At 50.4% G+C, this 69043-nt stretch overlaps 4 protein-coding genes across 8 annotated transcripts; 2 read left to right on the forward strand and 2 right to left on the reverse strand.

The window, feature by feature from the left end:
• The first annotated feature begins 8461 nt into the window (after positions 1 to 8461).
• On the forward strand, positions 8462 to 36195 carry ZDHHC18 (zinc finger DHHC-type palmitoyltransferase 18). Of its 5 annotated transcripts, XM_055331940.1 has the most exons (10): positions 8462 to 8844; positions 13026 to 13186; positions 26558 to 26707; positions 28184 to 28321; positions 28442 to 28490; positions 29249 to 29351; positions 30791 to 30903; positions 32157 to 32256; positions 34604 to 34681; positions 35261 to 36195. In XM_055331940.1, exons 1-9 carry the CDS (start codon positions 8528 to 8530, stop codon positions 34643 to 34645), a joined length of 1173 nt encoding a protein of 390 aa, XP_055187915.1. In that variant the 5' UTR covers positions 8462 to 8527; the 3' UTR covers positions 34646 to 34681; positions 35261 to 36195. The 5 variants fall into 5 exon arrangements, 4 of the variants coding, with proteins under 4 accessions (XP_055187915.1, XP_055187914.1, XP_055187916.1 ...); XM_055331939.1 differs by lacking the exon at positions 34604 to 34681 and having other exon boundaries at positions 35261 to 36194; XR_008665275.1 differs by lacking the exons at positions 29249 to 29351; positions 35261 to 36195 and having other exon boundaries at positions 28442 to 28544; positions 34604 to 34620.
• Positions 36196 to 40566: 4371 nt separating this feature from the next.
• Positions 40567 to 41890, forward strand: SFN (stratifin). Its single transcript, XM_055332934.1, has one exon. It carries the CDS (start codon positions 40651 to 40653, stop codon positions 41395 to 41397), a length of 747 nt encoding a protein of 248 aa, XP_055188909.1. The 5' UTR covers positions 40567 to 40650; the 3' UTR covers positions 41398 to 41890.
• An 8603-nt stretch (positions 41891 to 50493) lies between these two features.
• GPN2 (GPN-loop GTPase 2) lies at positions 50494 to 59587 on the reverse strand. Its single transcript, XM_055332487.1, has 5 exons — positions 58991 to 59587; positions 58263 to 58419; positions 55741 to 55901; positions 54595 to 54725; positions 50494 to 51131 (listed from the first exon to the last, which is right to left on the reverse strand). Exons 1-5 carry the CDS (start codon positions 59399 to 59401, stop codon positions 51059 to 51061), a joined length of 933 nt encoding a protein of 310 aa, XP_055188462.1. The 5' UTR covers positions 59402 to 59587; the 3' UTR covers positions 50494 to 51058.
• Positions 59588 to 59779: 192 nt separating this feature from the next.
• GPATCH3 (G-patch domain containing 3) lies at positions 59780 to 67692 on the reverse strand. Its single transcript, XM_055332486.1, has 7 exons — positions 67256 to 67692; positions 65467 to 65888; positions 62783 to 62957; positions 62225 to 62284; positions 61258 to 61379; positions 61016 to 61143; positions 59780 to 60522 (listed from the first exon to the last, which is right to left on the reverse strand). Exons 1-7 carry the CDS (start codon positions 67689 to 67691, stop codon positions 60306 to 60308), a joined length of 1560 nt encoding a protein of 519 aa, XP_055188461.1. The 5' UTR covers position 67692; the 3' UTR covers positions 59780 to 60305.
• Positions 67693 to 69043: the final 1351 nt, after the last annotated feature.

Consider the following 69043-nt stretch of genomic DNA (forward strand, 5'->3'; position numbering starts at 1 on the left):
GCATGTGTCAAATTGTCCTTTCTTTCCATGGCTGAATAATATTTCATTGTATGAATATACCACATTTTGTTTACCCATTCATTGATCAGTGGATAGTTTGGTTGCTTCCACCTTTTGGCTATTATGAATGATGCTGCTGTGAACATTGGTAGACAAGTTTCTGTTCAAGTCCCTGCTTTCAATTCTTTTGGGTATAGACCCAAAATTGGAATTGCTGGATCATATGGTAATTCTATGTTTAATTTTTTTGAGGAATTGTCATGCTATATTCCATAGCAGCTATGCTATTTTACATTTCCATGAGCAATGCACAAAGAATCAAAGTTCTTCACATCCTCACCAACACTTGTTTTACTTTTTTTTTTTTACTTTTTTATTTATTTATGATAGTCACACAGAGAGAGAGAGAGAGAGGCAGAGACACAGGCAGATGGAGAAGCAGGCTCCACGCACCGGGAGCCCGACATGGGACTCGATCCCAGGTCTCCAGGATCGCACCCTGGGCCAAAGGCAGGCTCCAAACCGCTGCGCCACCCAGGGATCCCCACTTGTTTTACTTTTTAAAGTAGGCTTCACACCCAACATGGGACTTGAACTCATGACCCTGAGATTAAGAGTAGCATGCTCTTTGAGCCAGCCAGGCACCCCTGTTTTGTTCGTTTTATTTTATTTTATTTTATTTTATTTATTTATTTATTTATTTATGTATTTATTTATTTTTTATTACTTTAAAAAATTTTTTTATTCATTTTATTTTTTTTAAAGATTTTAAAGAAATTTATTCATAAGACAGAGAGAGAGGCAGAGACATAGGCAGAGGGAGAAGCAGGCTTCGTGCAGGGAGCCCAATATGGGACTTGATCCCGGGACTCTGGGATCACTGCCTGAGCCAAAGACAGGCACTCAACCACTGAGCCTGTTCTGTTTTAGATAATAGCGATCTGGGGCAGCCCAGGTGGCTCAGTGGTTTAGCACCGCCTTTGGCCCAGGGCCTGATCCTGGACAACCCAGGACTGAGTCCCATGTCAGGCTCCCTGCATGGGGCCTGCTTCTGCCTCTCTCTCTCTCTCTGTGTGTCTCTCATGAATAAATAAATAAAATCTTTTTTAAAAAAATTAAAAAAAATAGTAGCAATCCTAGTGGGTGTGAGGTGGTATGTCATTGACATTTTGATTTTGTATTTCCCTAATGATAAGTGATGTTGAGCATCTTTTCGTCTGCTTATTGGCACATGAAATATATATCTTTGGGGAAATGTTTGTTGAGATCCTTTGTCCATTTTTTAAAAAATATTATTTATTTATTTATTCATGAGAGACAGAGACACAGGCAGAGGGAGAAGCAGGCTCCATGCAGGGAGCCCGACATGGGACTCAATCCCAGGTCTCCAGGATCATACCCCAGGCTGCAGGCGGTGCCAAACTGCTGCGCCACCGGGGCTGTCCTCCTTTGTCCATTTTTAAATCAGGTCACTTGTTTTTTGTTGTTGAGTTGCTAGAGTTCTTTATATATTTTGTATATTTTTTTTAAATTTTTATTTATTTATGATAGAGAGAGAGAGAGAGAGAGAGAGGCAGAGACACAGGCAGAGGGAGAAGCAGGCTCCATGCACCGGGAGCCCGATGTGGGATTCGATCCCGGGTCTCCAGGATCGCGCCCTGGGCCAAAGGCAGGCGCCAAACCGCTGCGCCACCCAGGGATCCCTATATATTTTGTATATTAATCAGATATATGATTTGCAAATATTTTCTCCCATTCCATAGGTTGCCTGGCTGCCTTATCACTTTGTTCATAGTGTCATTTGATACCCAAAAGGTTTTAATTTTGATGAAGTCCAATTTATCCACTTTTCTCTTGTTGCCCATGCTTTCAGTATTATTTGCAGAGTCATTGCCAAATCCAGGGTCATGAAGTTTTGTTCTTTGTTTTCTTCTGAGAGTTTTATGATTTTAGCTCTTATGTTTAGAACTTTTATCCATTGGGGGTTAATTTTTATATGTGATGTGAGACAAAAATCTAATTTCCTTCTTTTCATGTGGATCTCCAGTTTTCCCAGCACTATTTGTTGAAAAGACTGTTTTTTCCCCATTGATTGGTCTTGGAGCCTTTGTTGAAACTATCTGACCATATATATATGCAAGGATTTATTTCTAGGTTCTTTAATTTATTCCATTGGTCTGTATGTCCATCTTTATGCTGGTACCATACTGTTTTGATTCCTATAGCTTTGCAGTACATTTTGAAATCACGAAGTATGAGAACTTCAATTTATCCTTCTTGTTCAAAATTGTTTTGGCTATTCAGCATCTCTCGAGATTTCATATGAATTTTAGACAAAGCCTTTTTAATTAATTAATTAATTAATTTTTGACAAAGCTTTTTAAAATTTGGGTTCATGGTTTCTTTGGCAATACAATTGCCTCAAAATCTTTTTTTTTTTAAAGATTTTATTTATTTATCATGAGAGACACAGAGAGAGGCAAAGACACAGGCAGAGGGAGAAGCAGGCCCCATGCAGGAGTCCGTCGTTGGACTCGATCCTGGGTCTCCAGGATCAGGCCCCGGGCCAAAGGCGGCGCTAAACAGCTGAGCCACCCGGGCTGCCCTCTCAAAATCTTTTTGTTATATAAGTCAGAGTTCTCTAGAGAAACATAACAAATGGGTTGTTTGTTTGTTTGTTTGTTTATTATTTATTTATATTCATAGAGACACAGAGAGAAAGAGAGGCAGAGACACAGGCAGAGGGAGAAGCAGGCTCCATGCAGAGAGCCTGACATGGGACTCCATCCGGGGTCTCCAGGATCACGCCTGGGCTGCAGGTGGCGCTAAACCGCTGCGCCACCGGGGCTGCCCGTTGTATATTTATATATGTGTGTGTGTGCATATAGTGTAGGGGAGATAACTGGCTCGTGATTACAGAGGCTGGCAAGTCCAAAATCTGCAGGGTAGGCCAGTGGCTAGGCACCATGGAGGAGTTGGTAGGCCATTCAAGTCTGAAGGCAGCCTCCTTGGCAGAATTCCCTCTTTCTTAGGGGAAGTCAATCTTTTTTTTTTCTATTAAGGCCTTTGACTGATTAGATGAGGCCCACCTACTTTATGAAGAATAACCTGCTTTACTAAAGTCTACTGATTTATTTATTTATTTTAAAGATTTTATTTATTTATTCATGACAGAGAGAGAGAGACAGAGAGAGACAGAGACAGGCAGAGGGAGAAGCAGGCTCTGTGCGGGAAGCCTGACGTGGGACTCGATCCCGGGTCTCCAGAATCACACCCCGGGCTGAAGGTGGCACTAAACCGCTGGGCCACCAGGGCTGCCCCAAGTCTACTGATTTAAATGTTAGTCTAGGGATGCCTGGGTGGCTCAGCGGTTTAGCACCTGCCTTCGGCCCAGGGCGTGATCCAGGAGTCCCGGGATCGAGTCCCACGTCGGGCTCCCTGCAGGGAGCCTGCTTCTCCCTCTGCCTGTGTCTCTGCCTCTCTCTATCTCTGTGTCTCTCATGAATAAATAAATAAAATCTTAAAAAAAATAAAATAAATGTTAGTCTAACCTTATCTTATGGGACACCTGGCTGGTCCAGTTGGTGGAGCATGTGACTTTTGACCTTGAGGTCATGAGTTGGAGCCCCACGTTGTGTGTGGAGATTACTTTAAAAAATATTTTAGGGACACCTGGGTGGCTCAGTGGTTGAGCCTCTGCCTTTGGCTCAGGGCGTGATCCCAGTTTAGGGATGGAGTCCCACAACGGGTTCCCTGTGAGGAGCCTGCTTCTCCCTCTGCCTATGTCTCTGCCTCTCTCTGTGTCTCTCATGAATAAATAAATAAAATCTTTTAAAAAATATTTTTAAAAATGTTAATCTCACCTTTAAAATACCTTCACAGAAACATCCAGAATAATATCTGACCACATATCTGTGTATTCTGGCTTAGCCAGACTGACTGCAAAATTATTACAACAGGTTTTTGCTCTGTTTGCTTCCAGATGCATGTGAGACTAACCACTCTCAAGTTCTTTCCTAGATAGAATTATCAAGCTAATGTATTTATTTGCTTTGACACTTCTTGCCTCACTCTTTAAAAAAAAAAATTATTGAAAGAGCACAAGTGCATGTGAGTGGGGGGAGAGGCTGAGAGAGAGGGAGAGAATCTCAAGCTGACTCCACGCTGAGTGCAGAGCCTGACCCGGGGCTTGATCTCACAACTCTGAGATCACAACCTGAGCCAAAATCAAGAGTTGGACACTTAACTGAATGAGCCACCCAGGCACTCCCCTCCCATCTCACTCTTAATGTAATGATGGCTACACCAAAGTCATGTGAAATGATAAGAGAGAAGGCCACACTCTTCAGCTGATATTTGCCTTACAGGTGTTAACATCTTTCAAGACCTTTTTCAGTCTTATACTATTTGTTTTCTAGGAGCAGTTTTTCTGATTCTGAAAGACCCGTTATCTCTGGACTTTATTTCCCTTCCATCTCTGCTTGAAAACCAGCTAATTCTCACCTAAGTTCACCTCTTTCTTCTAATGCTTTATAAAAGCACCCATCCCAGTTGTTGAGTTATTGTCTCTCAGCTCTAAATCCACTGTTCTGCTTTCTACTATGAGATGCTGGAGCTGGGACTCAGCAATCACATTTCTGCTTTGTCAGCGGGCTCTGTGCTTGGCTCTGCCAATAAGGACCACTAGAGGGAGATAGTAAGTCCAGAGGAGGAAGAGAGGCTCCCTTCCTCTATTTGCTTCCTTTTCCTGTGAGGTCACTCTAGCAAAGCTCCTTCACCTGGGCAGCAGCCTTTCCTTCTTATAACAGCAGCTGAATCCACTTTGCAGAGTTTTTCAACAATTGCAGAACTAGCATCATGGTGTCCCAGTCAGAGACACCAGCATCAGCCAGCTGGTACTCCTTCCTCAGCGCTGTTGGTCCCTCCTCTATTTTCAGAGACACAAGACACGAGCACCAGACTTAAGAGGTCTGTTTCAGCTCTGTGGAGCCCCTCTTCTAAGTGTTCAAGTTATCATAATTCCAAATGCTTCCCTTTGTCCTCCTAGCCCTATGAGTTATAGATGCCTCCTGCTGTTGCTGCCTCCATGATATCTCAGAGTTGTCTTTTTACCTTTTCAGTTAGTTAACAGCTTTATACCTAGTTAACTCTTCCAACTATTCTTTATATTAAATTCCCTCTGTCCAGTGACTGGTATGGTTTCTGTCTCATTGGCTGGATCCTGACTGATACAGAAAATGGTACTAGGAGGGGGTCCCAGGAAATACACCTCAAAAGATGGGACTAGAGATCTGGTTTGGTTGTGTCATTGAGTTTCAATGTGCTGAGATCTTTGCCAATGAGAAACACAATGCAACTAATCCAAGGCATGCTGTGGTATCATGATTAATCAAATCATCACCTGTGGTTATTTGTGATGACGTGTCAATTCAAGCAAGTGCCTTGGGGGCCCAAATGGTTGTTGCACTTGACTGTTATGGCAGTGATGATGACTATGGGGACCTGGTATTACAGGAATCCTTCTGAATGCATCAGAGTCCTTGCACAAAAATGACAAGCTTGCTTGGGTCTTTAAACTCTCAGCCTAAGTCATGGTCAGAGCGTCATAGAGCTTTCAAGATCTCTTATTTCTTCTAGCCCTCAGACTTATTTGCTACAAATAAAATACTATGCATGTTGCTGAATTACAACAGTTGAATTCAGTCTTGTTAAGTATTTCTGGTGATTGAGAAGGAGTGGGACCTGAAACTTGGAATGGGCACATCTGGTTTGACTCTCAGTCTCCTACATTCTTCGAGCAGATGGCAAAGGGAGCAAAGATCAGCCCCTGGAAGTTTTTTTAATTTTTTTTTTTTTATTTACGATAGTCATACAGAGAAAGAGGCAGAGACACAGGCAGAGGGAGAAGCAGGCTCCATGCACCGGGAGCCCGACGTGGGATTCGATCCCGGGTCTCCAGGATCATGCCCTGGGCCAAAGGCAGGTGCCAAACCGCTGCGCCACCCAGGGATCCCCCCTGGGAGTTTTATGAGCTGGCTCGTCACTTCCACTCACATCCCATTAGCCAGAATTCAGTCACTTGGTCACACCTATCTGGAAGAGAGGCTTCTCTCTTCTCTGGGAACTGTGGGTGTTGGTGAGAATGAGTAGTTTATGTCACACTAGATGGGTCACTAGTGACATTTAAGATAGAAAGGTTTTGGGTTTTTTTTAAGATTTTATTTTTAAGTAATCTTTACACCCAATGTGGGGCTTGAAGTTACAACCCTAAGACCAAGAGTTGCATGCTCTTCCGACTGAACCAGCCAGGTGCCCCAAGATAGAAGTTTTAGGGGAGTTATGTAGACAGAGGTTAAATTGTTAAAAGAAATGAATAGGTGACATGGAAGTTGCAGCTACTATTTAAATAAGAGAAAAAGATAAACCTGACGCTAGAGTGAGGAGGTAGTCAAATGCTGACACAGACATAGACACAGACATAGAATGCTGTGTCTGTTGTTGGCATTTTAGTTTTGCTTTTAATTAATTTATTTATTTTTAAAGATTTATTTATTTGAGAGAGAGTGTGTGTAGGTGTGCACTCCAAAGTGGGGCTCATCAAACCCCAAATCTTTGGCATCAAGGGCATGGTTAGGCAGCTTTTGGCATGTGTAACAATTAGTGATCCTTGAGGTCACTGTTGTTACCTTTCTATCCCTCTATATTATGTATTTTTTTCCCACTTAGGTGCATTATGTATTTTTTTAAAGATAGAGAGCAAGAGAGAGTGCACCCAGTGGGGAGGGGCAGAGGAAAAGAAAGAATCCCAAACAGACTCCATGCTGAGCTTGGAGCCTGACCTGGGGCTTGATCTCATGACCCTGAGATCCTGACCTAAGCTGAAACCAAGAATCAGATGCTCAATGGACTGAGCCACCCAGGCCTCCCTGCATTGTGTATTTTGATTTTTGTTTCTTACTCTCTCCTAGTTTCTAGCTCTCTCTTTTCCTATACTTTTTCTTAGGTTTTCCAGTAACCCCAGTGTGGTGGACAGAACCTAAGGTAACACCCAGTGACTCCTGCCTCCTGGTTTTCTTTTTTTTTTTTTAATGTTATTTATTTATGATAGTCACAGAGATAGAGAGAGAGAGAGGCAGAGACATAGGCAGAGGGAGAGGGAGAAGCAGGCTCCATGCACCGGGAGCCCGATGTGGGATTTGATCCCGGGTCTCCAGGATCGCGCCCTGGGCCAAAGGCAGGCGCCAAACCACTGCGCCACCCAGGGATCCCTGCCTCCTGGTTTTCACATAAAAGTGTGATCCTCGTTTTGAGTTCAAGTGGGACCTCTGACTTTCTTCTAGCCTATAGAACATGGCAAAAGTGATGGGATATCTCTCCCACTACATACATAGTAAGTTACATTATGTGAAACTCTGTCTTAGCACACTGCAGCTAGAGACTCTCCTTGTGGGCCTGATGGAGTGAGTAAACAGCCATGTTGTAGAAGCCCACATGACATAACCACCAGGAGCTGTGGATGCCTCTGGAACCAGCTGACAGCCAGCAAAAACCCCAGGCCTTGAGCCATACAGTCCAAAGGAAATAAGTTCTGCCAAGAAAACCTGAAGGCACTTGCATGTGGATTCTTCCCCAGTTGAGTCTCTGGGTGAGGATGCAGCCTTGCTGATAACCTTGATTATAGCCTTCTGAGACCTGGAGCAAAAGATTCAGCTGATAGGGCTGGGGCTCCTGACCTGAACCTCAGATAATGTATGCTGTTTTAAGCCACTAAATTTGTGATAATTTGAATCACAGCAATTTGGAAAATGAATACACCTAAAATTCTTGAAAAATACTGGGGCCCTGTGGCATCAACCCTACATCAACCCTGATACCTAAACAACCCTTGGTTTGGGTTCAGATCACAGAGCTGGGAGGGAGGCCAGAGATGTGCCACACACATCCACTGGGCACTTTGAACTTCAAGACAGTAGCTAACAGGCCCCTGGGGTTCACAACAGATTGTATCCCCACCCCCACCCCCTCGCCCCAAATACCTATCCAGTCAGTCCTCAGAGATGGCTGAAGCCTGGCAGCCCTGGAATTACAGATTGTCAGAAGTAAATCAAGAAGTGCACCACTCGAATCTGGGTGCTCGGCAAGGTGCCCGGCACACAGGGGACGCCCCACAAATGGTTTCCTTGCAAAACAACAGAAAGCTCCCGGGAGCGCGCATCTGCCGCCGCGTCGTCGTGCAGAGGGGACCGCCGGGGCTCAGGGTGGGCAGGGACCGGCCGGGACCCCGCGGCGGAGCGGGCCCCGCGGCGGGGCGCGAGCGCCATCCCGGGCCCAGGCGGAGGGGGCGCTGCGGCGGGAGGCCGCGCCGGGTGGGGGCGGGGCAGGGCGGGGCGGCGGCGGGGCCGCCCCCAGCGAGCGAGCGCCGCGCGCCGCCGCCGCCGCCTCCGCCGCCTCCTCCGTTGCTCGGCCCCGGTCCCGGTGCGGCCCGGCCGGCTCGCGGGGCGCCGAGCCGAGGCCCGCGGCCGGCCGCATGAAGGACTGCGAGTACCAGCAGATCAGCCCCGGGGCCGCCCCGCCGCCCGCCTCCCCTGGGGCGCGCCGTCCCGGCCCCGCCGCGCCCCCCGGCCCGGGCCCCGGGCCCCCGCCGCCCGCCGCCGCGCCGCGCTGGAGCAGCAGTGGCAGCGGCAGCGGGAGCCTCGGCCGCCGCCCGCAGCGCAAGTGGGAGGTGTTCCCGGGCCGCAACCGCTTCTACTGCGGCGGCCGCCTCATGCTGGCCGGCCACGGCGGCGTCTTCGCACTCACGTTGCTGCTCATCCTCACCACCACCGTCCTCTTCTTCGTCTTCGAGTGAGTCCGGCGGCGCCCCCGGCCCCGCCCCCTCGGGCGCCCCTGCCCCTCCGGCCCCCTCCGGCCCTGGCCGCGCACCCCACCTGCCCCGATCCTGGGTGGGCTCTTCAGCGCCTCTGGTCTCCCTCTGGGCCCCCCGCCTTCTCCCACGACCCTGGGCGCTCCACCCTTCTCTGCACCTGCCAGGCATCCTCTCCTCCCTGCTCCTCCCTGGCCTGCGTCCTCCGCGCTCTGCTCAGGATCTGCCCCGAGGCCTTCCCAGTCCTCTTGCATGTGTCTCAACTGCCCTCTCGGCCCTCTCCACCTAGGTCCGCACCCCCCCCCCGCCCCGCCATCTCCCCCACTCTCCATCCTCCCTCGCCCATCTGGATGCCCCATCCATACGGGGACCCATCACCCCATCCTCTGCGGCCGCCCCCCATCCCTCCCTGCCTTTCCGTGGCACCCTGCCTTTGCCAACCTCTGCCAGGAGCACCACCCTCCCTTGTCCCTCTACATCCTCCCATCCTCCGGGCCCTCTGGGAACCTGGCTTGGGCTTCCGGGACCTCCTTGCCCTCACCTCTCCCCAGGACCATCTTTCCCCCAGCCTCTTTCCCACCCAAGGCATCTTTGCTTTCTCTCTTCCAGACAACTTCTGAATTTCTTCGGAGTCCTTTGGCTTTATACTCCCCATCACAAATCTCCTAGCTGCCTTCTGGTCCCCCCAGGGCCCCTTCTGGGGCCCCCTGTTATCCCTCTACTCTCAGAGCCTTCCGCCTTGCTTTCCCCTCAGTCTTTCTCCCTCCAGACCCTCAGGTAATCTTCCCAAACAGCTTTGGGCCTCTAAGGCCTCCAGTCCCTCTCCAGCACCTTCCTTAGCTTCCCTAACACTTCCCAGCCTTCCCTCAGACTCTGCCAAGCCCCTGCCCCCCGCCCCCACCTCTGACCTCCAGGTTTTCTTTGCCTTCTCAACATTCTGGAGCATACCTCTGGCCTGTCCCATGGCAGGAACAGCTGCAACGCCTTGTTATTTTTCCAGAGAGTCCAGAGTGCTTTGGTGGGGCAGGTCGTATTTGCCCCCGTGAGCTTTTGATCCCCAGTGACACAGGATTGGCCCACACAGTATCTCCGTTTTCTGGTTTGCGGGGGTGGGGGATGCCTGTCATTTCCCAGGGTCACGTTTTTGTATCGGAAGTTTTCCAACTTGGAAAACTTGGTCTGTAGCTTGAGCCATCTGCTGTGTGATTCTTTGCACACACGCTCTCATTTCCCCTCCTGGTTCTCCCCATTCTTTGTGGTCTTCCTTAACTGGCCAGTGTGGTGAACGACTCCATCTCTGGAGCCAGCAGACCTGCTTCCCATGCCAGGTGCACCACGCACCGCTGCCATACTGCGTGACCTCGGGGCCGGTCCCTTCACCTTGGAGCCCCAGTGCTCTCATCTATAAAATGGGGTTTATAATAGGTTGTCGTGATGGTGGCACAAGGTCATGTATGTAAGCTTTTAGCCAGGAACAAGCCCTGGATGCTGGATGCTGCTTTTAGCTCTTGTCTTCACCATAAAGCACTTGCTAAGGGCCTGTGGCCATGCTAAGGCTGCCACAGAGACACCACCCCCAGGGACCCTTTCCAGCTGCCAGATCATGTATCTGCAACCTTGGGTTTCCCCTTGAAGTAAGGTGAGGACTTGGTACAAATTAGCTTCTCCCTTTCCCCCTTCCTTTCTGAGTCAGGATGGATAAAAAGATCTGGGGTAATATGACAAGCAGAAGCTCTGGGTAGCCCCCAGCCTCCGGCATGTTCCCTGGGCAGAGTTTCAGATCCATCTCGCTGGGCTGCCCCGCATGAGTGTTTTGAAAGTTCCTTTTCCAGTACCTCTAGGGCTGCACCCCGGGCAAGAGGAAGTTGACCCCCGCAACCCTGTAGCATGGGGTTCAGTCCATTCAAAAGCAGTATCTCCCCTGGGCTGTAGGGGTATCTTGACCGGTGCCAGATTTGTCCCCCAGAGAAGGGAGAGAGGAGGACTTCTGGGCTTGGGGAGGATGTGAATCATCTCGCTTTGTCTGTGCCCTTCCTCACTTGGGCTGGTGGGGTTGGCAGGAGGGTTTGGGTTTGGGCTGAGCGTAGCCCTGGGTCTGAACTGGGGTGAAACCTCAGTAGCGGCCACCGCTGGGGAAGCCTGGAGAGTGAGCGAGCTCACACTCTCCCATTGTTCTGGGGAACCATAGAGTGGCTTTCTAGGGCTTTTCTTGCTGAGAATGGTTTTGCTTCATTGTTTGGTTTCATGGGTTATTGCACAGGGCTGTCAGCAGGGTGGCTTCTGCCCCACTTCCCACCCCACACGGAGGCCAAAGCGCCCCTTTAATTCTAAGTCAGATCCCCGTCCCCTCTGGGATCCTCCCTGGCTCTCCCGAATAAGAGCCAGAGCCCTGATAATGGGCTTCCTCTATGTCCATCTCCTTCCACTTCCCCCCCACCTCCCCATGCATCCTCCTCCAGGCACATTGGCCTCCTTGCACATTCCTGCCTCAGGGCCTTTGCACAGATTGGAATACCCTTCGTTCAGGTAGTCTCATGGTTCACTCCCTCACTCTTCCCTCCTTCCCTGAGTGTCCCTATAACAATACCAAACCACTCCCCTCCCTTCTGTCCCTCTTCTCTGACTACTCGCTCTCTGGAAGCACTTGCCACCATCCGAACATACTATGTGTATATTTTCTGCTAGTTTGTTGCCTGTCTCTTCACCAGGGCAGGACTTCATTCTTACTGTTGTGTCTTCAGTGCTTAGAAAAGGGCCTGGTGTGTAATAGGCACTCAATATAGTAAATATTTGTTGAATGAATGTAAGGAGTATTTGCTAAGGGCCCAGAGGCCCGGGTCCTGTCGTTGGCTGGCTAGGTGACCTTGGGTGGGGCCTCAGAGTCTGCCTCTGTAAAATCAGGGAGCTAGGACTTAGTGTGTCTGAGGGCTCCATGAGTCTCAGACTTCAAGTCTCCATCCCCCAGAGTCTGGTTATACATGACCTGATTGATTGTCCTGTGAGGGACACAGAGGGCCCAGCTTTGTTGAGGCTTGGACCCAGGAACCACTGAGGTGTTTGGAGCAGAGTGTGTGGTTCATTTGAAGCCCTTGGTCGTGGCAGTCTCTGCTCTTCAAGGGAAGGGCCTCTCGGAGGCCAGAGCCTCTGGCAGTTGAAGCTCTGGAAACAGCGTGTAGATGTCCACAGGTTTGCTTTCTGTAACTGTGCCAGCTCCTTGGCCGATTCTGGCCTCCCAGCAGCCTATCATTTCCCAAGTAGCAGCTCCTTACCCCATCAGGTGCCACTCTAGCTCTGGGAGGGAAGGCAGCAGAGGACAGTGGTTAATCCTGTGGGCAGGACTCAGAGTCAGCCTGTGCACAGACTCTTCTCCAAACCAACTAGGGACCTGAAACCACAGACTTGGGATGCTGGCCCTGGGTGACCGTGGCAGTGCCTGGACCATGGTCTTTCCCCTAACCCCCTTCACCTGGCTGACCCTACTCGTTCTTTAGATTTTAGCTTAGGCATTATCTCCTTCAGCCAGACTATCCTGACAGTTCTCTTGTCCTCTTTCCTGTGTTACCACACACAATCCTATGTGGCACCCCTCTGTATACATATTTTTTTTTCCCCAACTAGACCAGAGCCTCGTGGCGGGTGGGGAACAACACTCTTATTCACTCTGTTTGGTGAAGGTGTTGCCTGGCGTATGTAAGCCCTCACTAAATATTTGTGGAGTGAGTGAGTGAATGAGTGAACATTGTCATGATGGTCGACTCAAGTGAGTACCCAATTCATTGGTAGTGGCTGCCTGAAGCTTTGTGTTCAGGATTCTGAGGCTGCAGCTATGAGCAGGGGTGAAGAATGCTGGGATCTAGAGCCCTCTCCTTAGCTCATTAAAAAAAAAAAAAAAAAGTGCTGGGATCTGTTGATTATGGCTGCTATTGGCTCACAGGGAAAGTGCAAGGGTCAATTAGTGATGTCTGCTCTCCTGGGGGCACTCCTGGGGGAGTGGCTGCACCTGCCTAGGAGCTGAGCCCCTCTTCCTCTGGGAGAGGTTCTCCTAGAGAGAATGCGGTGGTGTTTCTGGGCTCAGTCGCCTGCCTAGTGCTGTAGCCCTGTGCCCCACATGGCCTTCTGGGTGTCTGCTCATCTTTACCCCTCTCTCTTTCTCTCTCTCTAGCTGTCCCTTCCTGGCCCGCCAGCTGACTCTCGCCATCCCCATCATCGCTGCCATCCTCTTCTTCTTCGTCATGAGCTGCCTGCTGCAGACAAGTTTCACCGACCCTGGGATCCTGCCCCGGGCCACCGTCTGTGAGGCAGCCGCCCTGGAGAAGCAGATCGGTGAGGCTCCTACTGCAGCTGGAGCTGTGTCTCCCAGTTCCACACTCCTTGATTTGAGAGGAGGCCTGATTTTCTCTTCCCACACCTTGCCAGAAACTGAGGGCATGGTAGTAAGGCAGGCTGGAGCTGACACCAGAGCGGAAACACGTGATAAACAAGTGAGCAAATAAGCAAGCAAGAGATGCTAGCAAATGAAGGCTGTGATGGCTGCCAGCTTAGCCCCGACTGCTCATTGTGGGCCAGGCGGGGTTTTTACCTCTTTACATGCATGATCTTATTTAATCCTCCAGTAATCCTATAAGACAGACTCTATTGTTATTCTCCTTTTACTGATTAAATCGAGTCTCAGAGGAGTCAAGTGTATGGTCCAAGATCACACAGTAAGTGGAAGAGCTGGGATGAGATGTCATAGAGTCTGACCAGAGTCTCTGCTCTTAAACATTCCTGTACTTACTCATTTTCTCATCAAACATTGGTTGAACCCCTATCATGTGCCAAGCACTTTTCTAAATGCTGACAATACAGTAGTGAACAAATATGACAATAATCCCCTGCCCTCTCGGAGCTGACATTCCAGCAGGAGGAGAAGGACAGTTAACAATTAAACATCTGGTGGGGCAGCCCCAGTGGCTCAGCGGTTTAGTGAACCCTTCAGCCCAGGTTGGGATCCTGGAGACCCAGGATCGAGTCCCACATCGGGCTCCCTGCATGGAGCCTGCTTCTCCCTCTGCCTGTGTCTCTGCCTCTCTCTCCCTCTTTCTCTCTCTCTCTCTCTCTCTGTCTCTCATGCATAAATAAATAAAATATTTAAAAAAAACAATTAAACATCTGGGATGTCAAAGAGGAAAGCAGGGAGGAAGGATGAGAGCTGGGGGGACAGTGATCAGAGAAGACTGTGAAGGAGTGACTTCTGAACAAAGAAGCAAAGATTTGAAAAGATGAGGGATTGAGCTGTGTGGGTATGTGGAGGAAGAGCACAGTAGGTTGTAGGGAGTGAACTAGTTTAGAGTAGGTGATCTGGGAAAGCTTCTAGGAGGAGGTGGTACTTGAGAGGAGCCCTGAATGGTATGATGGAGCCAGTACTGTGCAGTCTGGAAACAGTACAAGCAAAAGCCTGGAGTGGTGAACAAGCTGGTAATGTTTAAGGAATAGCAGGAAGGCCGGTGTGGCTATAAAGAACCTGTGCTCCCAGGCACCACAGACAGCCCTCAATTTCTCCCAGACAGCTGTGTGTCCCCCTGGGAGCCTGGGTGCTGGGGCCAGGGCCTTAATCTCAGCTTGCTCCACCCCACCTCCTTCCTGGGGAGAAGTGACGTGGCTATTTGCACACCTCAAGGGTTTCCGGTGCATGGTTGGTTCCTTCCCCTAACGGAGTGGCTTTCAGATACTCTTTTAAACATCTAACTGGCCCTGAAGAGCCCCCGGGGCCTGAAAATGTTGGAGCCCACTGCATCCATCCCTGGAAGCTATTTCACTGATTCTCTGGAACAACTCAGGAGGGTGGGCAGGAAGAGGGAGAATGTTCTCTTGCTCTTTGTTTATCGTCTCATTCCTCTGCCTAGGCCTGTCCTCAGCCACACCCTCAGTTGCTGTCTTCCTCTGCCTACATCCAACTTCCTTCCCTCTTGAACCCCCGGCCGCTCACCACTCAGCCTCTTAGACCTGACTCTGCTCCTTCAGAATCCTGCAGCCTGACCCGGGCAGTCCACCTGGCAACAGGGAGGCTCAGTGGCAGCCCGTTTTTCCTCCCTCCGGGTTGGAGCTAATTGTGGGACAGGATTATATAGTCCAGCTCAGCCTGAGCTTGGAGAGCTGGCTGCCTGGAATCCTCTGGGCTCCCGTGAGCTGTGTGGGTAATAATGACAACTGTAATCCCCCATGTTTGGGGAGCGCTTGACTATGTCCTGAACGCTTCCCATCCATTATCCACACAAATCCTCCCAGCAGTCCTGCTGTGCTGATGCAGAAACTGAGGCAGGTGAGCACACGGCCAGGGAATGGAGGCACAGAGATGGACTGTGGGCCTTGACTCCCACACCCTTTGCTATGTCTTCTGAGATGGCCATAGGGACACATCTTCAGTCTTCGGTGGCCACACTGTCTTCATTCTTATGTCTCGACCCAGGTATTCCATATTCTGAGAAGCTTTCATGATCCTAGTTGGGCCACACCTTCCATGAGCTTCTTGTCCTTCCTTCTCTTCTTGGCCCTGTGCTACATGGTGATCATTACAAAAATGTTGGGCAGGCCCAGCAGCCTCTCTCCTGGGCAGTGAGGGTCTTATTCACCTAGTCTACCGCTTAGGGGTCCAGAGATGTTGGCTGAGTGAGTGAGCTTCTCGAGACGCCCTCCTTGATGTCCCCAGGTGACTCATGGAGAGGCAGTTGCAGCTTCTCCCAATCAGGCATTGTGGGTTTAATCATTTAGGTGTTAATTCTATATACTGACTCCTGAGTACGGGGGCAGGAGGTGGGAGGCCAAAAACAAATCTGTTGTGGACCCTGCCTTCTGGCGATTTCCAGGCTAGCTCAGTGCAAGGTAGAAAGCCTGGCCAGCTGTCACAGGTATAGTTAGGCTTTGGAGGAAGATCAGAGAAACCAGGAGTATCTTCTGCCTGGGACATATGGAGAGGCTTCCTGGAGATGCCTTGAGCCAAAGTTTAAAGTTGGGGTGGAGTTCAAGCACAGGAAGATGTGTGAAGGGAGCCCTCCAGGCAGATGGAAGAGAAGAGGAGAGGACAGAGCGGGAAGGAGCGAGGACAGGCATGGAACCCTGCACAGGCCATATTGGCTGGAACAGGAGGAGTGCTCCAGAGAATGAGAGAACTTCTGGTTGGAGAATGGGGTGGAATTAGTCACTTGGGACCCTAAATGTCAGCGTCAGAGACTTTGCTTTGAGAACAGCTGGCAAGCCTGGCAAGTGACATCTTTGAGGCCTTTGAACTCTGAAACTTGAACAGGAGCCAGATTGAGGGTGGGGCCAGGAGGTTTCTAATCAGGGTGAAATATATCTTCTTGAAAAGGACTAAGGTCACTGAGCCTTTTCAAGAAGTTTGGGGACCAGCTTTGAGGTGGATGGTGCTGTTCATATAAACATGAACTGATGATTACTGCGGCCTGGGGCCCCTGCAGCCTGTAGGCTTCTCCCTTTGGCCCCATAGGCAGCATCTCCAGCCCAGCAGGTTCTAACCCAAGGCTGCCGCCCTGCAAGGACCATCTGAGGTGGGCTGACCAGCTCCTTCCAGTCTCATGTCCTGGGAAACCCCTCAGTCATAGGCTAACCGGGGCGGTTGGCCACCCTGGTCTGAGCTCTTGATTTGTCAACTGGCGAGCCATGCAGCTGGGTCACCCTACTGGGTCGGCCATACAGGGTCCAGGCCCTCTGAGAAATTGGGGAAGAGGGAGGAGGTGGCAACATTGCCCCCAAGAGGCTCCCAGTCTGATGGGAGCTGATGGAAACATCCCGATCTGAGCAACAGACACTGACCTAGACACATTTACTGCTCACAGAACCAATATATAGGCTGCCTCTCCCTCGCCACCACCCAGCAGGTCACAGATGGCAGCCTATCTATGCCCAGTGACTCCCCTCCAGTCCTTCTGCAGACCTGCCTTATCTGCTACCTGGATTGGCTCTGCTGACCCGGCCCCAACACCTGGCTTCTCCCTTCAAGCATAGTTGTCTCTCCAAGACCCGGATTTGGCCTCAGCCCTCCCTGGCTTAGAATTTGGTTGACTCCCTTGTGACCTCAGCAGCATTTCCTGAAAATCAGTCATTTGAGTACAGCTTGAGTACAGATGATTTTTACCCTTTCTGCATCTCACCTTCTACCTTCATTTCCTCATATTTTCCTCTAAGTGACTAGTTGTTGTTCTTTTTTTAAAGATTTTATTTATTCATGAGAGACAGAGAGAGAGGCAGAGACACAGGCAGAGGGAGAAGCAGCCCCATGCAGGGAGCCCGACGTGGTACTTGATCCCGAGACCCCAGGATCAGGCCCTGGGCTGAAGGCAGCGCTGAACCACAGAGCCTCCCGGGCTGCCCTAAGTGATTGTTTTTTGTTTTTTAAGATTTTATTTATGTATTCACGAGAGACACAGAGACACAGGCAGAGGGAGAGGCAGGCTCCATGCAGGGAGCTTGATGTGGGACTTGATCCCAGGTCCCCAGGATCATGCCCTGGGCTGAAGGCGGCACTAAACCGCTGAGCCACCCAGGCTGCCCAAGTGACTAGTTTTTAAATGTGTCTTACAAGGAAAAATTTTATCACCGGTGCCAGCAGAAAGCCTCTTACTCAAAATAGAAGGTAATCATGAAAACAAAACATAACAATGTGACAAAATTCTTGCTGGTTATGGTTGCCTGCAGACCTTAGCCACCCTGAGGACTGATCACAGCTATTAGGTCTTAGAAGTCGAAAGTTTTCCCCTCAAGTCAGAGGCTTGAAAGAAAATTGAAAAGGGACTAACTTTCTCATTCTGTGAGTAGTGTTACTTAGTGTTGTGGCCAGGAGACGGATCGTCTTCCATCTTCCTGAACGTTTGCCCTTGGAGGAGCGCTTGCCTGTGCAGGCAACCCCGGGGTCCCCAGCCCTGCCAGGTGATGGTGATGGGGACTTGCTTGTGCCTTTGCTCCGTTCACCCCCCACCACCTCTCCCAGGTGCCCTCTTTCCCTGGTGAGCCCGGTGGGCCGTTCCTCCTGACCCAGCTTAATTGCTGCCCCACCTTTTGTTGAATTCCGCCTCCCCCAGTGTCGAGTATGGACACCAGTAATACCATTAACTCACCAGCTATGGGTTAGGCCTTTGCATCTCTCACTCGCATCAGTATCTTACAAGTTCCATACGATTGTTACCCAGGGAGGAACTGAGGCTCAGAGAGGTTAGGCAGCTTCTTCAAAGTCACAAGCTAACAGGTGTCCAGGCCAGGTTTCAAAATGAGATCAGGCTGGCTCTGGAGGCCCCATACCTGACTCAGTGCCTCCTATACAACCCCATAATTAGCCACCTCACCGCTTGCTCTGCCCTCAGGCCACGCTCTTCCTGTGTCCTCTGGTCTGTCCCTCTGCTGGGATTCGGTGGGTACTCCATAAACCCCTGGAATGGACAGAAAGGGTCAGGTGGGGATTACAGTGACCCAGTGTGCACGGCCTGGGCCCTGCAGTGACCTTGAGCTGACCTCGAAGCAAGGGAGACCACAGCCCTGCAGCTGTTTCCTCCACAGGTGGGGGCAACGGAAGGCCAAGGCCAACAGTCGGGACCCAGCAAGGGGGGTGGAGACCCCCACCTGCGCTCACTAAAGCCGGCTCAATGGCCCACCCCCACCCTCAAGGACTTCCGTGCTGGCCCCTGGGCTTTGGTCATAGACACCCCGCCGCCTGGCTCTGACTGCAGGATGCTGGCTTGCCTTTTGTGGGCCGTGGGCCGTGAGCCCTGGTTGGGGCAGAGACTCCCATAGCATACCCTGGGGGAGGGGGAAAGTGTGGGAAGAATCATTTGCTTCTCACAGATATTCAGTGAGAAGGAGCCTCCCCCCCACCCCCCAATACCACATCCCCAGGGGTTGGAGAGTCCCATCTGCAAGACAGCAGGAAGGTCTTACTGGCATGAACAGGCCTTTTTACTTCTTAGAGGAAAGCCCAGGAGCCTTGGAGTAGATCTTAGGTTTCCTTAGGGCAGGAATAATGTATCTTACTACTCTCACTTCCTTCTTTTTTTTTTTTTTTTTAAGTTTTTATTTATGTATTCATGAGAAACAGAGAGAGGCAGAGACACAGGCAGAGGAAGAAGCAGGCTCCGTGCAGGGAGCCCGATGTGGGACTCGATCCCGGGTCTCCAGGATCACACCCTGAGCCAAAGGCAGATGCTCAACCGCTGAGCCACCCAGGTGTCCCACTTCCTTCTTTTTCCAAAAAATATTTTCTGGACTGGATGAACAAAGCAAATGTGGTTTTCTGTATTAAGCACTAGGAAAAAAAAATAATAAAAAAAAATGAAGTAGACACTAGGCCCAACGTAAGGCTTGAACTCATGAGTCTGACAGTCTACTGACTGAGCCAGCAAGGCAACCCCCCTTTTTTCCCTAATTTTTATATTTAATTTGTTTTTATTTATTTAAAGATTTATTTATTCATTCATGAGAGACACAGAAAGAGAGGCAGAGACACAGGCAGAGGGAGAAGCAGGCTCCATGCAGGGAGACTCGATTCTGGGTCTCCAGGATCACTCCCCGGGCCAAAGGCGGCGCTAAACCGCTGAGCCACCCCGGCTCCCCCCAAGATTTTATTTTATTTTAAGTAATCTCTAAGCCCGGTGTGGGGCTGAAACTTATAACCCCGAGATCAGGAGTTGCATGTTGTACTGACTGAGCCAACCAGGAGCCCCTTTGAATTTTTTTTAAAGGAAACATATTTGACTTACCTGTAAGTACTTGCCTCTTCTCCCCTCACCTGCCACCCCCAGGCCTTGTACAATATCTCGACCTAGTGGTTGGTGATGTCTGAGAGAATGTTTGGAAGACAAGAGTTTTAATTTCAGCCCTGCCTTATACTATCGAAGTGAAGTCTGTGTCCTCATCTGTAAAATGTGGGTACCTACCCCCTTGCCCAGCCCAGAGCATTTTTGGTGCATCGAGTGAGACAGGGAATATTAGTACACTTCGAAAATTGTTTTTCTCTGTTGAAACTTAAGAGGCTGAGCTTTGTGGTCAGGAATGGCAGCAAATGGACTTGCTCCATAAGCTACCACTGGTACCGGCTGCTGGCAGGTGTGTGTTGAGGATTCTGAGGCGGAGTCCAGGGCAGTGATTGGTCACCATGGTCTGGCCTGAGAATAAACAGCAGAACAGCTGCTTGCCTTCCTCCCGCGTGGGGTCCAGTCTCCACAGTGGCATCCCTGGAAAGCCCCCTTTGACCCATCTTGTTTAGGGCCTGGGGATTGATGACTTCCATTCAGCATCTGGGTGGCTCCCTTGCTCCAGTGTGACACTTTCTCTCCCCCACCCCTGGCTCTTGGCAGCCCAAGGAAGTTGGGTGTGCAGAGCTTTACTTGCTCTTTCTCAGAGTTCTAAGAGGAAGCCTGGCCACCGAGGCCACAGTGTACTGGTAGGAGTCCCCTCCCTGCCTAGGGGAGGGCCTGTGGGAACCCAATGAGGATTCCAGAACTTTTCTCCTCCTCTTTCCTGAAGTGCGTCTGTGGCTCTCCTTCACTCTTGGATGAATTATGTTCTGAAGTTTGGTAAATCAGTTGTTTGGAGTATAGTTTTTCCTAGAACAATAATAATAATGGCTAGTGTTTATTAAGCTCTTGCCAGGCACTAGATGTTTTGCTAAGCTCACTTGCTGAGTTCTCCCTTCATCTTCCTTAACAACACTCAGAGGCAAGTTTGATTATGTCCCATTTTCTTTTTTAGCAGATGAGTGCACAGAAAAGTGAAGCCACTTGACCCATATCACATAGCTAGTTGCCGTTGGGCCACATGTCTGTCTGGCTCTAAAGCCTGTGTCCAAGCCTGGAAGACAACTGTGGGCAGGGACAGGAGCTGGACCTGGGGCCCATGGGGTAGGGTTACAGGTTGGATTTGGAGTAGCAGCAAGAGTTTTGGAAAGAGCTAGAGAATTCTGCATGCTGGTGTGTCCCAACATGAACTATATATCAGGACTGAGGCTCCCATGAATCTAGCACCATGCTTGGGTGTGTCTGCATCTCATTGAGCGCTCCGCACAGTCCCTTGAGACTGAGACTGTCTTCTCTCCATTTTACGGATGAGGAACCCGAGGCTCCAGGAGGTGAAGGGACTTTCTCCGGTAGCAAGTGGGTAGCAAAATGATGATTCAAACCTAGTGTTGCAGACTCCAGAGAGTCTGCCTTGTGACCACCCTGAGATGTACTCACCGAGTGCAAAATCCCTTCCTGGTATTATTTCTGATCCTTCTATGAGCCTTCTACGCAGTTGCTATTTGTCTGCTTTTTCAGATGCAAAAGCAGGCTCACAGATGTTAAGTAACTTCCCTGATGGCACTGGCTCATGAATGGAAGGGTCAGGATTTGAACTCTAGGCCTGCCTGAGTCCAAAGCGCGTATTCTCTCCTCTTTGCCTGCTCCTTCATGGTTCATAGGCCTGGGACTGCCTGTTTATTCCACTGTCCCTGCCCTCTTTGACCATGCAGTCAAGGTGGAGAGCCCCTGTACACACACAGCAGTCCCATCACAGCCCAGCAGGGAGCAGGCGCTGTGTGCAAGGCAGCAGTGAAAGCATTGTGGCAACGGTGCTTCAGAGAAGCTGCTCCTGAAGCTGCTCGAGAGTCCTAGGGAGCAAGGAGGAGGCAGGGGCCAGGGCTTGGTCAGAATGGGCAGGAAGCCAAGGCTGCAGGACCTCAGGGGCAGCAAAGCAGGAGTGGAGGTGGGGCCCACTCTTGCAGGGCCCAAGTATCGGACAGGAAGTTGTCCTTTATCTGATGTGTTAGGGGAGGCTGGTAAAGGGCTGTAATTCAGAAGGGGTTTTTTAGAGAAATGTGGTGGTGTGTGTAAGGGGGTTGGAAGGCAGAGGGGCTAGAGGCAGGGAGTCTTCAGGGGAAGCTGTTTGGTGCTAGCTGCGTGGCCCGGGTTAAGGCATTGGGAGGAGAGTGAAAGATGGAGCAAAATCTTGACGAGACCTAGTGACTGGCCACGAAGGGGTAAGGGGGCAGGAAGAGTCTGCAAAGGCTCTCCAAATGGAGTTTCCCGGCCTCTGCCACTCGCTGGCTGTGTGACCTTGGCCAGATCCCCTAACCTCTCTGGGCCTGCTTTCTCAGTTGTAAATTGAAGGGGTCAGAAGAGAGGCAGGCACTGAAGGGACAATTACCGAGGGTCTGCTACGTGCCAGGGGCTGTTATAGGCTCTTTGAGGTTCTTTCCAGCTCTTGGATTATGTCATTGACAGAAATAAGGAACTAGGCAGGGTTAAATAACACTCATTGTGACACTTTAAAATTTACAAAAAGACCTCAAGCCCCAGTTTTGGAAACTTGGGTTCATATCCTGGTTCTGCTGCTTCCTAGCTGGGAGTGGCCTCGAGCGCTCACTTCATCTCACTGCAAAGTCACCTTAAGTGTAACCTGGAGGTGGTGGTAATGATAACCCTACTTCCTGGGATGTCCTCAGGATTCAAGGAGATAATGCATGCAAAGAGCTCAGCATATAGGAGGCGCTGGGTGAAGTGGTTTCTTTCCCTTGCCTCTTCCTTTATTTCTCTTCGTAATTCAGTGAACTGAAAATAACTGCGCACTTCTTGAACACTTACTTTGTGTCACGTCAGGTGTATTAACTCATTTAACCCTCAAAACAACCCCATGATGTGGGTACTATTGTTATTCCATCTCTGTGCTCAAGGAAACAAAGGCACAGAGAGATTAAGTGATAGGCCCTGGCAAATAGCTAGCAAATGACATCATTAGGAGAAACCCAGCTAGTGGGCAGCCCGGGTGGCTCAGCGGTTTAGCGCCGCCTATGGCAAACCAGGTTTCAGAGTGTGTCCACTGGCCTCAAACCCCCTGCCCTTTGCCCTGCTGCTGGTTTTATTTTATTATTTTATTATTTTATTATTTTTAATTTTTATTTATTTCTGATAGTCACACAGAGAGAGAGAGACTGAGGCAGAGACATAGGCAGAGGGAGAAGCAGGCTCCATACACCGGGAGCCCGACGTGGGATTCGATCCCAGGTCTCCAGGATCGCGCCCTGGGCCAAAGGCAGGCGCCAAACCGCTGCACCACCCAGGGATCCCCTGCTGCTGATTTTAAAGAAGAGATGTTCAGGTGCTTAGTTCCATTGTAAACATGCGCTGGTTGGGGTGATGGTGAACAGCCTAGCAAGAGTCTGCTGGGTAACTGGAATGTGAGGCACAAGTCTGTTTGCTTCATTGATGCATGCCAAGTGCCTAGAGTAGTGCCTGGCACCTGGTGGGCACTCAGTAAGTTATCGTTGGAGGCAAGTGGCCAAACTGAAGATATTATCTGGGGAGTGGATCCAGTGGAAGCAATGACTGGGCACATCGCTAAGAGCTGGGGATCACAAGCAGCCTCCTATGACTCTCAAAATTCTGTGCAGGAAGGAGCCACTGCTTTGGGAACTCTGGTCCTTTGAGGCCTGGGGTAGGCTCAGTGGGTAGAATTGTGGGCTTTTGCACATGGCTGACAGCACGTGCCAGCATAGCAGCTTTATGACCTCGGACAAGTGACTTAAACTTTTCTTTTTGTTAAGTTTTTACTGAAGTTTAATGAGCTTACAAAACGTGTACAAATCATAAGGGGTCTGTTGAGCATTCACAACCTGAATACACACATGTAATCGGCACCCAGATCAAGCAACACTATGCGAGCAGCGTCCCAAACCCTGCCTTGTTCCTCTTTCTGGTCAGTGTCACCCCTCCGAGGGTGACCATGATCCTGACTTCTACCACCATAGATTACTTTTAGTTGTTTTTGAACGTTTTGTGTCCTTATGTGTGTGATTTCTTCACTTTATGCAATATTAATGAGATATATACATATTTCTATGTGTGGTTGAGGATCGTTCATTCTTTGCTGTCTAGAGCTCCATTGTGTGAATATACTACATTATGTTAATCTGTTCCACTACTGATGGGCATTTGGGTAGGTCCAGATTTTGGCTATCATGGGATTGTTGCTGTGAACATTCCTGTATGTCTTTTGGAGCACATCCAATCATGCACATTTCAGGGTGCCTGGCTGGCTCAGTCGGTAGAGTCTGCGGTTCTTGATCTGTCTATATTCTTGATCAACTATACTGAATGACTTTGAGGTTGTGAGTTCAAGCCACACATTGGGCATAGAGTTTACTTATAAATTCCTTCTTTTTAAAAAGATCTTACACATTTTTATTGGGGAGATACCTAGCTGTGGGCTTATTGGGGGTTCCTATGTTGAACTTCGGTGGTTAGTGCCAAATAGGTTTCCAAAGTAGTTATGTGAGATTTCTAGTTGCTTCACATTTTTACCAGCATGTGATTTTTAAATTTTTTTTTTTTCATTTTAGCCATTCTGGTACATGTATACAAAAAATACATCATGGTTTTTATTTACATTTCCCTGATGACTAATGAGCGTGAGCCCCTTTGCATGTGTTTATTAGCCATTAGATAGCTTCTTTTATGAAATACCTGTTTGAATCTTTTGTCCACATTTGAATTGAGTTGTCTGAGCTTTTTCTTACCGACTTACAGGGATTCTTTTTTTTTTTTAAGATAGATAGATTTATTTATTTGTTTGTTTGTTTGTTTGTTTGTTTGTTTATGATAGACATAGAGAGAGAGAGGCAGAGACACAGGCAGAGGGAGAAGCAGGCTCCATGCCGGGAGCCCAACGTGGGACTCGATCCCGGGACTCCAAGATCGCGCCCTGGGCCAAAGGCAGGCCCTAAACCGCTGAGCCACCCAGGGATCCCCCAGGGATTCTTTATATATTCTGGTTACAGATCCTTTATCCATGGTCAGATAAGCATATTGTAAATATTTTCTCCTCTGAGAGTCACCTTTTCATTCTTTTAATTATATCTTTAGATGAACAGAAGTTCTCTTTTTTTTTTTTATTTTTTTAAGTAATCGCTACATCCACCTCAGGTCTTAAACTTATGAGTCCAAGATTAATGCTTGGGGTCATTGTGAATGCTCACACTCTCCACCAACTGAGCCAGCCAGGTGCCCCGAACAGAAATTCTTAATTTTGTTATAATGCAGTTATATCAAATTGCTCTTTCATGATTTGTCCCTCTGTGTTTTAAGAAATCTGTGTCTACTCCAGAGTCATAAAGTTGTTTTCCTATTATTTTTAATCCCAAACTTTTGCATTTAGAGCTACAATCGATCTGAAATTGAATTTGCATTTGGTGGGAGATGGGTGTACGGATCCATTTTTCTCCCATCTGTATACCCAGTGGACTCAGCACTGTTTAATTGGAAAAGACCATCTTCCTTCATGGCACTGTGATGTTGCCTGGTCATAACCACTTGATCATTTACATATTGGGTCTATTTCTGGATTCTCTTTTCTGTTCCATTGATCAGCATTTCTACCCTTGCCCCAGACCACCAGGCCTTCTTAAGTACTAGAGCTTTATCATTAGTCTTGATATTAGTCACTTAAGTCCATTAGCTTTGTCCTTTAAGAATCCTTGGCTACAGGATGCCTGGTTGGCTCAGTGGTTGAGCATCTGCCTTTGGCTCAGGTCATGATCCCGGGGTCCTGGGACTTAGTCCCATATTAGGTTCCCCTACAGGGAACCTGCTTCTCCCTCTGCCTGTGTCTCTGCCTCTCTGTGTGTCTCTCATGAATAAATAAAATCTTTAAAAAAATTTTTTATTATGAAAAATTTCAAACATACAGAAAAGTGACTTTTCTGTAAATACAATGACTTTCTGCATGTTCACCATCTAGATTTAGTAGTTGTTATTAGTTTCTTTTATTTGTGTCATATATCCTTTTTTTTTTTCAAGATTTTAAAGAAGACAGCCTCCTACATGACCACAATTCCGTTACTGCTAGGAAAATGAATAGTCCCCAAATTTCTAATCTATAGTCCTTTCTCCCCAGCTTCCCCCCAAATGTCTTTCTTGTGTTGTTTTGCTTTTCAAAACAGGATCCGTGGGATCCCTGGGTGGCTCAGCTATTTAGCGCCTGCCTTCGGCCCAGGGTGTGATCCTGGAGTCCCAGGATCGAGTCCCACATCGGCCTCCTGCATGGAGCCTGCTTCTCCCTCTGCCTGTGTCTCTGCCTCTCTCTCTCTCTCTCTCTCTGTCTCTCATGGATAAATAAATAAAATATTTTTTTAAAAAGGGATCCACCCCCCCAGAACCAAACAGGATCCAATCTAGGATCATGCATTGTATTTGTTCATGTCTCTTAATTTAGAAGCATCTCCCTCTCTTGTTGTGACATTGACTTTGTTAGAGATCAGACTGGTGGTCTTGTAGGTGTCCTGCATTCTGGATCTGACTGTTTTCTCAGTGTTGTTTGCTTTGTCCTTCCATATACTGAGCCTCCTGGAAACTGGGACTTAGAGCTGGGCTTGACTCCATTCAGATAAACCTCCCCAAGTCTTCCCAGGGCCTCCTTCTCTAAGTTGTGTAAGGCCAGTGGTGTGGAGCAGGTATGTAAAGCTTTAGTGCAGGGCTTGGCATAAGGCAAGTGTCAGTAGGTGGTAGCAGCTCTTAATAATTGTCCCCACCATGGGCCACATTTTATTCCAAAGTCTTGTTGCCAGGAGGAGGTTTTCCTAAGGCTTCTCTTGTCCCTGCTAGGCAGCAGTGGCTCCCCCTCAGCTGGTGCTCCTGGCTCTGGGCTTGGACATCCCCCATCTTTCTCTCCTCCCACCCTCAGATAACACAGGCAGTTCCACATACCGGCCACCCCCTCGGACCCGGGAGGTGATGATCAACGGGCAGATGGTCAAGTTGAAGTACTGTTTCACTTGCAAGATGTTTCGACCACCCCGGACCTCACACTGCAGTGTCTGTGACAATTGTGTGGGTAAGTGGGAGGCAGCAGGGAGCAATGCTGGGAGCCCTGGGGACAGGGAAGTCACTTGTGGGGATGGAGGTGTGTCTGAATCAACCAAAGCTGGGCAAGAGGTCTGCTTCACCCAAATTTGCTCTGACTGAGGAGGGGCTGTGAGGAGAGGCTCAGAGTGTGACCAGTGGTGTCTTGGCTTCAGCCCAGGATTGGTAGACTCCTTTCCCGCAGCTCTGCACTATGGGGCAGATACAGAGAAGCCCTGGGTCCTCAGTAGGTCCAAGTTTCCAGGAACCAAAGACTGGACCCATAACATTCTAGATACTTTGGGGCCAGAAAGAGAATGATTTATCATCCAGTGGTCCAGGGCCAACTATACTGAATGACTTTGATCTGATTCCCAGGGCTTGGGGATAAGAAGCTAGGAACAGAGGAGTTCAAGCCAATAAGGTGGAGAGGATGTAGCAGGATTGGAAGCTAAGCTCCTGACCACAACTGCAGTGGTTTCTGGGGAACTGAAGGCTGTTTTGTCTCCTCTTCTTGCCCTCCGGAGGCCAGGCAGCCTGATGCAGGCTGAGGGTGTGCCCCTGGGAGGGTGTCATAAGGGAACTGCTATGCAAGAGGACCCAGACAAGCTGAGCCATGGTGACTGTGCATGGTCCCCAGGCAGTGAGCTCATCACACCAGCTCAGCACTCCCCGAGTGAGAGAACAGCAGGGAACACCCATGACAGCAGGCAGCAAGGTGGGTGACTCAGTGAGCATTATTCACTCCTGAGAATCTACCCCACCCACCCTCTGCGAATGGTGCTGGCTGTGATGTGAGGCCTGCAATGGGCTTGGGATCCACATTCTCACAGAGGACTTTCCTACCAGCCTGGGTATGAGCCGCCCCTGGGGACATAGTGCTGGTGTGAACTCAGGCCTCAGACCGGGTCTTTCATGCCAGCTCTCCCAGCCACTCCCTGGGCCTCTACTTCTAGAGCAAGAAATGGGGATCATTGGTTGTTGGCATGTGGCCAGGGTCATAGGCCAGGCAACAAGTACTTTTGTGTAGATCTTTGTACCAGGCCCTGCTGGCTGGTCGGTTAGCTCAGTGTGAGGCCCACACAGGCCTCCTCATGGAGTTTACAATCGAGCAGACCAGTCCACTAATTATAAATAAGTATGTAAATACAAAGATAAGTAATGGGGTAGATAACAGAGGGCCCTCACCTTGTCTGGGATCAGAGGAGGCTTCTTAAGGAAGTGGCTTTGCAGCTGAGACACGAAGGGGGAATTACCCTTAACCAGGTGAAGACACAGAGTAGAATGTGTAAGGCAGTAGGAACCTGTGCACAAAGGTCCAGAAGCAGGGAGCATCTGAGGAACTGGGGGTGGGCCAATGCAGAGAGGTGTGGGGGGAGCAAGGCCCCAGCTGTGGCATGAGGCCTCTAAACACCTGTGCTGGTTGCAGGCCAGGTACACTGATCTGTCTCCCCTGGCCCTCTTCCAGAACGATTTGATCATCACTGTCCCTGGGTGGGCAACTGTGTGGGGAGACGGAACTACCGCTTCTTCTATGCGTTTATTCTCTCCCTCTCGTTCCTGACGGCCTTCATCTTCGCATGTGTGGTCACCCACCTGACGCTGCGTGAGTTGGGGGTGGGGGCAGGGGTGAGCGGGAGGGGTGGGCCAGGAGTTCAGCTGAGTCAAGGGGCCACAGTCAGTATCCCTCTGAGCTGTGCCCTGTCCTGTTTTTTTTCTTCCCCAGGCTCTCAGGGAAGCAACTTCCTCTCCACTCTGAAGGAGACACCAGCAAGATATCCTTTGTCATCTGGTGGATGCCCTCGTGGGAACCAGGCCCCCTCGCTGGGGTGGGTCCCTGCACCTCATCCTGTAAACAGAAGGGAAGGGTGTAGAGCCAGTGTTTGTCCTCAAGAATAATCCGATATACCAGCTGCTTCTGTTCCCACCCAGGCTAGAGCTGATCCTAAATGGCCCGATCATGGAGCCGGGGTGGCCAAGAACTCTCAGGAGCCACAAACCCTGTCTTCCCTTAAGACACCAAGCTCCTGGGATCCCTGGGTGGCGCAGCGGTTTAGCGCCTGCCTTTGGCCCAGGGCACGATCCTGGAGACCTGGGATCGAATCCCACGTCAGGCTCCCAGTGCATGGAGCCTGCTTCTCCCTCTGCCTGTGTCTCTGCCTCTCTCTCTCTCACTGTGTGCCTATCATAAATAAAAAAAAAAAAAAAAAAAAAAAATTAAAAAAAAAAAAAAAAAGACACCAAGCTCCTTGGACCATGTCCCAAGTGGGGTTCTTGGTGCCTGGAATCCTCATTTCCCTCTACTGTCCATCACCCTTGCTGCTCTTGAAGGGGCTCCCTAACCTTCCTGAGGTCCTTGGAGGTGATCCTGCTGAGAAGTGGTGAGTGGACCTGAGGAGGGTTACGAACTCACTTCCTCTCTGAGGAATAGCTTGTGGAAGGGTAGGTAAGAAAGGCTGAGCGTGGCAAGCTCCCAGGTCCAAGGGAAGCTCCCAGCCCTGTCCCCGTGTGTGTCCTTGACCACCCTGCTCACTGTGCTGGAGTTGGTGATCTGCTTCTTCTCCATCTGGTCCATCCTGGGCCTCTCAGGGTTTCATACTTACCTCGTTGCCTCCAACCTGACAACTAACGAAGATGTGAGTAAAGCTGGAGCCACCCCTGTCCCTGGGCAGGGGTCCTGGGAAGGAAGCAGGGCTGAGGGAGCCTGGGGTTGCCGCAATGCAGCCTGACTCTCTGCTGCTGGGGTACCGCGGGTGGAGATGGAAGGCAGCCAGACATTGCCTGGCCATGGGAGACCCAGTGCAGGCTTCTGAGCCCCCACATGCCTCAGCCCCTTGGCCCCTCGGTGTGGGCTTTCTCGCTAACCCAGAGGCAGTGCTCCACTGGAAGTCATGACATTGGCCAGCATGTTACTGTTTCCAGAGTTCTTTGGAGGTCTGTTGCCAACTCTGAGGCAGAAGGAAAAGGGATGCTTTTTCTCCCGATTGATGGCTGAGTGACTTGCCATCACTCAGAGGTCACACAGCTGGAAAGGGATGGAGCCGGTGTTGTAACGGAAGCTATGGCTCTGTTTGCTGGGCCCCCACTGTACTGTACTTGTAGGCAGAAGAGATGTGACCATTCTCAGGGTGTCCTTGGGGCTCCCAAAGGCACCCTTATTGAGGGGGACAGTGAGGACAGGATCCTAAGGCTTTCTGGCAGACCTCCACCAGCATGCATTGTTTGAGCACCCACTGTATGCCCAGCCCTGGGCCAGACCTGACCTCTCCTTCCTGTTCTCACAAACAATAAAAAGCAAATGATGGCATCTGTGCCGGGGCCGCCATCAGATCCTGCTCAGAGGCCCATGACCAACAGAAAATACATTTCTTCACCTCAGCCTCTCATTCTGGGAAATAAAACTTAGCACTCATGATAGGGTATCATGTGCTGGATGATTGGTACAAGCAGAAATGACATTAGCCCACATCTCCCAAGGCGGTTTCCTGGGTGCTAGTTTTTCAGGACGTACTAGGGGTTAAGCAAAAAGACGTATTATGGCCAAATAAGTCTGGAAAACTCTGGATTCAAGTCAAACAGGTATACTTCCTTGTAAACTCCTCGGTGCCTTCGATAGCTGGCTTCACAGACGTAGAGATGGGCAGGATTTCATCAAATGCCCCATCGATGCTATCAGAGTTCCCTATTTTTCAAACGAGGACTGAGATTCAGAGAAGCGTTCTATCCGGGCTCATGCAGTGTGTCAGTGGCAGGGCCAGGGTTTACAGCCAGGTCAGCCTGAGCCCTGCCCCTTGTACTACCTTCCCTCATAGGTGGCTGGCCAGAGAAGAGAGGGGGCCCCAAAAAGTTTCCTTGGGAGGCTTCTCTGGCTACACTCTGTTTCTGTCCTGATTAGGGCTACTTCCTCTTTGCTAGGTGTCCCACATGCCCAACAGTCCCCCACACTCACTGAATAGCCTGGGCTAAAGACACATCCCCTCCGGTAGTCTGTCCAGAATTGGGTTCAGAATTCACCAGCCTCCAGGCCTCCCTCCTAGAAAATGATACCTGACTTACACCTCCTTCCTGCTGGCAGATCAAAGGCTCGTGGTCCAGCAAGAGGGGCGGTGAGGCCTCCGTCAATCCCTACAGCCATAAAAGTGTTATCACCAACTGCTGTGCTGTGCTCTGCGGCCCCCTACCTCCCAGGTAAGCCAGGGGTGAACAGGAGAGGTCACAGGGCCTGGCCTGACCAGTGGGGGACAGCGCTGTGAGTCCACAACTCTCAAAGAGGTTCTGGAAGCAGGAGACCTGCCCACACCACGGAAACCCTCTTTCCACCATCCCCTGCAGAGTGCACTCAAGGCATTTGTCATATAAAAGAATTCTTTTTTGGGGCACCTCGGTGGCTCAGTGGTTGAGTGTCTGCCTTTGGCTCAGAGCGTGATCCTGGGGTTCTGGGATCGAGTTCCATATCAGGCTCCCTGCAGGGAGCCTACTTCTCCCTCTGCCTGTGTCTCTGCTTCTCTGTGTGTCTCATGAATAAATAAATAAAATCTTTTTTAAAAATTCTTTTTTTTTATAAGGATGGATTGATTGATTCGACAGAGAGAGTCAGAGAACACAAGTGGGGTGGGAGGGAGGGGGCAGGGAGAAGAATCCCTGCTGAGCAAGGAGCCTGATGCAGGACCCCGGGATCATGACCTGAGCCGAAGGCAGATACTTAACCTACTGAACCACTCAGGCATCCCAACATAAAAGAATTCTATGTAATTGTTAATGACATTGCTCATTGTAGAAAAAAATTAAGTGCAAAATATTAGAAAGAAGAGTATTAGATATCACGTGTAATCTTATTCGCCAGGGATCACCAGGAATAATGTCTTGGCCACACTGCTGCCCCTCTGGTGCTGATAGCCGACTGGGTGGGGCTCCATCCTCCCTAGTTGCTGAGACCAGCGAGGAAGTGCTCCTGTCTTCACACCAGGGGGCGCCAGAGTGCCAGAACAGGAGTTAAATTGCAGTGGACACTGGGGAAGCAAGACTTCCCCACACTGTCCATACCCCCACACCCTCCCCACAAGCTTCTCCTGCCTCATATGCCTCTCATGCTTGCAGTGGGGGGTGGGTGTAACAGTGGGAATCACACTATTTCCAAATTCCCTTTCATCCTGCTTTTCCCTTACCCTCAGGCTGGCTTTGTGGCATCCAGGCAGCAAAATGGGGCCACTTTGAATTAACAGTGTATAAATCTGGTGGCCAAAACCAGGTGTCCAGAGTGCAGAGTGGGCCCTTCTGAAAGGGAAGGCTTTTGCCCCCCCAACTGGAGATCAGCTCCCCTTTCTCAGGCTTTGTAGGCCTGGGTGTTTCCTTGGCTGGGAAATGGACTATGCCATTCAGCCCGGGCCTGGATCACTGGTGTTGGGCAGGGCCCTCATGTGACCTCTCTTGTGTTTTGGAAGCCTGATTGACCGAAGGGGATTTGTGCAGGCCGACACCGTATTGCCCTCACCCATCAGAAGCGATGAGCCAGCCTGTGGAGCCAAGCCCGACGCCAGCATGGTAGGAGGCCACCCCTGAACTGGGCTCAGTACTTGCCACCTGCTGGCCTGTCCACCCCTCCGTACTCACCTGCCGCCCTCCACACCTGCCAGGACCCTCCCCATTCCACCCAAGGGAAGCAGAGCCGCCAAAGACTCTTTCGTATTTATTTCCCACCCTGCGTGGCTTTCCCCACGCTTCCATGGCTGTATCCTCTGTTCCCCAAACCCAAGTTCCCACAGCCGTGGGCCCTAAATCCGCACGTCCCCCACCCCCACCCCCCAGCTGATCAGTGGCAGGAGTGACAGGAGAGAGAGAGGCCAGGGCCCCTGAGGCCATGAGGGGACAATGCCAAGTCTCTACCTGTGCCAAGGCAAGCCCTGTGTGAGTGAGGGTGCCGGCTGAGTGTGATACCTCCCAGGTGGGGGAGCTGCTGGGCTCTGCTCAGCCAGGATCCTGGGGGTGAAGCAGAGCCTAAGAGTGTTTGGCTCTGGACAGCAGGTTATAGGAGAGGATGCCTCCTCCGTGGGCTGCTTTGGTTTGTAGGCTCCTTCCTTCTTTTCATGATGATCATTGTTCTTTATTCCATTTTTGTTCTTTTTTTTTTTTTTTTTTTTTGTATGGGGTTGGCCAATAGGATAGAGCTGGGGTTCCAGATAGAAAGGTCAGAGGTGGGGGTGGTTGGGGGACAGCCTGTGTCAGAGGAAGCTAAACCAGCCAGCCAGGCACCCAAGACCTCAGCTCCTGCATGATTCCTGGACAGCACACTAGGAAGTGGGGGCCTTGCCCTCTCGCTACCCATGGAGGGCTCTCTAAGGGATCCCAGTCTGGCCCCCCACCTCTCTCCCAAGTCGGTGCTTGGGCTGGGTGGGCTAGACTCATGCTGGCAATACTTGAAACGGGTTTATTAATGCTGGGTATTTTGCACAATTTTATAGACCTCTTTTCTACATAGCATTTTTTTTAATGGAAGAAGAAAATAAGTCAGCCACATTGCTCTCTGTGTAGTGCCAGGTTAAGGATTATCAGAAGGCAAGTTGGTTTTAATAAATTTATAAGAGAATTAATGGCTGTGAGTGAGTGAGTGAGTGTGTGTATGTGCATGCGTGTGTTCGCATATGCCCTTGTACGAATGTGGCTGGCTCCCACTTCCCGACATCCCCTGGGCTGCCCCTTTCCCCGCCATCCCCCTCGGGCGGCCGCGGGCAGCAGCAGGAGCAGCCTGAGCCAGGGCCACAGGAGCCCATGCCTTGATCACGAGAGACCCCTGGGTTTCTGCTGCAGCTCAGCGCCCACCCCCCGTCCTCCTATCTTTCCTTCCTCCTTGGACATCAGGAAGCCCAGGACCTGCCCAGACAGGCTGAGGCTGGGCGTGGTGGATGGGGTAATGGCTGTGGGAGCGGCTGCCATTCTGCAAGCCGTGCTCCCTCCTCTGGGCTCTGAGTATGGGACCTAATGCCAGTGGCTAGAGGACAGGGAGTCTCTGCCAACCGAGGACTCCATCCAGAGAAAAGAGAGGAAGGTGCAGGGTGGGCCAAGAGGCAAATGAAGGTTGTTGGCCTACGTCTGGGCCCAAACTCAAAGGATGTCCCTTTTCTGCTGGAAACTCTAGCTTCTTGTCAAAATAGATAGGAAATTGTCCTTGGCCCTTGAAGTGGGCTGAAGCCCTTGGCAAGTGACTAGGAAGTCCTCGCGACTTGCCTTTCCTTGCTGCAGAGGGTAGTGGGTCACAGGCAGCTGAGAAATGGCAGCCACGGAAGGTCCCCTCTGGGATAAGCAGCTCTGCCCTAGTGGCAGGCCCCTGGGCCATGCTGCAGTGGTACTGGGAAGTCAGGAGGGAGCTGCCTAGAGGAGGGGACTCCCACCTGCCTTTTATTTAAGCCAGTATTCTTTGTTCCTGCTTGTAATAAAATTTTTGTTTTTAAGAGTTGATTTGCTTTGGTTTGGTTTTTGTTTGCTCTTTCTTTGCTGAGGCTCCAACCGGCAGCCCTCTATTCTTTCAGCCAAATTTGGTCTTTCCTGAGGAGGCAGAAGGCAGGAAGGCCAGTGGTGTGGCTAAAGTTCTCTGAGGCCGAGCCAGGGGGCGAGGCCCCCCAGGCATGTAAGAAGAGGCCAGCCTGTCCCCTCTTGGTCCCCCCCCTACTCTCCCCTGCCTCTGGGACTTGGAGACCCCCGAGGTCTTTTTCCTTGCTGTCTTTTCACCCTGATACCCCACCCCCCTACCGTGACTGCCCCGCTAAGAAAATGTTTCTGAGACAATAGATTCCAGTTTGTGAGCCAGAGCCTCCCTGGCCCCAGCCCCACCTGGGCAGCAGGGCACAGCCAGACAACTCATAACACTGGCCCGCCTCTCTGGTATCTCCCCCAGGAGGACACCTGTCAGGATTTTGCCATCTCCTGCACAGCCTGAGGGGAGCTAACAGGCCTCTTTGCAGAGGGTTAGCTGGTAAGACCGTATCTCCCCTGTCAGCCAGCACTGCCCGCCCCCCTCACACACCATCTCATCCTCATCGCATGCCTTGCCAACCCCATGGAGCCCATTCATCTGTCTGGTGTGTGGTGTGGTGTGTGTGCTGGCGGTGGTAGGGCCGCCAGGGCTTCCCCCCAAAACAGAAGGATCGGGGCGTGAGGGCAGGGCTAATAGCCCAGCCCTGCTCTGGACTGAGGAAGTAGCTTCACACAGAGCAGCTCTCCCACTGGAGCAGGAGGTGAAGGGTGAGGTCGGGGAGAGGGTGACCTACCTGCTCTGGGGTGCTTGGGCCCGTCCTGGTGGCGTCCTGGTGTGCAGGAGCCTGCGGTCACTAACACTTGTGTCCTGGCTTTTCTGTCTCTGCTGAGCTCTCGCCTGCCCGTTTTCTCTCCTGCTTCGTTGCCTGCTGCCCGAGCCTCAGCCCTTCTGTGAGGAAGAGGCAGGTGCTGGGGTGGCGCTTGTCCCCCCGCCAGCACCCCTGCAGGCCTCCTCTCTCTTCCCAATCCCGCTAACCCTCTCTCTTCTCCTTCTTTGCTGTCCTGCTGGGATCTCCAGTGTGTGCGGGGGCTTAAGGACCTCCTGAGGACCGCTGCTCTCTGCCTCTCCAGGAGTGGCCTGAGGGGAGCCAGGCACCCGGCACCTCCACCTGCCTAACCTGTGGCCCATCTGCCACCGTCTGTGCCTACAGGGTCTGCCCCCAAGCCTGCCCCACTCGTGTGCTCTCTAGAGCCCCCCACAGGGGGCAGGGGCTGGCCTCTTTGCCCCCACCCCCAATCCGTGCCAGCCAGAGTGTAGAAAGCCATAACGCAGCTGTCAGCACAATGACATAATAACCATGCTGAAACTTGGTCCCCTTTCCACTTCCCTTCCCCTTCCCCAGATCTGTAAGGTGTCAAGACTCTTCAGGAATCTGGCCTTACAGCCTGCCCCCTCCCAGAATCAGGCATAGCTATAGTGGAGCTGAGCAGGTTTCTTCAGGAGCCTCTGGGCTGTTGGTGGTTGATGACGCTGCTGAACAAGTTCGGTAACTGTTCTAAGCACAACCGGTTTGACATTGTTCCCACGGCCTTCCACGGCCCCCTCCATCCCCACTACCCCAAGTAGGTAAGATGCAAGGAGGATGCTTGTACCCTTTGCCCCAGGCACTGAGGGACTGAGTGAGCTCTGACAGCCCTGCGTTCTTCAGAGGAACTAAAGGAAACTGGGCTGGGCCTAGGAAATCTGCTGAGTCCATGGCTGGGGGCTGCTTGTCTGCTGTCCTGTACCTTTTTTAACCAAAATAAAGATTTCCCTCTTCTTGCCATATCCTTGGCTGTCTAGTGCCACCTTTACTTGGGGTCCAGGGGTGAGGCCCAGGATGAGTGTGCAGACCATCTGGCTTACCCTCCCTGCCAGCCTTGTTCTATCTAGATGGTGCCATTGCAGAGATTGAAAGATTGATTTATTGAGCAAGGGCGGGGTAGGGCAGAGGGAGAGCATCTTCAAGCAGACTCCCCATGGAGTACAGAGCCCGATGCTACGCTACACGGGGCTTGGGCTAGGATCCATGAGATCTGATCAAAACCAAGAGTCAAAAAAAAAAAAAAGTAAAAAAAAAAAAGTCAAAACAAAACAAAACCAAGAGTCAGTCACTTAACCAACTGAGCCACCCAGGGGCCACCACCCCCACTGGTTCCGGGAGATTTATTTTATTATTTTATTTTTTTAAAAGATTTTATTTATTTATTAGAGACACACACACACACCACAGAGAGAGAGAGAGACAGAGAGAGGCAGAGGGAGAAGCAGGCTCCATGCAGGGAGCCCGACTTGGGACTCGATCCAGGGTCTCCAGGATCACACCCTGGGCTGAAGGCGGCGCTAAACTGCTGAGCAACCAGGGCTGCCCAGTTCCAGAGATTTAAAAGAAGGGGCACCGTGAAGGCAGAAGTGACACAGAAAGAGTAGCCAGTGTGCTCTTCACTCTGTCCCTCTAGAACTGGTCTCAGTGCCAGAGACCTTCAAGCCTTAGTTGACTTCATCTCTGAAAAGTCCCAACCCAAGCTGGGACTGTCACCCCTTGAACTGAACCCAGTCCAGATTAACAGTCTCATGGAACTTTCCTTCTCCCCAGCTGCTGCCCCACATTGAGATACACAGTATGTAAGAGCTAAAAAATCATTATGGCAGCCATTTAGCAAGGAGCAGCCAAGTGCCAGGCCCGTTTTCTCACCTGAACCTGTGATGTCCGCCTTTTTACAGATGAGGGACCCAAGGTGCAAGGAAGGCACAGCAGCTGCCCAGGGTCTCCCCGCTGATAAGGCAGCAAGTTGAGGATATGAACTCAAGTCTCTGCCCCAACCTCCGGCCCTTCTGCACTACCCAAGGAACAAATAGGGCTGCCTCAGGAGGAGGGGATCTCAGAGGGAGAAACCCAGTTGGAGGCTGTCATTCATAGCCATCAGAGGGCTTAGAGGGGATCTGTGCTGGCCTCCTTGTACTGATGGGGAACAGGCTTCTTTCCCCACAAGGCCTTAAAATGCCTTAAAATTGAGTTGGGATGCAGTCCCGTAGCCTGACATTCCATCTCTTTCCACAAACTCCATACCATGTCCTAGACCGGACTGGTCTGAGAGATGTAGGAGACTAAACAACAGCGCCTTAAGGAGAAAAAGACTCAGGATAGCTGAGTCACTTAAGAGTAATCTAATATTCCCTCCTAAAGGCGGCTAGTAGAGTGAGCCCTTGGCTGGATAACTGAAGTCTTGTTTACAACTAAGCAAGGGGAGAGGTGCCATACCTGCCTCCGGTCACCTGTTTAATTTGATCATTCCAAGACTACAAAATTTCATAGGAAGTTCTTTCTGTATTCTAATTAGAGTCCCTCCTGCTGTATTCAGAGTCCTGTCCTCTGTTCTCAGTGGAGATAGATAGCAACTGGTTGCTGCCTTCTCTGGGCCACAAGCCTGTGATTACCAGCTAAGGATCTGTTGCCTCTTGGACCAGAGGCCTTGGACCTGCTGGCAGGATGGATGCTATATGGAAGGATGGGAAGGTAGCAGGCAGGATGAGGAAAGCCCCCTTGGGCCACAGCCCCAGCTCCTGTCCTGCTGACTCAGACGGCTGACTCCGTGCCCTGCCAGGGCCTGCTGCTTCCTGCCTGCCTGGGCTCCTGGACTTGGGAAACAGAGGCCCTGGAGGCAAAGGGAGGTGTCTGAGACAGGAACTGAGTCAGGATCTACAGGCTGGAGCGGGCAGGGTCTTAGGCAGCCGAGCTCCCAGATTCACCCCTAAGCTTCAGCAGGAGAGGGGGAAGGAGTGAAGAGGCTTCCTTATGCCCTTCTCTCTGCTGGCTGTGCTGAGGGCATGGAGCTTGTGGTGTGATCCACCACCAAGTCTCCTGGCTTGAGTGATAGGAAGAGGATGCTGCCTTCCTGGAGACACAGCAACTCCAAAATTCCTAGGCCTGCCAGGCCCTGACTTACAGGTATCTGGTGCTCTGGGATCTCCAGTTTCCCCACCCTCACCCCCCGGACTTGGGAAAGCCTGGGTTGGATGACTACTAAAAGGAAGGTCCTTGAGGGCCTAGGGCCTGCATAGGTCAGAGGAGTGTCTGATGGAGAGGGAGGAGGCAGTGCTGAGTGAGCACATCTGACCATTCATCTGCCTTCCCTTCCCTAGGGACACTCAACTCGGCAGGGTTCAGGCCTCCTCTGAGGCTTGGTTTGGGGCCCTTTGTCATTTCACAAAACCCAGCCCCATGTTAGTGCTTTGTGTGTATGTGATTATCATCATAAGATTGGTTAGATTTTTTTTCACATAATAATAGTTACCATTCACTCTGCTAAATGCTTTTCCATCAACTTATTTAATCTTCACAACAAGCCCCATTTTACACTTAGGAAGACAGAGGCTTACAGAAATTAAGTCACTTGCTAAGGCCATACAGCTTCTAAAAATTAAGCCCAGAGAGTCTGATTCCAAAGATAATAGGCTATTCTATCTCTTATAGAAAAAGAATATATATCTACCATTGAAAAAAGTTGGAAAATCAAAAGCAAAAAAATCACTCAGAATCCCACCACCTAAAAATACGCTCTATTAAATTAGTATTTTAGTGCATTTCCATCGTTTTCTGTCAGTGATCCCATCTGAGCAAAGCCTTAAAGATGTCAAGCCTAAAATACCTTCTGCTTCCTTGGAAAACCTGTAGTATCTGCCCAGGCATGCTCCTACTTTTTCCTTCAAAGAGGCAGATCTCATCTTTGGGCCTCAGAGTTCTGGGCTAAGCCTCCCTCCAGGAGGGGAAGGTGGGGATTCAGGCACGGAGAGGAACCGGGGAGGGACAGGCCTGTGAAATGGCCCTGGCTCAGAGATTAGGCTGGCTGGATCCCAGTGAGGGGAGCCCCACCCCTGAGCCCCATCTGAGCCTTGGCTAGGGGTGGGGCAGATAAGCAGGAACCCACCCTCACAGGCACAGGGCCAACACCTCAGGTGAAACTCCTGGCTGAATGAGAACAGCATCCCAGCAAATAGGGACAGAAGGTTGGCAAGAAAGAAGTCTCCCATCTCTGAGTCCTCTACCAGGGGCCAGAGGAGGGGCCATAATCAAAGGGAAGGGACAGGGAAATTTCTGAGAGGCAGACTGGGGGAGGCAGCACTCACCTGGTACTGCTACCCTATAAAACAAAATGGTATGTGTCACCGCCACCTTCTTTATCTTGGTCCTGTCTCTCTCTCCAGGTGCTAGCGTCCCCCCTGGGGAACCAAATTGGGCTGAGCACCCAAGTGGCCTGCTTCCCAGCCTTTGACAGAAGGCAGGCTGAGTCAGGCAGGAGAGCTGGGCCCCCACCCTGTGTGAGCCCCACTGATGCATGATGGCAGGCGGCTTGGAGGGGGTAGGTGACCTGGCGTGGAGAGCCAGAGGGTAGGTCCTCAAACAAGTGGTAACAGGCCACCAACTTGAAAGGGAAAATTGTGCTGTGATGGGGAAGGTGTCCAACAAACCTACTGGATGACTAATTACAAAGGCTGGGCTGGAGCGTCAGGGGCCGCTCATTAAATACCTCATTAAGTGGCACCCTGAACGATGCCACCTGTGCCTTCTGGGACCTCAGAGGGAACCCTGAGGGGGGATGATGACCAAGGGAGAGAACCATTTCAGGTAGACTCCGGAAGAAGCCTGGATTTCACTTCTAAATACAGTCTGGAGCTTACAAATCAGAGGCCTTGACGAGAGAAGCCAAAGGAAGTAGGATACAGGGGATTTATTAGCTGTGTGACCTTGAGCAAATCTCATCCCTCTCTGAGCCTTAGCATTCCCACCTCTAAAGTGGGAGTAAAAGTCATAGTCTGGCCCATCTCACAGAGACATAGTAAGGATTCAATCCAGTCGTGGCTGTGAAGGTGCTTGGGAAACTACAGCCCTACCTAAACATAATTATCTCACCCAAACCAAGGTGGGAAATGTACCTGGTAGGATTAAGAACCCCACCCTCCTGGGTGCACCTGTCTTCATGCGCTCTAGCCAGGTTGAAGCGGCCACTTGGTTGAAGCCATCCCTGGCCCCTGAAAGAACACCATGAAGGAGGATCTGATTTGAGAAACTGGGGCATCTGGGGGGGCGCTCATGTAATCAAAGCACCGAACAAGAGGGGGCAGCCTGGAGCTTGGAAAGGTGTCCTGTGCAGGTGGGGCCGACACCCGGCGGAGTTCTCCTGCAGACTGAGCCCCGATGACTCACCCTACATCCCAGCCTTTTACCTTTAAGGAAGAGCCGGAAAGGGTGTGGGGAGAAGACCAGAGGGAGGCAGGTCCTGGGCCCCAGCCCCGCCCTCGGTCCCTCCCCACCCCTCTGTGGGGCCAGACCTTCCAGCCAAAAGGCAGGCAGAGAGCAGGAGAGGCACAGAATCCGGCATCGGTTTCAAGGCAGCCAGTTAGCCCGCCGCCTGTCTGTCACCAGAGCCATGGAGAGAGCCAGTCTGATCCAGAAGGCCAAGTTGGCAGAACAGGCTGAGCGCTACGAGGACATGGCAGCCTTCATGAAGAGCGCCGTGGAAAAGGGTGAGGAGCTGTCCTGCGAAGAGCGAAACCTGCTCTCGGTGGCCTACAAGAACGTGGTGGGGGGCCAGAGGGCTGCCTGGAGGGTCCTGTCCAGTATCGAGCAGAAAGGCAATGAGGAGAGCTCGGAAGAGAAGGGCCCGGAGGTGCGAGAGTACCGGGAGAAGGTGGAGACCGAGCTCCGGGGCGTGTGTGACACGGTGCTGGGCCTGCTGGACAGCCACCTCATCAAGGAGGCCGGGGATGCCGAAAGTCGAGTCTTCTACCTGAAGATGAAGGGCGACTACTACCGCTACCTGGCCGAGGTGGCCACTGGTGACGACAAGAAGCGCATCATTGACTCAGCCCGGTCCGCCTACCAGGAGGCCATGGACATCAGCAAGAAGGAGATGCCACCCACCAACCCCATCCGCCTGGGCCTGGCCCTGAACTTTTCTGTCTTCCACTACGAGATCGCCAACAGCCCCGAGGAGGCCATCTCACTGGCCAAGACCACCTTCGACGAGGCCATGGCTGACCTGCACACCCTCAGCGAGGACTCCTACAAAGACAGCACCCTCATCATGCAGCTGCTGAGAGACAACCTGACGCTGTGGACCGCCGACAACGCCGGGGAAGAGGGGGGCGAGGCTCCCGAGGAACCCCAGAGCTGAGCCGCGCCCACCGCTCCCTCCCTGCCGCGCCCTGCCCTCTCCAGCACCCCGCCCGCCCGTGGCAGAGAGGACTAGTGTGGGGTGCGAGGCCCGACCCTCCTACCCCAATGCTCTGCCCCCTGCTCACGAGAGCTCCGAGGAGAGGAAGCAGCAGAGCTGAGGCCAGCTAGGGCCGGGGGACTCGCTCTTCCTGCCGCTGTCGGGGCTCCTCACCAGTGGCCAGCCCGCCCACCCCTGCTCTCTGCACCCCTCCCCGCAACCCCACCGCCAACCGGGCCACTTCCTCCCCCTCCTGCCTCCCTCCTGCCCCATCTTAGGAATTGAGGAGTGTCCCGCCCTCGTGGCTGAGAGCTGGACTGTATGGCAGAGCCTGGAGATGAGTGTGTGTGTGAAAGAGCGAGAGCGAGTGAGAGCGCAAGACACGGATGAAAGGGAAAGCATGTCTGCTGGGTGTGACCCTGTTTCCTCTCAATAAAGCTCCCCTGTGACACTCCTCCTGTCTCTTCCAGTTATTGGCGAAGCGATGGGACAAGGACTGGCTTATGATTTAGAGACCTTGACTTCTGATTTAGGGCCTTGACCTCTCACGGGGCTGGCTCAGGGACCCACGGGCAAGACTTTGGAGCCAGTGACCCCAGGTGAGAGGCTGGGGGGCAGGAGGTCCAGCTCTCCATCAGGGTGGCCCCCAACAAACTGGTCTGGCCCGACCCCAGGTGAGAGGCTGGGGGGCAGGAGGTCCAGCTCTCCATCAGGGTGGCCCCCAACAAACTGGTCTGGCCCCGGGAGACCAGCACCTAAGGCTGCTCTAGGGCTGCAGGGCGGGGGGCTGAAGAGTCCAGATCTGAGGGGACAGGAAAGCCTCTCAGGTGTGAGGTCCGAGCGGCAAGGACAGGTTGTAGTGAGCCGCAGCGAGCACCCCGGCTTTGAAAGCGAGTTAGAGGCCCATCCAGTGCTCAGATCTGAGAGGAGGGGAGCACAATCTGGGTAGAGGCTTGCGCCGCCATTAAAAGCCCATATCTGAGACGGGAATGCCCCCGCCCCCAGCGTTCCGACTCCGGGACGGAAAGAAAGGGTCCGGCGAGGAGGAGCCGCGGGCGGGGTGGGCAGGGCCGCGGGGGGCGGAGGCGGCGAGCTGGCCCGGCCTGGGCGGGCCTCCGCCCCCTCCCGCGGCCCCGACACGCCGGGACCCGCGGCCACCTCGCCGGCTCCCACCTCCGCGGCCCGGGGGCGGGGCGGGGGCGGGGCGGGGGCGGGCCCGAGGCCGATACCGCCCAATCTCGGGACAGAGCTGCTCGGGGTACCGCCCCCCGGGCCCGGCGGGCCAATGGGGCAGAGCGCGGCGGAACGCGCGCGGGGCGTCTTCCCGCCAACCGCCCGGCCCCGCCGGCGTCGCGACGCGCAGCCCGCGTGAGGGGCCCCGGCCGCCCGGCCAGCGCCGGGGGCAGCGCTTTCCCGGTTTCACTCAGACAAGTCGCCACCCGCCCGGCCCGAGAGCTCGGGTCCGCGGAGCAGCGGGACGGGGCGGGGCTGTGCGCGAAGCGGAGGCCCCGCCCTCTGAGTCATCTGCGGGCCGCGCGGGCGGGTCGGCTGCGCGGCCCCCGAGGCGTCCCCACGGCGCCGGCGCCGCAGGGTCCAGGCAGCCCTGAGCCCCACGGGTTGGGACTGTCCTCGACGGGCTGTGCGACTTTGGAAAAGCCATTAAATCTCTCTGGCTCTCAGTTTCCCCCTCTGTATGGACGAAAGTCTTAACGAGAAGTGTGGTGTCCAAACTGCCTGGGTTTGAATCCCAGCCCTCCTTGACCGAGGCTCTTTGCTTTAGTTTGTGCCCGCGTTTGTAAAATGGGGATCAAGGGACGCCTGGGCGGCTCAGTGGCCGAGCTTCTGCCTTTGGCTCAGGTCCTGATCCAGGGGTCCTGGGATGGAGTCAAGCATCAGGCTCCCCCCACAGGGAGCCTTCCCCTCCCTCTGCCTGTGGCTCTGCCTCTGCCTGTCTCTGTGTCTTTCATGAATAAATCTAAAAAAAAAAAAAATTGCTATGAAATTTGAAAAAAATAAATGCATGTAAAGTAGTCCACAGTGCATGTTTAATATATGTTAGCTATGATTGAACCTTCCAGCATCAATAGTCTAGGATTTATCTGTCTCTGTGCCAATGCTCAGGCCCAGTATCGAGAAGTAGTGTTATTGCCAAAACTGGCCTGCATGCTCACTGGGCCACCTGGCAAGATGGGGGGAACTCAGTGCAGCCTCATCAGGTTCCCCAGAATCCAAATTTGGTCACACCGATGAGACTCGAAATTGAAGTATCAGAGCTACTAATTCTACAGGAGAAGCTGGCAGGACCACTCTGCTGCCTTCTGAGTCCCCAGTTCTCTCCTCTCCTTTCCTGGAAGGGTGTTGGGTTTCAAGGTTCCAAAGCAGGCAGAGATTCTAGGTTAGGGCAAGTGACTCTTTCTCAGCTCTGGAAGTGACCCAGTTTCTCTTACCAGACAGGTCTGGTGACTTTCTCTTAATGAGGTAGGTCCTGGGAAAGGAACTTCTTTCTTTTCTCTCAGTCTGACTTTTGTCTATCCTATACCACTCTTGGTTGTCCTGTATGGGGAAAGAAATGAGCTACCCCAGGGTAGTGTGTTGGTGTTGACAGATTTCAAAAGCAGATGCTGTGGATTGGAGTATCACCAAATCAGATGGCTAGGTGTGAGCAGGCTTCGGCACCAGCTTCTGGCCATGAAAGTCCCAGATCTTTTCGTTTATGACATAATCTCTCTAAAACTTTCTTACTGTTACCCCCAGGGTGGAGTCTCAGTGAGCATCTCTTGCCATCTCTCCCTGACCTAAATTTGACATTTAAAATTTTTCAGTCCTACTGCTAATGGGTACGGAATTTCTTTTGAGGTGAGGCAATGTTCCAGATTCAAATAGTGTTGTTTTTGGGGCGCCTAGCTGGCTCAGTCTGAAGAGAATGCAACTCTTGATTCAGAGTTGTGAGTTTGAGCCCCATATAGGGTGTAAAGATTACTTAAATAAATAAAAACTTAAAGTGTTGATGTTCACAACTTTGTGAAAATACTAAAGACCACTGAACTGTACACTTGAGAAGGATTTTTAAAAATTCAATTAGCTAATATACCATATTATTAGTTTCAGGGGTAGAATTTAGTGATTCATCAATTGATTATAACAGCCAGTGCTCATTACATCAAACGCCCTCCTCAATGCCCATCACCCAATTACTCCATCCCCCCCAGCCACTTCCCCTCCAGCAACCCTTAGTTTGGTTTCCTATAGTTAAGAGTTGGCCTCCCTCTCTGTTTTTATATTATTTTATTCTTTTCTTCCCTTCCCCTATGTTCATCTGTTTTGTTTCTTAAATTCTACATGGGTGAAATCAGATGGTATTTGTCTTTTGAGAAAGATGAATTTCATGGCATGTGCATTTTATCTCAGCTTCACTTTTTCCACTTGTTTTCCAAATTTCAAAACCCATCTTCAGGTCAGAAGATGACTAGCTGCCTCCCCTCTTCTTCTAACACATATACAGAGCTTTGGATATGCTATCCTACCAACTCCTTTCATTTATACAAGAACATTTATTCAGTTATGATTTCATATTTAGTTGATTCTACTTCTGGGTTTACAGCTAAGTCCTTGGTTTCCTTTCTTTTCTTTCTCTTTTCTTTTCTTTTTTTCTTTTCTTCATGAGAGACACACACACAGAGAGACAGAGAGGGAGAGAGAGAATGGCAAAGACACAGGCAAAGAGAGAAGCAGGCTCCATGCAGGGAGCCCGATGTGGGACTCAATCCCAGGATTCTGGGATCACGACCTGAGCCAAAGGCAGATAGATGCTGAACTGCCAAGCCACCCAGGTGCCTCAAAAACCTAACTTTGGATGCTTGCACCAAGATTGCACATCTGACCAACATGCCCCACTTCTTCCTAGAGAACAGAGTACAGTAATGATAGCAGCTGGCATGACGGCCATGTGCCAGCCACTTTCATACCTTGATCCTCGCAGCAATGCATATTATTATCTTTGTTTTGCATATGAAGAGACTGAGGCTCAGAGCAGCTAAATAACCTAATAACCAAGGTTATACAATTACATGTGTGTCTGGGGAGTGGAACGAATCTAACTCCAAGACCCATGATTTTTAAACGACAACAGCTGTTTCTAAATTGTGTTTAGAGGGTTCCCTATAAACTGCCACAGGGCAGGAGCCCAGCAGTCTGGGTTTCCCCTGTTCCCACACACTTTGGCTAAAATAGCCACACATATGTCTGTTTTGTATACTGGAGTTTCATGAGTTAAAAATAAGTTTGAAAAGAACCGCATTATGTTATGCTACCCTGCTTGTCTCTTGGACTTTCTAAGAATCAAGAAAGGCTTCTTAATCTAATGCCACCCCAGGGCCCAGCAGAAAGGAATTGTCTTCAATGAGAAAAGACTGTGCAGTGGGCCAATTTCCTGGCACATTCACCAAGTTAAACTTTCCTTACCCTGGTTACATCCTTTGTTCCTTTTCAATTCTTCACTGTTCACAGGGCTTCCCCCACCCCTTCTCCCTGCTGTGAAGGAGAGGGGGAGGAAGGCAGGTTTCTGCAGGGCAGGTGCCGCTCCTCTCAGAACCCCCCCTAGCCCCACCTACCCACTGAGTCAGGAGCCAGGAATGTCTGTGGGGGCAGCAGACAGGTATGTCACCCTGGGGGTGTCAGAGGCTGATTCATCTCTCATCTCCACCCAATCTTCTCCTTACTGCTCTCTGGGAAATTTAACTCATTATCTGTCTAGAGATAAAAGAGGAAATCTTAGACTCTGAAAAGCATGGAGTCTTCAGTCTGTGGCTAGGTATAATATTTAATACATCAGATTATGTCATGCCATGAGTATTTGTTAAAAGAGAAGGAAGACACATCCCCCACCCCCCTTTCTTCCCCCAAATAAAGTTAACCTGAAATATCCTTGTCTCACTGTAGAGGGGCCTGATAGGTAGCTCAGAATACGCTATGTGACCATGGGTAGGACTTAATTTTTGGGAGAGGGGAGCCTAGGTGGCTCGGTTGGTTAAGCATCTGCCTTGGGCTTGGGTCATGATCTTGGGGTGGGGGGTGGTCCCTGCTCAGCAAAGAGTCTGTTTCTCCCTCTCCCTCTGCCCCTCCCTCTGCTCGTGCTCTCTCTCTCTGTCTCAAGTAAATAAATAAAATCTTAAAAAAAGAAAGAAAGAAAGAAAGAAAGAAAGAAAGAAAGAAAGAAAGAAAGAAAGAAAGAAAGAAAGAAAGAAAGAGGGATCCCTGGGTGGCTCAGCGGTTTATCGCCTGCCTTTGGCCCAGGGCGTGATCCTGGGGTCCCAGGATATAGTCCCACATCAGGCTCCCTGCATGGAGCCTGCTTCTCGCTTTGCCTGTGTCTCTGCCTCTCTCTGTCTCTCATGAATAAATAAAATCTTAAAAAAAAAAAAAAAAAAAGAAATCTTACCTATGTTCCAGTATTCCTTCTCTGCTGTTTTTATCATTCCATGAGGACTGTGAAGACTTCAGTATTAATGTACAGGAAGAGGTGGCAATCCAGGGTGAAGGGGAGCACTAGGGAACATTTCTTAATGCAGTATTTGCACAGCAAGCAGATACTCACTCCCCTCCCCACCTACTCCAATGTCCAATGTCCCGCACGTTTTTGGGAAAATCTAATTTCAGATTTTTTTTTTTTAAGATTTTATTTATTTATTCATGGAGACAGAAAGAGAGAGGCAGAAACACAGGCAGAGGGAGAAGCAGGCTCCACGCAGGGAGCCTGACGTGGGACTCGATCCCTAGTCTCCAGGATCACGCCTGGGCTGAAGGCGGCACTAAACCGTTGAGCCACCTGGGCTGCCCTAATTTCAGATTCTTGCAACAAGATAGTTGCAGATTTATTTGGGATGGCTTTGAAGGGGCCTCTCATTTCCTTCAACTGCTTCAAGGTATTGGATGGGGAAAAAAATTAAAACTTCGCTATGTATTCTGGTCCAGAGGACTTTTTTTTTTTTAAAGATTTATTTATTTAGTTATGATAGACACAGAGAGAGAGAGAGAGAGAGAGAGAAGCAGAGACACAGGCAGAGGGAGAAGCAGGCTCCATGCCGGGAGCCCAACGTGGGACTCGATCCCAGGACTCCAGGATCAGGCCCCGGGCCAAAGGCAGGTGCCAAACCGCTGAGCCACCCAGGGATCCCCCAGAGGACTTTACCAATACTTTTTCTCACCTCATATGGGTTCCAAGTCCCCAGTCCATCCCCCCCATAGCTCCTCAGTCTTAGGCCACCTGGACATCTGGGGCTGTCTGAAGTTGGATTCTTGGCTGGAAATGAAGGACACAATGGGTTGGAAATGAGTATGGTTTTCCCCTAACCTCAGCAGGTCTGATGCCATCGAAGTGTGCGCTAATCCAGGACTCTTCCTCCTAAAGGCTAGGTGAGGCCTCAACAGCCAGGGATGAGGGAGAAGAAAAGAAAAGGGAAAAGAGTAGGGGGGCTACTCAGCTTGCTAGAGAATTTCCTTCCAGGATTCTGGGTAGTTGGGCCTCCATATTGCTTTCAAAAACAGGATGGATCTTGGTAGTGCTGGGATGGGTCTGCCATCACTCAGGAGCCCTGGGAAAAGAGAGAGAATCTCTGAGACAGACCTTCCCAAAGACTCTAATGGGATCAGGCTTCCTTTCTCAGCCAACTGTGGATGAGCATTTTGCTAATTCAGAAACAGCTGAGAGCAGACTGGCTGTGCTTCAGCTCTACGGGTTTTAGGTCGTCACACTCACTCCTAAGCCTCTTTGTCTGGGCTGGAAGCCTTTCCAATTAGCTGTGGCCTCTGATAAGTTCCAAACAGTATCTTCCAATTTTGGGGGGAATCCCCACTTCAGAGCCAGTAAATGCATATATCTTAATGTCAGTGGTTAGCAGAGATGACCCATAAGGTCCCTTCTAAGGCATTCTGAGATAGTTTCCGTTTCCTCCCTCCAGAAGTTGTTCATGATTGCCAAGTGAGGTCTGGAAGTGAGAAGAGTGCTTTCAGACGGTGCCTGGGAAATGCAAAGTGCCACTTTTCTGGAAAGCATTTTTTGGCAATATGAATCCAGAACCTGGGAGACATCAGCTGTTTCATTTTTGGACTTAATCATAAGTTAAAAATCAGAGACTCAAGACAAAGATTTGAGTATAAAGATGTAATCACAGCCCTATTAACAATAGCAAAAAACTGGTAATGACTCGGATGACCACGGGAGTCTGGACAGGTGAACAATGTCATAGCCTTACCATGGAATATTATCATGTAGACACTAAAAAAGTCTTTATGTTTTTAATTGCATGAAATAGTGTTAACTAAAAAAAAAAAGGTTACAAAGCAAGTATAACATATTCCACTCATACAAATGCTATAGCTATCCTTCTGAATGTACAGAAAAATAAGCCCAAAAACCAAAATGTATTTATACATTTGAATAGAAAATTTATTGTAGATTACAAATATTTTTGCTTATTGATATGTTACAGGATTATAGGTGACCTATTTTCATTTTCCAAGTTTTTTACTTTTCTATCAGGAAAGAAAAAAAAATCTCAAGAATGGTTGCCGCATGCCAGTCAAATCAGAGGATGGTCTTTTTCATACTCCACAGGTTTCATGCCAAACAGATCGACCTAGGTGTCTCTTCTTTTCTTCATCGTGCTGTCCCCTCCCCACCATGGCAAGGGAACAGAAATCATTTTGCCATCAGTAGAAGGTGAACAGAGCTCCATTTACTGGAGTAGAAAACACCCTTATTGTCAAACCAAGGCCTGAAAAATTAAGGTTTGGATGACTTCCAACTTTCCTCACTCCATGACTGCAGAGAATACATGCTGACAGTGCTTGGATTTGAGGTCATCAAGTTCAAATGACACCTTCCTTCCAGCTGGTTTGCTCTGGTGAGAGCCAGGGTGATGGGGTAAACATCAGAAACCCAGACCAAAGCTATTGGTACTATATTCAAAAACAGCACCCACCCTCACACTCTACCTGATGAGGGATTTGTCCAGCGACCTGGGCGTCAGGATTCTTGGGCTCAGGCCCCACCAGTGACTCACAGCCATCCCTAGGCTGGCTGTGCCTCCTGGCCTCAGTTTCCCTGGCTTGCTCTGTTGATACTCCCCACCTACTGTAGGGTACTAATAGGGGTGTGGTGCTTTGAACTTCTCAGATGAAAGAAGCTGGGGAAGCAGCACCTGGTTATTATCCCCTATAGGGCCAGGCGTGGGAGTGGAGGTTGGCTGCTTTCATACTTATCCAGTTGGAGGAGCCTCCTCATAGCCCCCCTACTTTTGCCTTCTGCTCTGACTCCCCCAGTTGGGAAGAAAAGCTCAGTCATCCCCCTCTCAATGCCACTTGTGAACAGATTTTCCTAAGTGGAATTCTTCAACTGCCCAAACCACCCGTGACCTATCTTGCCTTTATGATTCAGTAATACTCTATAGGTGTTTAAATTCTTTCTCCTGATTGGCTATAGATCCTGTGGGAGAAGGGATGTGACTTTTCACCATTAAGAACTCACAATTAAGAAGTCAGCAAAGCGAACAATGAGATGTCAGGCTGACCAAAGTTCAAACCCATCTGTTTCCTCACTGTAAAATGGGGCTTCATAATATCCTGATTTGTCTAAATCTCCAGGAGTTGCTGTGAGAGCCACATGAGAACCATGTGTGTGGAAGCACTTTGTAAAATGCCAAGCCCTTCCTGTGTGTTAACAGGACCAACTGTCTGCAAATAAGACTTCTGGCACAACTGCCATCTGTCCCCTGCTGCCTCCAGGCTGTGACTGCAAGCAAGCAAGCAAGCAGTAAATAAATAAATAAATAAATAAATAAATAAATAAATAAATAAATAAATAAATAAATAAATAAATAAATAAAATTAAAAGGCCTGGGATGCCACCTATTGGTTGAAAACGTGAATTGCACCCAACCACTTGCAAGAAGAGCAAAAGTAACCACTATTCCAACTTCAAGCCCTTAGTGTTTGCCACATTCCTCAGGACGTCACGTTATGTACTTAATATTTTTCTTTAAATAACTCACTTCTTATAAGCAATTTCAAAGTAAACTTTTAATCACTCGTATAAATGGAAAACTGGTTAACACTTCCCAAAAAGGAACAAAACCATAAAATAAATACCATGAAAATAAGATCTGCTAGGAAGTGTTGCCTGTGAAAGCTCAAGCTTGAGTCTAGGCTAAAACCGAAAATTAACAAAGTCGCGCACCTGGAGACTGGGTGTCAGTCCTCTAGCACAATCCTGTGCTTTGGGGGGAAACACTGCCCTGTATAAACAAACAGAATTCTTCTGAGAAAAGCAACATTCTTTTGTTCTGCCTCAACTCTCTGGGCCTGGATGGTTGAAGAAAGTTTAGAAGTCACAAAAAGTAGAAAATAAACTCTTGTATTTGTAGCATATTCCTTCATAGCCCAAGTGGGGCCAATGCTGAATTCCTGGCCACACATCCAGAGCTCTTGACCACGAAGGGGGTGGTGGGTGCTCTAGTTGGGAAGGCTGCTCTTGGATCTGCAGTTGGCTGAGCTGTCCTGTCAGTGGGAACTGCCATTGTCTCCAATGCTGGGTTAAGCCTCTCATTCTCTAGAGCCCAGCTTGCTGCTACAGCTGCATGGCTTCCTGCTCCACGGACTGGTCTGGGGGTGCCAGGTACTTCTCCTGGATGCCCAAGGTACTGAGGGAGAGCGTGTCAAGGTTGGTAACAGAGGGAAGGATGGGAACTAATCTGGGCAGGATCTGACCTCTACTGATGCTGGCTCTCCAGCCATGTCTGGCAGATTGCTCTCATTCCTCTCCCTTTCTCACCATTATAGCTCCACACAACAGGAATTAATTGGGTCTGAGAAGCCCCTCAAAACATCCAGGCCCAAATGCTCCTATATTTGTCTTTTCCTCATATTGCTGAGAATCAAAGGACCAGAGAGCACTAACCTTGTGGCTGTGTTAGGGCACATGCTCCAGAGCCAGACCACTGGGGGTTTATTTAATTTACTTATTTTTAAAAAGATTTTATTAATTTATTTGACAAAGAAAGAGAGAGAGAGAGACCGTGAGTGTGAGCACCTATGCACAAGCACGGGGAGCAGCAGAGAGAGAGGGAGAAGCAGGCTCCTTATTGAACAGGAAGCCTGATGTGGGACTTGATCCCAGGACCTTGGAATCATGATCTAAGCAGAAGGCAGACACCCAGCTGACTGAGCTACCCAGGGGCCCCCACTTTGGGGTTTAAATCCTGATTTTACCACTTCCTTTCTTCTCATCTGTAAAATGGAGCTGTTGTGAGGATCAAATGAGACAACAAATATAAAATGCCTAGTATGGCACCTGGCATACAGCAGGTGCTCAGTTAAGTGTCTGACTTCTCTTCTGCCATGGGAAGGAATTCAGGGGAACTCAAAGATAGCAATGAATTTCCTCTTGGGCTATTGGGTGCCGTCTTCCTCTCTGTGGGACAGCAGGAAAGTGAAGCAGGAAGGATACAAATCAGATTCACAGAGGAAAAGACTGTGATACTCCTGAGGGAGCCCTGTGAGGCTGGCTGCCTGAGGTCGGGGTGTGCGTCTGAGAAGGAGATGGCAGTTGACCATGGTAGGTTGGCCACCATGGCTTTTCTACTAGATGACTCCAGTCTCAGAAACTAAAGTTCTACAACCAGGGAGACTGGGATTTGACCCGTTCTTCCAACACATCCAGGGAGAAGCCTTGCACCTGTCACTCTCAGAGCCCCAACTGCCTCATCTATAAAAAGGGATTGAATGAGGTTTAAATGTGATCCTGCAAGCAGAGTATGTAGCCCACCAAATGATGTCAGCTTACAGACCTTCTTCTCCATCTCTTACACATCTCTCCACCCAAATTCATCTCACCTCTACTCAAACTGACTTTGAACCTGTGCCCCTTCCCCTTCACTTTTCCTCAGGAGGTAATGCCTTGTTCCTGTGCTAGTCGACCCTGAGGATCACTCAGAATGACTGGAAACCACCTTGCTTGACATGTAATTATCTCAAACTTGCCTCGTCTCCAACCTGAGCCCACATTCCTGAGCAGGGCACACAAAACCTTGCATTCTATCTGACCATCTGTCTGGCTCTGCCACTGCTCCCACTCAGAGCCCTGTCCTGCCCACAAGTCATGCTATTTTACTTGCAAACCCCCAGACATACCTCAACTTTGAACCGCCACGTCTTTGTATATACTGTTCTCTCTGCCTTGAATTCTCTTTCCCTTTTAATCAGCCTGGTTAATCCTTACTTTAAGATAATACAACTCGGGCACCTGAGTGGCTCAGTTGATTAAGTGTCTGCCTTGGGGTCAGGTCACAATCCTAGGGTCTTGGGATCAAGCTCTACACCAGACTCCTTGCTCAGCACGGAGTCTGCTTCTCCTTCCTCCTCTACCCTTCCTGCTACTCATGTTCTCTCTCTCTCTCTCTGAAATAAATAAAACAGGGACACCCGGGTAGCTCAGTGGTTTAGCATCTGCCTTTAGCTCAGGGCGTGATCCTGGGGTCCCGGGATCAAGCCCCACATCAGGCTCCCTGCAATGAAGCCTGCTTCTCCCTCTGCCTGTGACTCTGCCTCTTTCTCTCTCTCTGTGTCCCGAATGAATGAATGAATGAATGAATGAATAAATAAATATCTTAAAAAAAAAAAAAAAAACGTAATGCAACTCAAGTGCCACCACCTCCATGAAGCTTTCTTTACCCACCCACTCCTTGGCAGAGCTGACTTTCCCCTTCTTTATGCCAATCCTTAATTATCTTATACACAGACTAAAGTTGAACCTTAAGAAGATTAGGGGAGGGGACAGAATGTAAAACCAGCACAAAAGTGTATGGTTAAAAGTACCCTTGAAAATTCCTTCAATCATCTATTAAAAAGTATACAGTTTCATATGTAGAATCTTGCATAATAACACGTACGAATGCATAAAGTAATGCACAGTGTGCGAAAAATCAGAGCGCTGCTGGAACGGCCCCTTCCCTTTTGCGCTGAGCACATGCAGTCGAATGTGCTGCCAATAACCGCAGGTGTGAGGTAGCAACTCAACCCCTTCAGGGAGCACTGGGCACTCTGCTGCCACCATTTCTAACCTGTTTCCCTGGGAGCTCTGTTTCACATGTGAAACGGCCTGACACAGATCTGTAAGTACTGGCTGGAACTCTCTTCCTCCATACCCAGGACTCTGGAGCCCCCCTTGCCTCCAGTGTGCTGAAGGCAAATATCTGAAACTATCCTATGGGCCTGGATTTCCCTGTCCTGCCTCACATGTGGTCTACACAGGACCTTAGCTCCACCCCAACGGTCACTAATCCAGCTCTGGTCTGAAGGTCCAGCCGCCTCCCAGACAGCTCTGGCTGTCCCGTAGTCCCCTCAAATACAGCACATTTGCTAGGGCCCATACCTTCCACTCATATGACAAACCTGCCCTCTCCTCTTCCTTTTCTTGCCACCCCATACTGCTGTATTAGCCAGAAACCTGGCAGTCTAACTTCTGCTCTACTTCCATTTATCCTATAACCATCTGGTTGCTAACTCCGGTAATCCATCTCCTTTCATCCAGTTCACACCCTTCTTCCTGTTCTTACTGTTTCATCTCTTCTCATCTGCAGACTGTAAACACTCTCCTGCCCCCACTTGCATCCCTTAAATGCAATTTCTGCACTTGAAGGGACTTTTAAAAAAATGTACACCTGATCGTGTCACACTCCACACAACCTTACTATGCTGGCTCACCCTACCCCCCCCATGAGCTGAAGTCCACACTCTTCCGCAGGGCACACGAGGCCCCTGCAAGCCCGCTACTGCCCCTGAACCTGTACATCCCTCTTACCTTTTCACAGTCAGGACACCAAGCAAACCAACCCCCTTGCATCTCTCCCAAATGACCAAGGCCCTTTCATTTCTCAGCATCTGTATTTGCTGCTCCTTCTTTACCTGAGGACAAAGTCTATCCTCTGTCCTCAGGTACAATCAATGCTGAATCCTTCTAAGGGACCAGCCTCTGCACCTGAGAGACAGTCACCAGGGAGCCCAACTAGTCAACATGAAGTCAGTCACCTACAAGGGTAGATGTGGCCATCCCTGAGCCCCATGTCTCCCCTTGGCTATAGCCAAGAGGCTAGACAGCAAGGATACGAGGAGAAATGGAAGTCAGCACCCATGGCGGCAGACATCATGGCCTCCAGGCTTCGCTGTTCTTGGATCCCGAAGCAGTAGCCGTTGGCTTTATCCACAGCCTGCAGGACCCGCTGGATACTCTCCTTGTCCTGGGCAGGGAGGAGACAGACAGCTTTGAGTGAAACAAAGGTGTGTGGAACTGATGTACCAAATCACCTGTAGTCTCCAAACACCCCCCTCAACCTTGCCTCATGAAGCCTCTGCACATGCAGCTTCTGTGTCTGGAATGGTTCTACACATCCTTAGAGGCCTGGCTACATCCTGTCTTTCCTGTCCACCAACCCACTCAAATCAGAACAGATAAGCTCCTCTATGCACACCCACAGTCTCCTGGATCTCTCCTATTACAGCTCTGATCCTACCATCTTATTACTGACAAATTATTAACTCATCTAGCTCCCCTATTTGACTTTGTACCCCATGAGGCCAGGGACTTATTTGTCGAGGTAATCCTCAGTGCCTAGCACAGTACTTAGTCTACTTAATGGTAGACTCCCAATAAATATGTATATAACCTATTTGCTATTCCAGAATAGTGATAAGAACAGTCCATACACCACATGATGGGAAGGAAAGATCAAAATAATGCATGTACAAGTCCTTAGCACAATGCCTAGTGCAGAAAGTGCTCAAGAAGTGATAGTTGTTATGATTAATATTGTAGGGTTCACTTTCTCATTTTAGAGGAGAAAACTGTGGCATTAAACAGGGAAGAGACAAGTTTGCTCAAGTCCACACACATTGGTTGGGTACTACTTTGCAAAGTCAAATAGGCAGTTGCCCATCCTGAAGGAGGCTGACAGACTTTGGCCTTGAGGATGACTTTCTGAAATCATCCATTTTCACACTGATGAGGGAACATGCATAGAGAACCCAGCAAAACAGAATAGATAGGGCCGAAGTTTGGCTCACTCTCTTTACTGGAACCCTCCCCCATGAGAGCCACTGGTCCTAAAACCAAGGGGTGCTGAATGATAGTTGGACCCAGGACAAAGACCCACTGTTTGACCCCTCAAAGTCTCCTGTACCCTTGGCTTGGTGAGATCCCAGGCACTGTCAGAGCCTAGGCTAGGCATGGGGAAGAGGCCTCTTAGTCCCAAGTACCTGAATGTTGAGAGGGATGAAGGAGACCAGACTATAGTCTTCAATGAGCTGCACCAGTTTCTCATTGAGCTGTCGGTAGTGGCGGAAGAAAGGGTCAGAAGCCAGGTGGTCGAGAAGGTAGGAGAGGTCCAGGACCTCTGTGTAGTAGTCCAGGTTGAAGGCTAAGGAGAGAAATTGGTGTTCAGGAGCAGCTGACATCAGGCTAAAAGATCCAAGGACAGGGATCATATTCCCTTTCTTCCTTCCTTTTGTCTTCATTTACTCATTCATTCTTTCATTCATTCATTCATTCAGCAAGTATTTGCTGACACAGTGAAATGTACTTACTCAAAAGAAAATACCTGGTTTTATCCATTGGCTCTGCCATTTCCTAGCTAGATGGGCCTGCCGTGCGGATTAAATGCTCCAAGTCCCAGTGTCTAGTACACACAAGCACTTGCTGAATGGTAATAAATAACAAGATGGAATGTGTCCCAAGAACAGTGCTTGGTCCCTACCACACAGAGCTCACAGCCAGGTAGTTGTACCCCAGGACCTGTAAGGCCCCTAATAGGGTGCCTCTTGTGTAAATCACTTTCCCTTTTTGGGCCAGTTCCTTCTGAATGTAAAATGAGGATACCAGACCAGAGGACTCAGAGTTCTATGAATGCAAACTTCCTCTAAGAGAAGGAAAGCGGGCCTTTCAGTCATTGCCCATTTCTGCCAGAAAACTCGAGTCTTGGGCTACTCAACTGATCTGTCCCAAAGTGAGCGAAGGCAATCAGTCTGCTGGATTGATGCACTCCCTACACCCAATGTAAGGCTCAAACTCACAACCCCAGGATCAAGAGTGACATACTCCTCCAACTGAGCCAGCCAGGCACCCCTCTGCCTCCCGTATTTTTTTTTTTGCCTCCTGTATTTTAATCAGAAATGGTCACCCCTCTGCCTGCAAGGAATAATGTCCTGGGCATTCCAACAAACTTTTTGGATTGCCTGACAGGTACATTCTTCTCCAAGAATGAAGCAGTTGGAGCCAGGTGCACCTGGGCTTAGATTTCATGTCAGCTAACATGCTAGCTGTGTGACTGACCTTGGGTTATCCATGTAATGTCTCTGGGCCTCAACGGCCTCATGTGGTTTGCACATCAGTCTTTTATAAGGATGACTGGCTGGAGTCAGAGCTAAAAAGGTCAAGGACCACCATGCAGCCATCTGAGCTGGAGTCTGTGAAGGTGGGTGGGGATAGGGGCTTGAGAAGACTGCACATCTGGGCAAAGATAAAATGGGGTTTCTTGCAGCCCGGGTGGCTCAGCGGTTTAGCGCCGCCTTCAGCACAGGGCCCAATCTTGGAGACCCAGGATTGAGTCTCACGTTGGGCTCTCTGTATGGAGCCTGCTTCTCCTTCTGCCTGTGTCTCTGCCTCTCTCTCTCTCTCTGTGTGTGTGTCTCTCATGAATAAATAAATAAAATGTTAAAAAAGGGGGGGGGGGGGCTTCTGGGCTTACCAAGAGATGGGCCAGGACTCCGGGCTGAGGCAGGCCCTCCAGGGTGCTGACATCCCTCCAGGTCCAGACAGGCAGCCAGTAGGCTTCCCTGGACAATGGCTTGACATCGTGATTCTAACAACTCTTTTTCCTGTTCACTGCCAGTCATTTCAGGTTTTCTTCCCCAGGCTTCTTTGTGGCTGGAGATGCTATCTAGGGAACTGATGCCCTGGCTAGGCACACTAATTTTGCTGGGAAAAAAGTGCTGGCCATGAGGCCCTTAAGCAACTCCCCTGCCTCCTGCTTCTCCCTCAATCTTTCCCACCCTGACAAAGGGACCTCTATCTGTCCACTGGCTCAAACAGAAACCTGAGAGTCATCCTTAATTCCTTGGTCTCCGTGTTCAATCCACTAGCAAACCCTATTTCTTGAGTTTTGGATGGAACTACTTCTGTTTGGGTTGCTGTAAAAACCTTCTCAAGGATCTCTGTTTGCATTCTTGCACGTTTCAATTCACTCCCCACAAAATAGCCACGATGACATCTTAATTCATGCTATCTCCTTGCTTAATATTCATCGGTGGCTTTACCTGGTGCTTCCGCAGTACAGGTTCTGGCCCCTACCCACCCCTCTGACTTCATTTCCTACCACCCTTCCCCTGACTACTACCTCAGCTGCTCTCGGCTTCCCCTGCCCCCCTACTTTTTCCTTTTTCTCCTTAAACACAGAAAGTTCTTTCCCTAAGGAACTTTCTTCCTACTGATCACTTTGTCTGGAACACTTCTGCCTTGGCAGTCTCAGCTCAGGTAGCACTGCTCAATCCCAACCACTCACTTTGTTTTAATTCCTTTGCAGTACATACCACCAACTATATAGCTCTCTTGTCCCCAAAGCCCAGAACAGTATCTGGCACAGAGTGGCACAAAATAAACAGGCAGGGATTAGGACCTGCCTGTGGCTATGATCACCAAGCCGTGCGTGGTCCCTGGAGGCAGCTCCCTTTAGCTGAGATGTTTCACTCCCGACTCCTTGCCTGCCCAGAAGAGGAGCTCTCACCCAGCTTCCCATAGTGCTCGATGAGGTCCATCTTGGAGAGGACGTTGACATGGGGCAGCTCCACATGCAGCATGGTGGCCAGAGAGGTACACAGTACGGAAATGAACTTGGCCGGGTCTGTGCAGTAATGAGAATCCACCAGGTGGACAGCAGTCAGCTGGAAGGGGAGGGAAGAGATAGGGTGAGTGGGCCTGGGGAGGCAGGAAACATCAGAGCCTAAGTCTTTCCCAAGAGACTGGGGACTCCTGAGGACAGAGTGCAAGTCTTCCCCATTAGTTTCCTCCTGCTTCTGCTTCATTCTAGTAGTGACTCTCATTTCCTTCTGCCAGGTGAATAGAGCATTTTTCCTTACAAGATGCCTTGCACGGTGCCTCCCAGTGGGCAACTGGCTCAACTCTGATTGCATATGACTCTATGTCATTTACTTTTGCCCAGCAAGTCACAACAATCACCATACCACTTTCTACATAACCTTTTCCATATTTTCAATAATCCCAAATTGGGTACTAGCACATCCATTCTGCAGATGAGGAAACTGAGGTTCAGAGAGAGAAACTGAGTTACCCAGGACCACACAGCGAGTCAGTGGCAGAGCCTAAAATCGAACTCACACCAAACTCCAAAGCGACTCGGCCCGTACCTCGCTGTGTGACATGGGGGCGTGGCATCTGTCCTTCCTGTCTCAGTTCCTCCATCTGCAAAAGGAGCCTGCTGGACCCAAGACGCACCCTGAGGTCCCACTGTGCCATCTGGGAGAAGATGTTGCGCAGGGCGCCGTGGTGCGTGCAGAGCTCCACCTGGCCCGGACAGTCGAACAGGAAGTAGTGGCCGCGGAGGGGATCTAGCTTGGCACGCAGCCAGTCCAGGTTGGCCTCCAGGTACTCCATGCAGTAGAGCAGGCCGCCGTTGGGCCCCAGCCGCAGCGCGTCCATCACGTCGCCCAGGCCCACCAGCTCTCCCACGTCCACGGCGCACTCGTACGGCAGCCCCTCGTTGGCAGGGTCCAGGTTCACCACCGCCACGCGCCTGCCCAGCGCGCGCAGGAACTCACTCATGCCCAGGCAGTACGTGGTCTTGCCCGAGCCGGGGGGGCCAATGACCGCCTGCCCAAAGGCCGTGGTCGGGGCGGCTCCCGCCATGGGCGGCACGCGGGCACCTGCGCAGCAGGTAAGTTCGGCAGAGACACGAGCCGAGGGCGACAGGACCCCCGTCGTGCACCTCGTCGGAGGCCGGCGGCTTTGCCCGAGCGTCCCCAGAAGAAGCGCAGGTAACCGGGCGGTGCAAAGGGGCCGAATGGCCCGGTGCTCACCGGATCAGCACCCGACTTCCGGACGACGTCGGAAACGGCGACTGCCCGAGAGGAAGTCCCGCCCCCACGGTGATGGCGCAACTTGGCGTCGAGGGGCGTGGCCACGCGGAGCGTTTCTACCCGCTCGGCGAACGGCCGTGGGGTGGGGGACCCTAACCCAGCTTTTCCCGACCTTCCCCCGGCCCAAATTACAAGATAAAAAGAGAGATCGGCGGTAAACTTTATTATCCCGTTAGGTCGCAGACCCGGGCCACGTCCCGCGGCCTTGCCGTTGCCGGTCCCAGCCAGCTACGGGGGTTGGCGATGGAGCACCCGCCCCACGATCGACTCTTCCAAGCCCAGGAGTCCTCTTTCCAGGTCCATTACCCCGCCTTTCTGACCTTTATAGTGACACCCCCCCGCCCCCCAACGAAGATTGTGCTGAGAACTTCATTCAATACTGCTCTTCAAGGTACTGGGGCAGGCAACGTGGGCAAGCCCAAACGGCCTTGGGTTAGGAGGCCAACGAAAGGTCTTTAAGTCCTAATATTAAAAGAGGAGGATGGGGGGCTTTTGGGAAGAATGCCCTTGAGGTAGAGAGCCAGAAGGCAAGTTCAAAATAAAGCACCCCGAACACACTGCAGAGATTGCTGCTCCCGAAGTTCTTTGCGCTGTGGTGGGAGGTAAGGCCAAGGCAGAGGGCTGCCACTGCCACTGTGCAGGTATGAGTGATACTAAGGAAGGCCCCAAAACTGTCACTCAGGCTCTGAGGGGTTGTCCAAGGCACAGCTGGAACTCCTCACAAAGGCCATGTGCGACCGAAACTTCATGCTGGTGGGTGGCTGGTGTCGGAGGAGCGACTCCCCCTGGTCTTGAGGTAGGGGCTCATCATAGATGGTAGAGATGAGCCCCAAGCCAGTTCCACGAGGCCTCTTCAGTTGCCCAAATGGCTGTAGCTTCTCTCCATGGTACCTGCATTAAAAAGGGCTCACAGTCAGAGGGCTGCTCTTAATAGGCTGGGAAAGGACAGAGAAGCAACTATTACATGTCTGGTTTGTCCCAAGACAGAGCCTTTAAATTTGGATCTTTGCTCTTCAGTCTCCTTATCTATTCACTGACGGTGCCAGCAACCTGGGGTCTCACATACTGTTTTCAGTTTAAATAGTACACAGAGTTTAGAACAACTGTCACCATTCTGTGACTTATAGGCACTCCCTAATGGCAATCACGAAGTCCAGACTCCTCAGACCAGGGGGTATGACTCCCCCAGGAGATCAGGGATCCTGTCAAGCCTTAGGGCTTGGTCTAAAAAAAGAAATAGTGCCACATCTACCTTTTCCTTCTAATTCTGCTTTGAAGTTCATTCCCTAGGAGTCTCTAGCACCCTTCCCAAAACCAGAGGGAAGGGGGAAACCAGGGTACAGATGAAAGGCTAGCTGGGGCCAAGTCCCTTGGTCATACTCACCCCAATCCACGCTTGCATCTAGGGTGCTGGCCATCACTATCCAGAGCCTCAGGTACCCCTGAGCACTGGCTCCCCAGACCCTGGCCCTCAGCCCAGCCCTGCTGTTCCATCACTTTGCGTCCAATGCCCTGTGCAGGGAAAAGAGAAGACTCAAGAGTATGGGATTCTTATGGGGAGTGGGGGGGTGGGGTGAGGAATGGGGATGGAGAAAAATAGGTCAACAGGCTAAGCACAGCACTTACCTTTGTATGGCGCTCAAAGGTGCCCACTTGGCATTTGATCACAGAGCCATCCTCCTGGCCATCACGAAGTCTCCGTTCCAGACGCATTTGGACAGAGTCTCGAGCATCCTTGTCTCCACCATCTGAGAAAGTAGAGCTCAGTTTGCAGAAGGGTCTCTCTCAGCAGAAAAGAGGAAAAATCAGGTTTCTAGGACCTCCTCACAAGATTTACACTTTCATCTTTAGGGTATTTTATTATTTATTTTTATTTTTTATTTATTTGAGAGAGAGAGAGGGAGAGAGCACGTGCAAGGGGGAGGGGCAGACTCCTTGCTGAGTGGGGAGCCTGGCTCCGGGCTGGATCCCAGGGCTCTGGAATCAAGACCTGAGCTGAAGGCAAATGCTCAAATAACTGAGCTACCAGGTGCCCCTCAGTTTTATTACTTTATTATTATTTCTCTTAGCCCAGACTTAGACTGGGCGCTGGCCAAGAATAGGAACCCTGCCTTTCCCATCTTACAAATGAGGAGATTGGTACAGAAAAGTCATACAGCCAAAAGGTGAGAAATGAAATTAGAACCCAGGAATTCAAAAAAAAAAAAATTAAAAAAAAAAAAAAAAAAAAAGAACCCAGGAATTCCCTTCCTACCACCACCCCCCCACCTAGGTCATTTTTGACTCCAGAATCTAAACTCTTAAAGCCTGAGCTCCTGACCCTCCCACTCTACCAGGGCCTGCCCATCAGAACCAGAGCTCTCTGAAGGCTGACTACATATCCTTCCTCCACAAACAAAGGAAAAAGACTCTGTCCACAACCAGCACTTAATGCACACAACTGGAGATGTTTTAAGAGAGGAACTCTCTCAGTGGGCTACCCCAAGGGAACTGGTTCCATCCCACCCTTTGCTAAGCAGGGTGTCACGTAAGTGTCACTGCAAGGCCAGGGCACCAGTTCTACCTCCCCGTACTGCAACCCCTGGCCCAGTACCTGTGTCGTAGTACACACTCATATCCACATCCCAGTCATCGGCTGTCTGTTCATCAAAGTCTGCAGATAAAAAGCACAGAGTAAGCTAAGGACTCGCAGAATTCAATCTAAACTTAGACATATGTTTTAGAACTTGGAGGTTTTTGTTTTTTTTTAAGATTTTATTTATTTATTCATGAGAGATACAGAAAGAGGCAGAGACACAGACAGAGGGAGAAGCAGGCTCCATGTAGGGAGCCTAATGTGGGACTTGATCCCAGGACCCTAGGATCATGCCCTGGGCTGAAGGCAGGCACTCAACCGCTGAGCCACCCAGACATCCCATCTTGGAGCTTTTGATTGTATTTTTAAGTCTCTTCGGGGGGGGAGGGGTGTCATTTTATTCTCCACTTCACTAACCTCCCGCCTCTAAAAACGATGACTGGTCTCTCATACACAATCAAGGTAAGCCTCTTCCATAGCCCTTTATATGGCCTCACTGCCAGAGAATCCACTGTGGAATGGAGAACCCTGACTAAAGGCACCAGGGATCACTCCTGCCCCTGCCTCTGGCCTTACCTCCTTCTTCCTCCTGCCAGAACTGGGCGTCTGTGTAAAACACCAGGCCGGACCCGCCCTTCTCCCACTTGAGCTCTATCTCCTCCTCGAAGAGCCGCTCAGTGGTACGCTCCTGTCCAGTCACATCCTCATGCAGGGCTTCATGCCGCTCCCACTCCTCACCCCGGTCGTCGTCCTTGGAGAAGGTGGGGAGAGGTGACTTGCCTGTCTAGCCTCCTGACCTCAGGCCTGCATGGAGGGCAGCTTGGCACAGGAGGCTTGTGAGACAGGCCCTCAGCTCCATTCTTCCAAATTTCTCTTAGAAGCAGGACATATTTGGTCCTCCAGGCCTTGCCCTACACATGTCTCCATCCCTTGTGCCTCAACATACTTGGCACCCTAACCCAAGCCCAACTTTTTTTTTTTAATTTTTTTTAAAATTTTTATTTATTTATGATAGTCACAGAGAGAGAGAGAGAGAGAGGCAGAGACACAGGCAGAGGGAGAAGCAGGCTCCATGCACCGGGAGCCCGATGTGGGATTCGATCCCGTGTCTCCATGATCGCGCCCTGGGCCAAAGGCAGGCGCCAAACCGCTGCGCCACCCAGGGATCCCTTTTTTTTTTTTTTAAGATGTATTTATTTTATTCAGAGAGAGAGAGAGAGAGAGAGAGAGAGAGAGGCAGAGACATAGGCAGAGGGAGGAGCAAGCTCCATGCAGGAAGCCCGATGTGGGACTCCATCCCGGGTCTCCAGGATCACACCCCGGGCTGCAGGCGGCGCTAAACCACTGTGCCACCAGGGCTGCCCCGACTTTTTGTTTTTTAAATTTTTATTTATTTATTCATGAGAGACACAGCTGGAGGGAGAGGCAGAGACATAGGCTGAGGGAGAAGCAGGCTCCCTGCAAGGAGCCTGATGTGGGACTCGATCTTGGATCCAGGGATCACACCCTGGGCCAAAGGCAGACGCTCAACCGCTGAGCCACCCAGGCATCCCCTGACTGACTCTTAACCGCTCTGCTTTTAGCCATGTTGTTTCCTGCTGGAAATATCTGCCCTCCACCACCATTTCTTCACCTGGCAAATCCTCATCCCTCAAGTTGTACAGTTCTACATGAAGCCCCCTTCACTGAGGCCCACAGCACTCCTCAGTATGGAGGAGTCGATACACACTGTTTAGGCCTCTATACATTACATCATAAAGAGGGGATAACAACTAATACCTATTGTCTACTGTGTATCAGACCCTTCTCATAACTTAGCTCCTTTGATCAGCCCATTAATGCTGTGAGGTAAGTATCATCATTCCCGTTCTACAGACGAGGAGACCTGGGTTCAGAGGAGTAAAGTGAATTGATCCACGATAATACATCAAGAGAGTGGCAGAGCCAGGGTTCAAACCCAGGTTGCCATGCCACACAGCCTTTCCAGATACTGCTTCTCTCTCTCTTCAGGGAGATTTTAGACTCTTTCAAAGCAGGAAATGGATCTTGGAGTGTCTCTGGAATCCTGCACTAGCCTGTGTGTACAAATGCTAGGAATTGCAGAATGATAGGATGACTCTGGACTTGAAATCTTGGGGGCACCTGTCCTAGTTAAACTCCCAGGAGGCCCCAGGTATCACTGCTGCAGAACAGCTGCTGGGGAAAAAGTCCAGATGGTACTACACTAAGGATGTGTAGCAGATGTTAACAACTCTGGGCTGGCAGCTTTTTTTTTTTTTAAGATTTATTTATTTATTCATGAGAGACAGACACAGGCAAAGGGAGAAGCAGGCTCCTCTCAGGGAGCCCAATGTGGGACTCGATCCCAGATCCCGGGATCATGACCCGAGCCGAAGGCAGGTGCCCAACCACTGAGCCATCCAGGCATCCCCAGGCTGGCAGCTTTGAAGACACAGATGAATTATTTTTTTACCCAGAGTATGCACACACACACACAAGTTTCCCCCCCAAAAATCACACCTTTCCTGATTTTATGGATGAACAACCAAATTTGGAAAAAAGTAGAAGAAATGTCTATTTCATTGATAAAATTAGAGTGGAGGCTAGTGTCCAAGCCACAGACTCAAGGTCAGAAAATAGAGATGACTTCTCAGCCACATAATGAAAGCACACAGAGGTTAGACAAGCAGCAAAGGGGACCAAGTTCACATCTCAGCTCTGCCTCTACTTCCTTACATGACTTTTATTTCTTGGATAGTCCATTTTCATCTATGAAAAGGAATCTCCTAGGGGATCCCTGGGTGGTGCAGCGGTTTAGCGCCTGCCTTTGGCCCAGGGCGCGATCCTGGAGACCCGGGATCGAATCCCACATCGGGCTCCTGGTGCATGGAGCCTGCTTCTCCCTCTGCCTATGTCTCTGCCTCTCTCTCTCTCTCTCTCTCTCTCTCTGTGTGTGTGTGTGTGACTATCATAAATAAATAAAAAATTAAAAAAAAAGAAAAGGAACCTCCTCACATTCCTTCTAAGAGAATGCAAAGAAGACCCCTTTGAGAATCTTCTGATAAAAACCCCTCAAAGAAATGCATATATGCACATGCAAATGCAGTTTTATATTCAATGTCAGGGAGTTCTAACTCTGGAACCCTCCTGAGAAGGTTGCATATTTAGAACTATTGTAATATGCAGTTGAAGAGTGATAGTATTAATGCTCTATTACCCTCTAAGCTGCCAGCAAAGACAGGGTAGCTCACTGTACTCACATCATCTGAGTGTGACTCTTCGTCCTCGTTTTCCCCTTCCTCCTCTGGCTCTCCATGGGAGCTGGCTGGCATGTCTGCTAGGCTGGTTCCTTGGGGTATTTCTTCGCCTTCAGCTGTGTACACAAGCTCTTCCTGCTCCACAGTCTCTGAGTCCTCATACTTGAATGGAACGTTGCCATAGCGCCGGGAAGAGCCTGTCTTAGGGAACTGGAGCTGTAGCTGGGTAATGATCCGAGGGGGTAGGCGGCAGGCCCGGATCAACTCCAAAAAGACCTGCAGAGGAGTCCCCACATTTCCGTTGGGCATCAGCACTGGTGGGTTCAGCTCTGGCAGTTGCTTCAGATCGGCCAAAGTGAAAGCTTCACTCTTAGCTTTCCGACTCTGCAGCTCCTTCCGGGTTTTGAAAGGAAAGGAGCCCAAACCTTGGAAAGCAAGAGGAAAGAATGGTTCTTGAAACCTAGAAGCCTCCAGCAACACTTGAGCTAGAAACTGGTTCAAATCTTTTAGCCTAATGCTGTTACTCCCTTTCAGACTTCTCCAGAGTAACTTCCTCCATTCCCTGACCAGAACTACTTAATAATTACATGCCATTTCTCATCACCTAGGCCAGGCACACAAGTCTCTTTCAAATCTGGTTCCTGCTGATTCTCAACTGCCACCAACCCGCACTCCTTGCATATCCTCATACCATGTGCTTCAACCCTACCAAACAATTTAATATGCCCTCAAAATTCCATGGGCTTTCTTTTTTTTTTTTTAAGATTTTATTTATTTATCCATGAGAGACACAAAGAGATGCAGAGAGAGAGGCAGAGACACAGGCAGAGGGAGAAGCAGGCTCCCTGCAGGGAGCCCCATGTGGGACTCCATCCCGTGTCTCCAGGATCACGCCCTGGGCTGACGGTGGCGCTAAACCGCTGAGCCACCCGGGATGCCCCTCCATGGGCTTTCACATCTGTCTATATCTCTGCAAATGCCATTTGCCTTGAACACTGTTCCATCTTACAAACTCCTGTTATCTTTCTGATCCAGATGAAAAGCCACATTTCCTGATACCTCTAAGAGATCAGTTTTTCCCTCCTCTGTCATCTCACACCACTTGGTGATAAAGAGCATACGTGCTGGGGCAACGTGCCTGGGTTTGTAGTATGACTCTGCCACTTACTAGTTCTGTAACTTTGAGCAGGTAACATAACTTCTGTATCCTTCAGTACCCTCACCTATAAAATGGTAACAATAGCTCCCACCTTCTAGGATTGTTGCTAGGAGTCAATACGAAAATAAAAGGCTTAGAGTCACACTAGGTGTAGCACATAAACTCAATCTGTTGAATGAGTTAAGTCTCTGCAGTATTTCCTGTACCCCCATCAAAGTGATTTCCCATGAAAATGGGAGCTGTCCCGATGAAAAAGATTGTCTTTTCATTTGCATCTTGCTAAGAGAATGCTGGGTAAGAAGCGACAAAGAATGCAATAAAGACAGACAATAAGAGAATCAGAAACCTCATTTACTTTTCTTCCTTCCGTGTAAGTGCAATATCAACCTCTAAGAGAAAAGGGTCTCAGAAGAATCTAATAAATTGGAAAAGGAAGGGTCAATCCATTAGGCCTCTTCCTGTTCTTTCCCCTCTAAGACTAACATGCAGTTGAGCCTGAAGCTCCGTCCAGAAATCATCTAAACTCTTAAAAAGTCTGATAATCAGAGATCTGACTTATCCTCATCAACTCTTAGGAAAGGTGTCTCTGATCCAGGGCCAGTAGGCTCGGTCTATTATCTTTCCCACTCGTACCTGATGCTTCAGTAGGTAGCCGCAGTCTGCGGATGAAACAACGACCGGGCAACCAAGTCCCCTGAGAATCCAGCCACCTGCGGCCCGAGTACATGCGAAGAAGCTGCTGAGCTTGAGCTGCCCCCCGTACTGAGATGACGCAGCAGCAGGTGCGGGTCTGGGAGGGAGCAGAGTCCCGAGAGGAGGGAGCGTGGGCATCGGTGACGGAAGTCTGGGCGAGAACCTGGCCGACAGGAGTTAGGGCAGAGTCGGGAGCAGCCTGGGAAGGAGCCCGCTCAGGCCGATGCCGGTAGTGGAAACACAGGAAGCCACAGCCGCGCTGTTCCCGGAACTGGCTAAAGTAGCTCCGGAGCTGGGCCGAGCGCAAACCCGAAGGGATACCGCTAACTATCAAGTAGACTGTCGCCTCTTCCTCCGCCTCGCCGGGCACCGCCATCTTGGGCTGTCACATGATGGCTGGAACCGACTCTCGCGAGAATATCGCAAGTGGCGCAGAGGCTTCTGCTCTGCGATGCTGAGTAACCGGCAATTAGTCGGCCGGTTTGTGTTTGAGGAGCTGGGAAGGTTTGGGGTAAGTCTTTCGGGTCGCTTTCCCGCAATGAGAAGCCGGCGATGCTGAGAAATGGTTTACAGATCTCGTTCGTAAGGCTTTAGTGATAAAATTAGAAGGGCAGTTCTTTTTTTTTTAAACTTTTTAATATTTTTTTTAATTTTTATTTATTTATGATAGTCACACAGAGAGAGAGGCAGAGACACAGGCAGAGGGAGAAGCAGGCTCCATGCACCGGGAGCCCGACGTGGGATTCGATCCCGGGTCCCCAGGATCACGCCCTGGGCCAAAGGCAGGCGCTAAACCGCTGCGCCACCCAGGGATCCCCAGAAGGGCAGTTCTTTTTTTTTTTTTTTTTTTTTTTTAAGATTTATTTATTTATGATAGACATGGAGAGAGAGAGAGAGAGGCAGAGAGAGAAGCAGGCTCCATGCCGGGACCCCGACGTGGGACTCGATCCCGGGACTCCAGGATCGCACCCTGGGCCAAAGGGAGGCGCCAAACCGCTGAGCCACCCAGGGATCCCCCCAGAAGGGCAGTTCTTAAGATTTTTGGTTGTTGGGGATTTCCCACACCTCATCTCAGCTTTCGCCGTTCAGAGCCTTTTCAGTTGTTCATCCACTTACTCTTCCAGAGTGTACCTATGCACTCCCACAAACCTCCAAGGAAAAGGTAATCCAATTGAAAAGTGGACTGACGACACTTCACAGAAAAGAAACAGCGGATTAACAATGAAAGAGCCTCAGTCTCATCGGTAAGGAAATGCAGCGAGACCCACTTAACATCCATCAGATTGGCAAAAAATTTTAAATCAAGTGTCGGTGATCAACTGGATCTTACATACACTGTTGTGGAATGTAAACTAGTACAAGCACTTTGAAAAACAATTTGAACATTACCCAGTAGAAGTGAAGCTACCCGTATCTTCTGACCCAGCAGTTCCACTTCTGTGCATGTACTAACAATAAATTCTTGCATATGTCTCTGTATTGACAGTGTTGAACTTCACCCAACCCTGTGATCCTGGAAGAGAGCGAAGGTTAAGAAACCCTATCCCACCGTTTTGTGTCCTGGAACACAGCTTACTGCAAAGAAACACCCTACCTTATATGACAGATAAAATTCATAGGTGCCCCCTTGTTTACCTATCTCAAGGCTAGCAACAGACTCCAAATTCCAATTCTTTGCCTTGTAAATGCTTAGATGAACTGCTTGTCCCCACTGATCAGTCAGAGCAA

This window comes from Nyctereutes procyonoides, unplaced genomic scaffold (assembly GCF_905146905.1).
Source record: "Nyctereutes procyonoides isolate TBG_1078 unplaced genomic scaffold, NYPRO_anot_genome, whole genome shotgun sequence".
Lineage (NCBI taxonomy): Eukaryota > Metazoa > Chordata > Mammalia > Carnivora > Canidae > Nyctereutes > Nyctereutes procyonoides.

Bases quoted from the DNA above. Each gene is read 5' to 3' on its own strand.
- GPATCH3 (XM_055332486.1), bottom strand. From the start codon at position 67,691: ATGGCGGTGCCCGGCGAGGCGGAGGAAGAGGCGACAGTCTACTTGATA. The intron at 65,889-67,255 runs GTACGAGTGGGA...TTGCTTTCCAAG, and splicing joins GCTACCTACTGAAGCATCAG to GTTTGGGCTCCTTTCCTTTC. The intron at 61,144-61,257 runs GTAAGTGCTGTG...TTCCCTGCACAG, and splicing joins CCTTTGAGCGCCATACAAAG to GGCATTGGACGCAAAGTGAT.
- SFN (XM_055332934.1), top strand. From the start codon at position 40,651: ATGGAGAGAGCCAGTCTGATCCAGAAGGCCAAGTTGGCAGAACAGGCT.
- GPN2 (XM_055332487.1), bottom strand. From the start codon at position 59,401: ATGGCGGGAGCCGCCCCGACCACGGCCTTTGGGCAGGCGGTCATTGGC. The intron at 58,420-58,990 runs GTGCGTCTTGGG...CTCCCCTTCCAG, and splicing joins TGGCACAGTGGGACCTCAGG to CTGACTGCTGTCCACCTGGT. The intron at 55,902-58,262 runs GTGAGAGCTCCT...TTCTCTCCTTAG, and splicing joins CGAGCACTATGGGAAGCTGG to CCTTCAACCTGGACTACTAC.
- ZDHHC18 (XM_055331939.1), top strand. From the start codon at position 8,528: ATGAAGGACTGCGAGTACCAGCAGATCAGCCCCGGGGCCGCCCCGCCG. The intron at 8,845-13,025 runs GTGAGTCCGGCG...CTCTCTCTCTAG, and splicing joins GTCCTCTTCTTCGTCTTCGA to CTGTCCCTTCCTGGCCCGCC. The intron at 32,257-35,260 runs GTAGGAGGCCAC...TGGGATCTCCAG, and splicing joins CCAAGCCCGACGCCAGCATG to TGTGTGCGGGGGCTTAAGGA.